This window comes from Phacochoerus africanus, chromosome 4, assembly GCF_016906955.1.
Source record: "Phacochoerus africanus isolate WHEZ1 chromosome 4, ROS_Pafr_v1, whole genome shotgun sequence".
NCBI classification, from domain to species: Eukaryota; Metazoa; Chordata; class Mammalia; order Artiodactyla; family Suidae; genus Phacochoerus; species Phacochoerus africanus.
Window position 1 is genome coordinate 93,974,753 of NC_062547.1, and position 72,089 is coordinate 94,046,841.

The window sequence follows — 72,089 nt, forward strand, 5'->3', positions numbered from 1 at the left end:
CCTATCCAGAAAATTACTGTTTTATTTGTTTGTTTGTTTTCCCACAATTTGTAAACTAAGGAATTGGTACTAGAGATTCTGATTTCGGAGATCTTAGCCAGGGTTCATAATTGTATACTTAAAATAAGTGATTTTCATACAAATCTATAAAGGGAAAAACATAGGCCAGAATACAGACAAATTACCCAAACATCCAAGGTCCTTTGCACTCGGGTCTCAAACTAGCTTTTCAGCAATATTTCCTGCTATTTTCCCCAACAGTTTATTCCAATGCAAGAGGAGTAATCATACCATTGTGTCTTAAAATCTGCATGTTGTTTTAGCCACTTGACCAACTTTTCATTTTATTACTACTGACCAAAGAATTTGTGAAAGAGAACATGGTGTAGTACAAACATGATTTTTGAGTCAGACATACCCTGCTTTGAATCCATATCCAGCTTTTACTACCTCAGTATTACTTCTGAGACTATCAGTTGCCTTATCTTTAACTTGTACAGAGTAAATAAGATTATACAAGTGAAGCATCTGGCGAATTATAAATTTTAAATGAAACTTAGTTGCTTTTCCCATCATCTAACTATACATATTTGTATACTGTTAAACAATTTACAAGTTTGTGCATTATTTTAAGCTTTAAAATGCCTTTTAAATATAGTTATAAATTGCAGGACTACTTCTTAAGGCTTCTCAAGCTATATACACTTTACAGTTCTAGGTGGCATCTTTCACACAGTTAGAAAAAATGATCCCTTTAATTACTTTGAGGCCCAGCCTTGTATAGCTACGTTTGGATCTCGGTAAGTTGCATATAGGGCATTTAATCAGTGTGTATATGCTTTGGCTTTAAGAGAAACAGTAACTTAATAAGTAATGAGTGATCCAAATTTTGAGAGAGGAAAAAAAAAAGGTGAGCTTCCTAGAGGCTTTAATTTGTTAAAATTTTATATTTGGAAGATGACATCTTCCTCAGTCTGTTTTTAGAGTTTATTTTTAACTTAGCCAGGAAAATTAATGATGCAGGACAAAGGGCGTATAGTTATTTAGGAAATAAGTGTCTCATAAGAGATTTGATAATATGACAGATGTCTTTTGAAACATCATTGGTACTAGCCAGCATAGTGGTAGAATGTGCATTAATGTCTTAGGGGACACATTTGAAATGATTATGCAGTTGCCTTTGACATGATTGTACTGGTGCAGCGACATGGAGGTGTTAACATTTTAGTTTCTCTGACTGTTAGCTTTATGGTTGCTTTCTATGGGTCATGGTGGACCAATATATTGCTTGTTGAAAGACAGAAGTTAATAAAAAGGCAGTCAGCCAACATTACTACTTTTTGAGTTCCAACTTGGATGTCATTTAGGTGTCAGGGTACACACCAAAGAAGCATTAGCTTCATTGAACTTTTTATTTGGACTTTGTGATGATAAAAATTGTTTATGACCATAATCTTAATTTTTGTTTAAATCAAACTTGAATCTATTTCTTCCTAAAAGAAATCTCGCTAGTAGTCTTTGTGTTAACTAATTCTTTTAGATGCGGACATTCCTCTTTTGCAAAGAGAATTTAACTCGTGGTCTTTGAAATCTATCTATCTATCTATCTATCTATCTATCTATCTATCTATCTATCTATCTATATCTCAATGAGAGTTTCTATTTCCTATCTTTTCCCTAATTCTAACACTCTCTTGGCACAAGAAAATAAATTTAACCAGTTCCTTAAAAGAGAAAAATCCTTTGTGGTTCATTGTCATTGTTTTCTTGAATTTTTTGAGCCTTTAAAGACTTTTGTTATGGTAATTTTATAATTGAATTTGGCTTAATTGGGCCACTTAAAAATGAAATTGTGCATTTTAAATTGGTGTCAAGGCTCTTATCAGTTAAGCTTGTATTTAATAGTGATTTATGTGGGGTCTAAACTGCTGTAAACAGTGCTGTTGGCTTTTGGCTCTCCATTACAAGTACAGTAGAAGCTAATGGCTCAGTAAATGTCTCTTTCAGAGGCAAATCTGAGCAGAAGTTATATTTAAATTTTGAACAAGAGCATAGAAAGCTATTTTGAAATTAGAGATTTTGAAAAATAAGCTTGTCAGCTATCCTTTGGAATGAAATTTCCATTGTGTCTTTTGTGTAGGCTATGTACACATAGTTTCTATTTCGCAAGTACCAGTGATCCATTCCATGATATTCTGAAAGTAGAAAGACTACTAAAAATGGATTTTATCAGGGACTGTAAATAGACTGTTTTATTGCACATAAACATAAATCAGCCTAGGACTAGTTGATTTATGATACAATGATTAGTATGAGATACAATGTTTGTAATTTTCAAAATGTATGCATTATTCTAGGGCTGTATTCCAAATGGCTCTTCAAAATTATGTGAACTCTACATAAAATTGTTGAATTACCCAGAAAATAATGTTAACTGTCAAATATGGCTAATTAATTATTTTTTCTAAAAGTTTTTTTTTTTTTTGTCTTTTTGCTATTTCTTTGGGCGGCATATGGAGGTTCCCAGGCTAGGGGTCGAATCGGAGCTGTAGCCACCGGCCTACGCCAGAGCCACAGCAACGCGGGATCCGAGCTACGTCTGCAACCTACACCACAGCTCACGGCAACGCCAGATCGTTAACCCACTGAGCAAGGGCAGGGACCGAACCCTCAACCTCATGGTTCCTAGTCGGATTCGTTAACCACTACGCCACAACGGGAACTCCTTTTCTAAAAGTTTTTTAAAAAAAATATGCATACATTTTATTTCTAGATTAGTCCTTCATGGCTATTTCATGACTTGTGTTTGCGTTGGAAAATACTATATAGATTCTGTTTAACTTATTTTTAAGTTCATTAGATCTGAGTATCTATTAAAAGGGAATAGATATTCTCATATTGCTTATTGCATCAGCTAATTTTAAGAGATATTATGGATTCATATGAGTGAATTTTCGAATAATACTTATATGCTGTAATAGTCAGGATTCTCCAGACAACCAAAACCAATAAATATATATATATGTTAATATTTTTATGTACTGATATATGTTATATGTAACACATATGTATAAAAAGAGGTTTTTATATGAGAAATTGGCTCACACAATTATGGACACTGAGAAGTCCCAGAATCTGTCATCTATAAGCTGAGGACCTGGGACAGTTGGTGGACAATTGGTGGTGTAATTTTAGTCTGAGTGTGAAGGCCTGAGAATTGGGAAAACCAATGGTATAAGCTCTAGTTCAAGTCCAGAGGCTGGAGAATTGTAGAGCTGATGTAGGACATCCCAGCTCAGCAGCCAGGCAGAGAAAGTGAATTCTCACTTCTTCCTCCTTTTTGTTCTATTTAGGCCTCAGCAGGGATGATGTCCACACACCTTCGGGCAGGAAGTCTATCTAACTCACTCACCCAATACCGTGCTAACCTCATACAGAAACACCCTTGTAGACACACCCATAAATAATGTTTAACAATACATTTAGACATCTCATGACCCAGTAACTTTGACACATAAAATTAACCATCATACACTCTCATTATTTCATAGTTCTTGTGAAAATTAGGTGAAATAATGAATATAAAATACTTCCTTTATGCTAATATTAAGAATGCTCTAAATATTGTTACCATTTCTATAATTATTAGCCCTAATAACCATAATAATGTTATTTTTAGTTGATTCAAACCAAAGAGAAAAAACATAGCAAAAAGAAAAGTAGGGTTCCCCTTGTGGCAAAATGAGATCAGTGGCATCTCTGCAGTGACAGAATGCAGGTTCAATCCCCAGCTTGAAATGGTGAGATAAAGGATCTGACATTGCTGCAGTTGTAGCTTAGATCTGATCCCTGGCCCAGAAACTCCATATGCTGCCGTTCATCCAAAAAAGAAAAAAAGAAAAATAAAATATACTCTCTAAAAGATACTTCCTTAAAAACAAAACTTCCTTAAAAATAAGAAAACTATATTAAAAAGGAGAAAAATAAAGAATAGTTTTGTATACCAGGATATGCATTTAATCAAAATTAATCAAAGTTCTACAAATATTTAAGAGCCCAGAGGTATTTCAGATTTTCTCTTTTTTCTTCCTTTGTATACTTATAATTATGTCTTTGTATATATAAGCTTTGATATTAACTTATGAATTACTTGATGACGTATTCTGGTCCTGTATCATTTATTTTTATATTCTCAGTATATGCCAGGCTAATGATATGACGTTGTGACCCAGTGAGTGTTAAAAAAAAAGTTTATTGGTCATCACTAGGGCATAAGGATAGCACAGAATAAAGCTTTGTGCCAATTAGAAAAAAGTGAGCTCTCTGGGAAGATAATTAGATGAAGTGCTGCTTCCTTAAGAGCTAATATAATATGGACAGAGTTCATTGTTTGGAGAGCAGAGGGAAACCTTGATTTCATATTTCTTGGTAGATCACCTTTGTATAGATTGTTATTGAGCACAGAATCCTCAGACATATGCTGTGATCCTGGTCATTATTTTGCTTTGCCTTTTCCTCAGGAACCATCTGGTTATGTAGCAGTGTAGGTGGCATCAATTAAGCCATGGAAAAGAAGCCAACTTATCTCTTACGGCCTACTCATCAATGTGGTTTAATTATATAATAAATTTAGTAGTATAAATTGTAACCCTCTATGGTTTAGCCAGGTTTATTCTGGTTGCAAAATTATTGTAAACACACTCATTATGAAAATTACCAAGTTAAGCCAGTACAGAGGAATCAAGCTAAATTCATTACAACTAGCAGAAGTAGAACTCAAAAAATTTCCTACGCTCTTAGAGTTACTTGTGCCTTAAGTAGCAATTAGTTTCTGTGTCAGGGGATAATCATAACCACAAGATAAACATGGATTATTTTCCTGAGGAGCATCAGTATTAGAGTTTTGAGGAAGAAAGTGTCCAAATTCTGAGTTATCATAAGATTTCATTAGGCACAATCAATACAAAATTATCAGTCAATATGCATTTAATTGCCAGAGAAAACTTAACTTTTTAAGTAGTTTTTAGGAGGTATAGCATTTGAAAAATTAGTATATTTCTGTAATTTAAATCTCTGATGGCATTAATGTTGCAACTCAAGACTAGTAACAAAATCTGTTAGTGCAGATATGAGGAGGATGCTGATTGTGAAAGTCCCATAGGAAGTCCTAATGCACCAAAAACAAGATGGAATGTCTAGCTTCTCTGCTGGTAGTTACCATACCCTATGTCAAACACACTGTTTAGAACAATTTTTTTTTTTCTTTAAAGAGGGCATGATAGCAAACAAATCTATATATTTTTCTCCTACTAACTATTCTTTGCCTCTCTCTTTTTCACATCTCCCTCCCTCCCTTCCCTAATAGGACATAGACACACATAATATTTTCACACAAATCAATAATTTATTATAATTATTTTAGATTTCAATATAAAATTGCAGCTGTTGAATTCTAGATTCCATTTTATAATATATAAATGTTGATTTTAGTGTTAAAATTTTTAACATTTAAAGAATATTAATAATTAAATTTATATTTTTCTGGGAATTTGGTGATAAAAATAGAAAGTCTGAAATAAGAGCATGAAAAAATGCAAATTTTAAAATATATTAAGGAGTTCCATGGTAGCCTAGCAGTTAAGAACTCAGCATTGTCCACCACTGCTGTGACTTGGGTTTGATCCCTGCCCTAGGAACTTCCACATGCTATGGGCAATGCCAAATAAAATAAAATAAAATATATTAAGAAAGAGTCATAATAACTTGAAATCATCATTTATTTTCATAGTTACCATGTTGTCCCTAAATCTTTAGATTGGAAGCAGTTTGCAAATTCTAAATACTACAAATGAATCACTAGTAGGCAGGATCAATCAATATGAGAAGCACACAAAAAAGAACATTTTAATTAAGCTTTTTATTTTGAGGTAATTAAATATTCACATGCAGTTAAAAAAAAAAGGAGTAATAGATGTTTCCACGTACCATTTACCCAGTTTCCTCCAAGGGAATCCTTCTGCCAAACTGCAGTATAATGTCACAGCTAGGATATTGACATTGATACAGTAAAATGGAACGTTTTCATTACCACAGAGATACCTCATGTTGCACTTTTGTAGCAACATACAAACATACATACAAGCTTCACTCTGGTCCCTGGCCCCTTCTTAATCTCTGACAATCGTTTCTATAATTTTCTCAGTCCGTGAGTGTTACACAAACAGAATCCAACAAGTGACCTTTAGGGACTGGATTTTTCAGTCACCGTAAATCTCTGAAGATCCATCCAGGCTGTTGCATGTTATCAATATCTTATTCCTTTTCCTACTGAGTTACAATACATGAAATAATTTATCTGTGTTTAACCACTCATTATTGAGGAAGTCTGGATTGTTTTTAGAGTGAGCAAGCTTTTGTTGGTGTTATTTTTATTGGTGCTTTTGTGTTGCTATTGCCAGGTTCTTCTGCGTTGCTGTTGCCAGGTTCTTCTGCTCCATCTCTGAGATATATTAGGCAAAAAGAAAAACCAGTTCCTTGAGTCTACTTTCTGTTGTCACCTTTCAGTCTTACATTTGTTTTATTTATAAATGTCTGTGGATTTTAGTTGTACTTAATGAGAAGAATATGGAAAATATTTATTATGTACTCTGGAAATGGAAGTAAAGGAAAGAAATTTTGATCAATCACAATTCAAAACCAATCCTCTACAATGTAAAATTCAAGCAATGACAGGAAAGCATTGTCAGCTGCTATCATTTCAAAGGGTATGCTTGTCTTGTTTATCAGGTATTGATAATGGTATAAATGTAATAATCTAGAAAAACTTTGAGTATTTGTATATAAATACTTATTTTTAAAATACAGATGTGGTATTCAACAGGGTGGAACTTTGAAGATTCCCATCTCTATCCAGTTGTTGACTCTTTTTTGCTGGGCATAGGAATGGTAATTATGGTTAATATTTTTAAGCTTAAAGTTGAGTATTTTTTTTATTTTTCATAAAATAAATGAGGAGTTCACGTCATGGTGCAGTGGTTAACAAATCTGACTAGGAGCCATGAGGTTGTGGGTTCGATCCCTGGCCTTGCTCAGTGGGTTAAGGATCTGGCATTGCCATGAGCTGTAGTGTGGGTCACAGACACGGCTCTGATCCCACATTGCTGTGGCTCTGGCATAGGCCAGTGGCTACAGCTCCGATTGGACCCCTAGCCTGGGAACCTTCATATACCACAGGAGTGGCTCAAGAAAAGTCAAAAAGACAAAAAATAAATAAATAAATAAATAAAATAAAATAAAATAAATGAAAATATCATATAAAATTTCCAAATATGGAAAGGGAAATGAATTCACTGTTTTCCTTAATAATATGGAAATGGTTTATGATTTAGTTCATTTGGTAGATATTTTAATTATGTGTCTGTCACAACTTCAAAACAAATATTTTACTGTTTTTGTGGCACTTGACAATATCATTAAGTAAAAAAAAAAAGAGTTTTAGTATTGGATGAATTTATTTTTGTTACAAACACTATTCCAATTACTTGGGTAAAATTTGCAGTATACTTTAGTAAGAATGGAAAAAATCATTTGATAACTATTTTAAGACAGTACAATAGACTGACCACTAGTAAATAAGACCCTTAAAATTTACCATGTTATTTCAGCTATGTGAGTTTTATTTTCAGTAAGAAATTACAGTTACCAGAATTTTTTCCATATATTAGAGACAAGATTTATGTGAATTTTAGGTCCTTCATTTGTGTTCTGTACATTTTGACAAATGCTTTGTACTCTGTGCCTTCGGGTATCCCACTTTCTACCATTAGAGGCTCTTCATGGAAAAGTTGGAGAAAGGAGGTCATTGGATTATTAGTAGTATTTTTATTTATGGAATTTAACATTATTTTAGATCGAGTTCCAGTCTACACTGTGTGAATTTTGTACATCTATTCCATACCAATTTTCATTTTTTACACACGTTCTCATAGGCACACTTTATCACCAATTTGAAATATTTAAATTAAAATTCTCACATTGTTACTAGAGAAAATATGTGAGACCATATGGATATTCACATTACTGATTTATTGGCACTAGGCATGAATCAAAAATTTGGAGAAGCAATATGGATGCATTGTACCTCCAAAATCTCCAGTGCCTAGTCTTATATTCCATCCTTTGTTACAGAAAGCTTTGCTAATTCCCAGTGGAGGTGTTGATACCAAATAGACTATGGAAGTAACATTGCTTCTAAACACTATTTTATTCATTTGCATGTGATTTTTATCACCATAAGAATATTATCATAAGGCGAACACTCTGGCACCCAAGTAACTGGAAATGGTTTATCTGTTACTTAGCCTTTTTGTTTTTGTTTGGGTTTTTTTTTTTTTTTTTGGTTTTTTTTTCTTTTTTTGTCTTTTTGCCATTTCTTGGGCCGCTCCCACAGCACATGGAGTTTCCTAGGCTAGGGATCAAATTGGAGCTGTAGCCACTGGCCTACACCAGAGCCACAGCAACGCAGGATCTGAGCTGCCTCTGCGACCTACACCACAGCTCGTGGCAGCGCCGGATCCTTAACCCACTGAGCAAGGCCAGGGACTGAACCCTCAACCTCATGGTTCCTAGTCGGATTTGTTAACTACTACACCACGACGAGAGCGCCTCTGTTACTTAGCCTTTACTGAGAAATTAACTCTCTCTCCAAACTCTAGCATCTTTCTAGATTCCTCACTCACACACCTGATAGAATACAAAACATTCTGAACTTAAATTGGAGTCTTATATTTTCTGTATCCTTTCTCTCTCTCATCTATCTCTCTCTTCTCATAGGTCTCTATATGATTTACTGAATTTACTAACTTAAGCCATTTTTTTTACTAATATTACTATCTTCTCTTCTAAAAAAATAGCTTGTCCTTCTAAACATCACTGTCCACTCAAAATTAAGAGATAGGTAAATAAAGTATTAACTCTGCTTAAACAGTACTGGCTTCTATATTTGCATGTTGCTTTTACTCAAACAAAATATGAGAAACGTTGGTCTTTTGGACTGTGGTATTGCTAATAACAAAGTATAAAGCTTATACCTGTAAAGTGAACCATGTAAGTATAAGTAAACCACTCAGAAGACCGCATAAATAATAGTTCACTGTGAGACTGAATTCTTAATCTGATGTAACTCTCCTGCCTAATAGCTGAAACATAGCTTAGTGGAGGACACCACACATCATTGAAAGAGCTATTAGTAGCCTATGATCATAGCCATTAGGCAGCCTATGGAAGCTCAGAAATGCCACTTCTAAGATTATCACATCTCTCTGGAGAAAATCTGTACTGTTATAATCTTTATAGCTCCATGCAACAGCATTATTATATGATTTAAAACAGTTACACTTTATTTGAATAGTATATTAAATTAATATTGAATTACTGTAGAATTCTTATGAAAGTATGTGTGACATCCGCATTAATCCCAAATGAATTCATTATGACTGGTGCTATTACAATGAATACAAATGTATTAAGAATGACATGACACCAAAAAAAAAAAAAGGTCACATTAAAATGGAGTAAGGGACACAAGTACTCCTATATAGTGCCCAAACTATTTTTTATTGTTTTACAATAAAGGATGGCTGTACCTAATATTTGCACCCTGATGACTGTTAATTTTTCTATTGTTATTTAAGAGACTTTATGCTATTGTTCTTTGCCCTAAATGCTTTCAAGATATTCTTTTTTTTTTTTCTTTTTTATTGCCCACCCCATAGTATGAAAGCTCCCCAGCCAGGGATCACTTCCAAGCCAGAGTTGTGATCTTTGCCGTAGCTGCAGCAACACCAGATCCTTTAACCCACTGTGCCAGGCTGGGGACTGAATCTGCATCCCAGTGCTACAGAGACACTACTGATCATTGCACCACAGGTGGAACTCACAAAATATTCTTAATATTTAAGCAACTTAATATTAAAATGAGGCCTTGTTCCAGTTTCATTGTCTTTCATTCATATATGACATTTTAAGTTCTCAAAGGCACACTATGTCAAACATTTAAAAAAATGTTTATTTTAGTGATCATACTAATATCAATCACTCACTTTTGTATGAACTACTATGTCAGCATCTCATGTTTTGTGATTTCAAACCACTGCCTCTCTTCTCATTCCTCCAGCCCTAATCTACACAAGTTCATGTCACACATACAAACAAGAACATCAGCTTTCCTCCACTAGGAAAAAAGAAAACCTACATTTGTCCATCCATCATCCATTTGCCTCTAAAGAACTCACATATTCACTCCCCCCAAAAATTTGAGTACCTATGATCTTGATCTTATTGCATCTTCTGAGATTTTCCTTGAGAATTAACCCATATCCTGTATCCAGTCTCTTTTTTGACAAACTCTGACATCCTAGAATTGGGATCATCAATAAATAAAAAATAGACAGATAGAAATATAGATGGATGATAAGTAAAGATAGCAAAGTAGGAAAGAGAATAAATGGATTTTTTGCTTGTATTATCAAGTGAAAATAAACATGTAGGGTAACAATTTTAAAATATGTAGGTAGATCTTACCAAATTTGAATTGAATATACCTGTTCAATTTCTCTTAGGTTTCCTAGCATACAGAATATGTTGACTAATAGTATACTAATCCAGTATAGTGTTATTTGTAAAATATTCTAGTAACCGTGTACTAAGGTTTATATCAAGTATTTTTATGTTATACTAGGGAAGTTGCATTTTAGGGGTTTATTAACTGAAAGAGAAAGAAAAATCACCACACTAAAATGTATCCTAGACAATCAACTGTAGGACTTTTTGGACCTCTAAATGAATTATCTTTAAAAAATTGCAATTACATGTTGTATCTTACATCACCACCGAGCCTTTACAATGGAAATAGCTGCCTAGTTGATCAGTTCCAGATTATCAATGGAACTATAGAATTAGCAAAAAATTAGTACAGATTTTTAAAGCATTATGATGAAATAGAAATGCCAATAAACTGGTTGTCTAAATTAAAATCTTCACTCCAGACTCTACTTCCTACAATATCCTTGAAAATGCATTCACACTTACAACTCTAAAAGTGACTATTAGATAATCTCTAAAATATATATCATATATTAATTCATTAGATAATATATTTTATATAAAAGTAGGTATTACATAGTTATAAGGTTTTAGATATGATGTATGATGTAGTTCACAACTTTTTTGTCTTTCTACACTTTTTAACTTAATGTGACATACTCAGAGAACTGGTTGCCCTCCATTGTCATGACATAGAATATTCCACTTAAAAAAAAAAAAAGAATATTCCATTTAAAGCCAAAAAGCACTGACATAATAGTGATACCAGCATTTATTATTAGTTGATGAGATGATACATTAGTTTCACTGGTAGAGTTACCAGTTAGAAGATATGTCATGGTTACAAGGCAAGACATTTAATCCCCCACATTTTTCTCACACATCATCTGTGATATGAAGGAGCTTTCTTTGTGATCTTCTAAAAGTTGGTGACTGGTTATGACTTTCTAGAGCATGAGGTCCTTATTTTTTGAGAAAAAAAAATGCGAGGTTGATTAATCTAAAAACATTAGAAGGGAAAGAAAGAACACAGAATGCTCTCTTCTCCAACTGGACGCTTAGGTTTCAGCTTCTATCAAGAGAAAGGCTGAAGGCACAAGTGGCATAGGTCATTTTTCATGAAGGATCTTGTGAGACAAGGAGCATAAGTGGATTTCTCTGAAGTTTATCATGGCAAGTAGTGGTAGCAATGGTAGATCAAGGTGCCCCTTCAAGTAGTTTCTGATAAAGAATTCTATGAAGGAACCATATTAGAAGGCTATGAACAGAGTCTTTTTGAAATCACTGAAAAGGAATTTTAAATACAATTGAAAGAGAGTGGATAATTGAATAGAAGTTGAAGATTTGCTATGAGTAAATTTTTACTAAAAATATTTTCAATTTTCTTTTTTACACTAAAGATATATATATATATATAGCGATTTTTAAAATTCTGTTTATAAACTTCTAAATATTAATAGTTTTTATAATATTGCAATAAAGAATATTAAGATTAAAGTAATATGACATTTGATTGTATTTTTGTTCATTTAGAATATCTGTGTATGTAGTTATAAATAGATTAATTTTTACGCTCTGTTTTTAGTATTGAACCTAGACATTAGTATCAAACCCAGAAATATATTATGGTTGTTATGGGAGTGGGCTCTAGAGTCAAACTGCCTACACTAAAATCTCAAATGCAGCAGTACATGTATGAAAACAACCACTTATAGTATTTCTGTGCCTACATTTCTTCATCTGCAATGTTGACTATGATATTTTAGTATAAATATTCTTAGTACTTTAGAAACTCTGTACTGTTTTTTAGTACAGAGTTTTTATGAGGAAGTATGCAGGTAGCTATAATACCTGGAAAATATTAATTGTTCATAAAATGTTACAGATAACCATATAGGTTGTGCTTTGAGTTAAATAAATCATGACTCTTCACATTTTTTGCTCTTCTAGATCAATTTAAGTTCCAAAAAATTTTATATAGCATTTTATATCTAAGTTATTACAGTAATTCATGATGTTAATAAAAGAAAATTCCTACCCTCAAGAAAATCTGGAGTTCCTGTCGTGGCACAGCAGAAACGTATCAGACTAGGAACCATGAGGTTGTGGGTTTGATCTCTGGCCTTGCTCAGTGGGTTGAGGATCCGGTGTTGCTGTGAGCTGTGGTGTAGGTCACAGATGCGGCTCGGATCTTGGCGTTACTGTGGCTGTGGTATAGGCCGGAAGCTCTAGCACCGATTAGACCCCTAGCCTGGGAACCTCCATATGCCGCAGGTGTGGCCCTGAAAAGACAAAAGACAAAAAAAAAAGGAAAGAAAAAAAAAAGTAAAGAAAATCCAACACTGTTTCTGTTTGTTGAAGACATAGAGAAGTGGATATGTAAATAGCTGATTCTGAATATGACAGAAAGTTTTTAAAATGACAGAATATATGATAAATGTCATTAATTCATAAAATAAATCCCTAAACCTGCAATTATAATAGGAACCAAATTTTGCTTCCATCTTATTAATACAAATAGATTCTTTTTGAATAGGATAAATTATCTGATAATTGGAAATATTAATATAATCACCGTAAAAGCATCCAGTAGGAAAACAGGAAAGATTCAGGACCTTTTACCAAGCCAATTAGATAAGTAATTCCACCAACCTTTCTCTCTACCATCCTGCTAGTTTTCTGATTAGTGTTTACTGACCAATTCAAACAAAATGCCTAAAATTATGGAGTTTAACTGTAATATCACTATGAAACATATTGTTTTACCTTGGTATCAAAATTTAAATTTACGCAATATTTATCAAACTGATATCCTGGAAAAACTAGCCCTTTAAGATGTTGCATGAAAATTCAGTTTCCCTTCAGCCCTTGGGAATGTATGATATGCAGAGATTTATTATAGCCTGCTAGTGTTCTCAAGGTATTGGTTCAATATTCCTTGTTGCTCTAATGACAATTACTAATAGATGAGTGGGTATTCTGTAAATATATAAGGCAATACTCACAAAGCTCCGTTAGTGTTACTGATCAATATTTTATAAGGATAGATTTTGACTCAAGTGTCAGTAAGTGTTTTTAGCTTCTTGTAAAATATATTGAAAAATTATTCTTCTACTAAATATGTTGGTTTATATAGAAATGATCATATTTCCTATGCTATAATATAATATATACAAAGAATCTTTTCTGTTTCTGAAAGATGTTAAAGTTTCAACTTTAAGGCAGAAGAGCCCATCAGACTCTGAAATATTTCTCTCAGTCTTAACTTCTAATTCCCAGTTCTTAAGTCCCCCCTGTGCTTAGCTAGGTCAGCTGCTACAGCCTACAAGTTACTGAGTCAATCTTAATAGATGCAGAAATTCCAATGAACAGCCTTAGGAACCTTGCTCTCAGTAGGGTTTTGATGAAATGGTTCCCTGTGACTTGGGATCCTTCAATTGAGTGATGATTTCTAGTCCCCTCCCATGCTTCCCAAATTTTCATTTCCAATCAGGACTGAAGCAGAGTGCTTCAGAGTAAAGGCTGAAGAATGGTCTATTGTCTCTGGTCAAAGCCTCTACTAGGAATGATTTTTTTTTTTTTTTTTATGCTCCAGTCTCCTGAAGTTTAGCTGCTTCTTCTCTAAGTAGCCCTACACTGAAACACCTAAAGGACAAGATGATGTCCTACCTTGCCCTCACCCATTTTTCTCTATTAATTTAAGATTTAATCCAAATAGAAATCTTTAACTGGAGTCAGTGTTACTCATAAATGGAAATCCAGAATGCCCTTGTCTCAGCTCTAGTGTCTTTGATTTCTGAACAGTGATGGAGAATGAACGTTGAAATGTGATTGAGATAGCCTGACCAAGAGAATTCTACAGTTTAACTAGAATATGTTCTGCTGGTATCATCTCTGCCATTAGTCTCTTGTTGCATATGGACTTCTTCCCCACATTGTCTGTGATAGAGAAAAGAGACTGTGCCTTACCACTAAGCCACAACATGAAAATGCCAAAACATCAAGTAAATTTAGTGGCTTTAAATACTATTACCGGAATGCATGCATTTTATAATTATATTTCATATGTAATGTTTATGTAATTAAATTTTATAATACTGATAGGACAAGTATAATTTATTAACTCTAAATAAGAAAAAAATAAAACTCATGCTTTCTAGAGGACAAACAGAAAACTAAAAACAATAGCTTGCAGATACAAATCATTTTAATTAATATATGTATTTTCTCAACAAACATTATTATTTTAAATAAATTAAAGGAAGCATAGAAAGCTTTTTAACAATCAAAAGCATTTTGAAATTCATATACATGTACATATTGATTGAATTAAAATATAAATTGCCTAAAAAGTACATAAGAAATATCATTAAATTGAATGCTGGTATGAATTTTTAGTAACTTAAAATATTTTATGGTTGTAATTATCTTTCATTGTATGTATATGAATTTTATTTTTGTGTGGTCTCATTGTAAAATGGTTCACCTTGTAAATTCTATGCATTTGTTTCATTAAATAGTCAGTTTGAATCATTTCTTTTGCTTTTTTCCTCCAAAGAAAAATGAAAATAGTCCTCAACTTTGAATAACTATACTAAGAATCATTGTCCACAGAAAACTTTTAGTTGTATATAGCAGTGATATAAATATTTTCTTTGAAATTAAATTATGGCCTATAATTTTAAGCTGTGTAGAGTCCGTGGGTAGATTCTAGTAGTTATTCAAACCTCTTCAAATAATATGGTATTTTCAATGTAGCTCTATATGAGATTTTTTTTCCAAAATTTTACTAGGTTTTCAAGGTAGTTATAAAGGACCACTGCCTTAGGGAGAGTCTGACCATTCTATAACACATTTCAAAATTTGAATATGCACAGTTATATTTTTGGAGAAATACTTTATCCCTGGTCATTGCTTCTAAAATCACAATACTATCAACCTTTGAGTTGAGTTGGGTTCCAGAGTGACTTGGGACGCCCAGCTGATTGGCTCTTATCACAGGTAGCCATGTCTGAGGCTTCGTGGAATGCTGCCTATGCAAAGCTGCTTGGGACAACATGCTTCTTAGTCTTGATAGTTGGTGAGTGTGATACATTGCCACTAGCAATCTATGTTCTGGCATAGGATACTGAATGCAAAAAATTTTCAACATCTATGCAGTGGTAGTTAGTGAACATGTTGCTGTCCATTGTGGAGAAGGGTCATATTTTGGTTATCTTTTGTTGCATATGAAGATGCCTCAAAATATAGCTCCTCAGTACAACAAATATTTGTAATCTAAAGTATACCTGAATATTGGTAATCCAGGAACATCTTAGTTGAGTGGTTCTGGCTCAGAATCTCTCATGAGGTTGCAGTTAACAGGATAGCTAAGACTTCAGTTGTCTGAAGGCTTGACAAACTGAATCACCTTCTAATCTCAGTCACCTGGCTTTTGGCAAGAGGTTTTAGTTTATCCCCCATGTAGGCCTTTCCCCAGAGCAAAGGCTTTGAGAGATCATACATGCAAGAGCAATGCTATACTGCCTTTTATGACTTAGTCACTGAATCACATAACACCATTTCTGCTTTATTATGCTAATTTAGAAACAAGTCACTAAATTCATTCCAGTCTCAATGAAGAGAGATTACATAAACGTGTGAATCCCAGGAAGAGAGGATCACTGGAAGCCATCAGCTCTGGCAAGTTTGTGTGAGCCAGCTTTAGTATATCACTGGTTGGACTTCTCAGCACAGGTGGAGCTCCATTCTGACACCTCACACCCAGTTGAGAACCAAAATCAAGAGAAAAACTATGAAAACACAAATATATCAATATTCCACCTGCTCATAGCATATCTATGTTATGCAGAAACAAGGGAAACTTCCCAGGCTTCCTCTGAACTCATGAGAGGGGGAAAAAAAAAATACATCAATCTTAACCATTTAGGCTGTATTCTCAGATACTCACTCTTTTTTGACACACTGATATATCCTACACTGTATCAGTGAAACCTGCCATTTTGCTCAAGCTCCTTCATCCTCTGGGAGACCCCCCCACTGAATATAATCTATACTGCTAGAGAGATGAATAGATCAGGACAGTGTGCTTCATTCTTAGGCCCCACCGAAATTGGGCTTCTTCAATCTTTTGTGTTTATTTCCTTAAAAAATTTTCCTGCAATGCCCATTGCTTGCTGGGAAGATCCATTCATACAGATATTAGGGCATATCAATTTGATTGACAAGTCACTTCTTTTATCATGTTTTTTTAAAAAATATTCTCTGTTTCATTTTTATAGCTTTTTTTTTCGTATATTTAAGTCTTTCAGCCATTTGGAGTTTATTTATTTATTTATTTATTTTTATTATTTTCCCACTGTACAGCAAGGGGGTCAGGTTATCCTTACATGTATACATTACAATTACATTTTTCCCCCAGCCTTTCTTCTGTTGCAACATGAGTATCTAGACAAAGTTCTCAATGCTATTCAGCAGGATCTCCTTGTAAATCTATTCTAAGTTGTGTCTGATAAGCCCAAGCTCCCGATCCCTCCCACTCCCTCCCCCTCCCATCAGGCAGCCACAAGTCTCTTCTCCAAGTCCATGATTTTCTTTTCTAAGGAGATGTTGATTTGGGCTGGATATTAGATTCCAGTTATGAGTGATATCATATGGTATTTGTCTTTGTCTTTCTGGCTCATTTCACTCAGTATGAGATTCTCTAGCTCCATCCATGATGCTGCAAATGGCATTATGTCATTCTTTTTTATGTCTGAGAAGTATTCCATTGTGTATATATACCACTTCTTCCGAATCCAATCATCTGTCGATGGACATTGGGTTGTTTCCATGTTCTGGCTATTGTGAATAGTGCTGCAATGAACATGCGGGTGCACATGTCTCTTTTAAGTAGAGTTTTGTCCGGATAGATGCCCAAGAGTGGGATTGCGGGGTCATATGGAAGTTCTATGTATAGATTTCTAAGGTATCTCCAAACCGTTCTCCATAGTGGCTGTACCACTTTACATTCCCACTAACAGTACAGGAGGGTTCCCTTTTCTCCACACCCCCTCCAGCACTTGTTATTTGTGGATTTATTAATGATGGCCATTCTGACTGGTGTGAGGTGATATCTCATGGTAGTTTTGATTTGCATTTCTCTTATAACCAGCTATTGTTGAGCATTTTTTCATGTGTTTGTTGGCCATCTGTATATCTTCTTTAGAGAAATGTCTATTCAGGTCTTTTGCCCATTTTTCCATTGATTGATTGGCTTTTTTGCTGTTGGGTTGTATAAATTGCTTATATATTCTAGAGATTAAGCCCTTGTCGGTTGCATCATTTGAAACTATTTTCTCCCATTCTGAAAGTTGTCTTTTTGTTTTCTTTTGGGTTTCCTTTGCTGTGCAAAAGCTCTTCAGTTTGATGAGGTCCCATGGGTTTATGTTTGCTCTAATTTCTATTGCTTTGGGAGACTGACCTGAGAAAATATTCATGATGTTGATGTCAGAGAGTGTTTTGCCTATGTCTTCTTCTAGGAGTTTGATGGTGTCCTGTCGTATATTGAAGTCTTTCAGCCATTTGGAGTGTATTTTTGTGCATGGTGTGAGGGTGTGTTCTAGTTTCATTGCTTTGCATGCAGCTCTCCAGGTTTCCCAGCAATGCTTGCTGAATAGACTTTCTTTTTCCCATTTGATGTTCTTGCCTCCCTTGTCAAAGATTAATTGACCATAGGTGTCCGGGTTTATTTCCGGATTCTCTATTCTGTTCCATTGGTCTGTCTGTCTGTTTTGATACCAGTACCACACTGTTTTGATGACTGTGGCTTTGTAGTATTTCTTGAAGTCTGGGAGAGTTATGCCGCCTGCTTGGTTTTTGTTTCTCAGGATTGCTTTGGCGATTCTGGGTCTCTTGTGGTTCCATATAAATGTTTGGATTGTTTGTTCTAGTTCTGTGAAAAATGTCATGGGTAATTTGATAGGGATTGCATTGAATCTGTAGATTGCTTTGGGTAGTATGGCCATTTTTACAATATTGATTTTCCCAATCCAGGAACATGGAATATCTTTCCATTTCTTTACATCTTCTTTGATTTCTTTGGTTAAAGTTTTATAGTTCTCGGCATATAGGTCCTTTACCTCCTTGGTCAGGTGTATTCCGAGGTATTTGATTTTGTGAGGTGCAATTTTAAAAGGTATCATATTTTTGTATTCCTTTTCTAATATTTCATTGCTGGTATACAGAAGTGCAGCTGACTTCTGAATGTTCATCTTATATCCTGCTACTTTGTTGAATTTATTAATCAGTTCAAGAAGTTTTGGGGTTGAGTCCTTAGGGTTTTCTATGTAAAGTATCATGTCATCTGCATACAGTGACAGTTTGATCTCTTCTCTTCCTATATGGATGCCTTTTATTTCTTTGGTTTGTCTAATTGCTGTGGCTAGGACTTCCAAAACTCTGTTGAAGAGCAGTGGTGAGAGTGGGCATCCCTGTCTTGTTCCAGATTGGAGTGAGAAGGCTTTCAGTTTTTCCCCATTGAGTATTATATTTGCTGTGGGTTTCTCATAAATGGCTTTGATTATATTCAGGAATGTTCCCTCTATACCCACTTTGGCGAGGGTCTTGATCATGAATGGATGTTGGACTTTGTCAAATGGTTTTTCTGCGTCTATTGAGATGATCATATGATTTTTGACTTTTTTTGTTAATGTGGTGTATGATGCTGATTGATTTGCGTATGTTGAACCATCCTTGTGAACCTGGGATGAACCCCACCTGGTCATGGTGTATAATTTTTTTGATATGTTGTTGGATTCGGTTGGCTCAGATTTTGTTGAGAATTTTTGCATCTATATTCATCAATGATATTGGGCGATCGTTTTCTTTTTTGGTGGTATCTCTGTCTGGTTTTGGAATGAGGGTGATGGTGGCATCATAGAATGTCTTTGGGAGTATTCCTTCTTCTTCAACCTTTTGAAAGAGTTTCAGGAGGTTGGGCACCAGTTCCTCTTTATATGTTTGATAGAATTCACCTGTGAAGCCATCTGGTCCTGGACTTTTATTTGGAGGGAGTGATTTTATGACCTCTTCAATTTCATTTCTAGTGATCGGTCTGTTCAGTTGGTCTGTTTCTACTTGATTCAGTTGTGGCAGGCTGTAAGATTCTAGAAAATTGTCCATTTCTTCCAGATTGTCAAACTTGTTGCCGTATAGTTGTTCATAGTATTCTCTTATGGTTTTTTGTATTTCTGCTGTATCCGTTGTGATTTCTCCTTTTTCATTTCTAATTTTGGTTATTTGGGTTCTTTCTCTCCTCTTTTTAGTGAGACTGGCCAGGGGTTTGTCAATTTTGTTTACCTTTTCAAAGAACCAGCTCTTGGTTTTATTCATTTTCTCTATTGTTTTTTGAGTGTCTATTTTATGGATGTCTTCTTTGATCTTTATAATTTCCTTCCTTCTGCTGACTTTAGGCCTTTTTTGTTCTTCTTTTTCTAATTCATTTAGGTGGAGGGTTAAGTTGTCAATTTGGGATCTTTCTTCTTTTTTGAGAAAGGCCTGTATTGCAATAAATTTCCCTCTGAGCACTGCTTTCGAAGCATCCCATAGGTTTTGAGAGGTTGTGTCTTCATTGTCATTTGTTTCAAGGTAGTTTTTAATTTCCTTCTTGATTTCCTCATTGACCCATTGGTTTTTTAGTAGCATGTTGTTTAGTCTCCATGCAGTAGGTTTTTTTCTCTTTCCTTTTCCCATGGTTGATTTCTAATTTCATGGCATTGTGGTCCGAGAAGATACTTGAGATAATTTCTATGCTCCTAAATTTATTGAGGTTAGCTTTGTGTCCCAAGATGTGGTCGATTCTTGAGAATGTTCCATGAGCATTTGAGAAGAATGTGTATTCGGTTTTTTTTGGATGTAGTGTCCTGAAGATATCAATGAAGTCTAACTTTTCTATTGTTTCCTTTAGGATCTCTGTTGCTTTATTGGTTTTCTGTCTAGAGGATCTGTCCATTGATGTGAGGGGGGTATTAAGGTCTCCTACTATGATTGTATTCTCATCAATATCTCCCTTTATGTCTGTTCATATTTGTTGTATGTATCTGGGTGCTCCTGTATTTGGGGCATATATGGTTTTTTTTTTGTTGTTGTTGTTGTTGTTGCTATTTCTTGGGCCGTTCCTGCGGCATATGGAAGTTCCCAGGCTAGGGGTTGAATCGGAGCTGTAGCCACTGGCCTACGCCAGAGCCACAGCAACGCGGTATCCGAGCCGCGTCTGCAACCTACACCACAGCTCACGGCAACGCCGGATCGTTAACCCACTGAGCAAGGGCAGGGACCGAACCCGCAACCTCATGGTTCCTAGTCGGATTCGTTAACCACTGCGCCACGACGGGAACTCCCATATATGTTGATGATATTAACATCCTCTCCTCGGATGGATCCCTTAATCATTAAGTAGTGTCCTTCTTTGTCTTTCTTTATGTCTTTTGTTTTAAAGTCTATTTTGTCTGATATGAGCGTTGCGACTCCTGCTTTTCTGTCGTGTCTATTGGCGTGAAATATTTTTCCCCGCCCTTTCATTTTCAATCTATATGTATCTTTTGTCCTAAGGTGAGTTTCTTGTAGGCAGCATATTGAAGGTTTTTGCCTTTTTATCCACTCAGCCACTCTGTGTCTTTTGATTGGGGCATTCAGTCCATTGACATTTAAGGTGATGATTGATAGATGATTATTTATTGCCATTTGAACCTCGTGTTCCAGTTGATTCTATGGTTCTCCATTCTTCCTTTCTTTTTTTTTTTTTTTGGTTGGATGGTCTCCTATTATTATCTGCTTGAGTGTATTTTTTTTTCATTTTTTGCAAATGCAATATTTGGTTTTGGCTTGTGGTTGCCCTGTTTTTTAAGTATGCTAACCGCTTCCCATAATTGTGTGTTTTAGCCTGATGGTCCTGTAAGTTCAAACACTTCATTACTATATTAAAATTAAGAAGAGAAACATACAAACAACCAACCAAAAAGGGTTATTTACTTCCTAACATCCCTTGCCCACATTTTATGGTTTTGATGACTCTTTTTTATTTTTTCTTTTTAATTTTATTTTGTTTGAGGCCTGTTCATGATTAAATGTGTATGCTGGCTTATTTGAGTGACTGCTCTCTGATTGTGGTTTCCTCAGTCCTAGTTCTTCCTCTTCTTCTTTTTTTTTCTTTCTTTTCTTTTTTCTTCCCTTTCCTTCCTTTCTTTTTAGTTTAGAGAAGCCGTTTCAATATTTCCTTTAACCTGGGTTTTGTGTTGCTGTATTCTTTAAGTTTTTGTTTGTTGGGAAAAAATTTTATTTGCCTTCTATTTTAAATGATATTCTTGCTGGATAGAGTATTCTAGGTTGCATATTTTTTCCTTTGAGCACTTTAAATATCTCTTGCCATTCCCTCCTGGCCTGTAGTGTTTCTGTAGAGAAGTCAGCTGCTATTCTTATGGGGGTTCCCTTGTAGGTAACATTCTGTTTTTCTCTTGCTGCCTTTAGGATCCTCTCTTTTTCACTAACTTTTGCCATTTTTATTATGATGTGTCTTGCTGTGGGTCTATTTGGGTTCAGTTTGTTTGGGGCCCTCTGTGCTTCTTGTATCTTGAACCCAGTATCCTTTAGATTTGGGAAGTTTCCAGCGATAATTTCTTCAAATATATTTTCCATCCCCTTATCTTTTTCTACTCCTTCTGGAATTCCTATTATGCGTAGATTGGCCCGCTTTATATTATCCCATAGGTCTCTTACATTGCTTTCCAGTTTTTTGGTTCGGTTTTCTGTCTGTTGACCGGATTGGGTGATTTCCATTATTCTATCTTCCATATCACTGATTTGTTCTTCTGCATTATTCATTCTGGTTTTTACTGCCCTTAGTTCAGTTTGCATCTCTGCAGATGAGTGTTCTAGTTTTTCTTGGCTCCTCCTTATATTTTCTAGTTCCTTTCTGAGGGTATCTGCATTACTGTTCATATCTTCTCTTAGTTCCTTCAGTATTTTCACTATTTCTCTTTTGAACTCCAGGTCTGTCAGACTGCCGAGATCTGTTTCATTGTTGACTGTTTTAGGTGAGTTCTCCTGTTGGTTTGACTGGGGGTGGTTTCTCTGCTTCTTCATCTTGCTTGTTGTTTTCTTTCTCCTGAGGGAGTTGTACTCTCCGTGATCGGGCAGTGTTTGCCTTGTCACTGCCGTGGAACATTTCCTGAGGGCTGGCGTTGTTGGTCAATCTTTTTTGAGGCAGTGTGGCTTTTCTGGAGTGTTGATGGGGCTAACAGTGTTTCTTTGAAGCAAAGGAGGCCTTCCTGAGGGCAGACAGGACTGGGAGGTCCACCCCACGATGGTAGCAGATTTCACTTGGTCATGCAGAGCTTGCTCTGGTGTTTTTAGGCTGTGGGGTTCTTGCAGGGGGTTGGCGGTGTTGGGCAGCTGTTCCTCAGGAGTGCAGCACCCGCTGGGGGCTGGAGCAGCTATCTGGGTCACTGAGAACCTAAGAGGCTCTTCCCTAGGGCAGCCCAACTCAGAAGGCTGGCATGAGAATATAGGCAGATCTTTTCACAGTCTGGCAAAGCTTGTTGCAGCTTTTCTGGGCTGCAGGAGCTCTTCTAGGGGGCTGGTGGTGCTGAGCCGCTGTTCCGCGGGAGTGGGCCACCCCCTAGGGGCTTGGGCGGGTAGCAGGGCCACTGGAAACCCAAGAGGCTCCTCCCCGGGGCAGCCTAACTCAGAAACACCGTCTGAGATCTTTTCATGGCTCGGCCAGGCTTGTTGCAGCTTTTCTGGGCTGTAGGTCATCCTGCCTGGAGCTGGCAGTCCTATGCAGCTGAACCACTAGGGCACCCCCTGGGGGCTTGGGCGGGTAGCAGGGCCTTTGGAAACCGAAGAGGCTCCTCCCCGGGGCAGCCTAACTCAGAAAGACCATCCGGCAATTAGGCAGATCTATTCACTGCCTGGCTAGGCTTGTTCTAGCTTTTCTGGGCTGCGGGCCTTTTCTCGGGGGCTGGTGGTGTTTGGTGCTACTCTGCAGAAGTGTAGCCCCTCCAAAGGGCAAGCAGGCCTGTGCAGGGACAGCCCCTGCGGTGGTAGGCTTCAGGCAGTTGTTGAGGCCAGCCCTCCTGGATGGCAGGCAGCCCCAGGTTCGGCGAGAGCGTAGGTTGTGGCGGGGGTGGGGGGAGGGGATGCACTGGGAAGCACAGCTTTCAGCTAGCTAGCGGGCCTATAAGCTTGCTGTGGCGTGGGGGGTATTCTATGGGGACCCACCCCTTCTTCTCTCCCCTCCCCAGCATGGGTGCAGACCAGGCTCTTTTCCCAGGTTCCCCCTGATGCGGCTTTCCACTTCCCCGCCCCTAGAGTATTGCTCCCTTCCTCTGCGACAGCTTTGTTTTCTAGTCTCCCAGGCAGTCTCTGCCCCATCAAATGGTTTCTAGACCTCCCAAGCAGTTTCCGCTCTGCCCTGCCCCCCAGCCCGGGGGCTAACCTCTGGAGCCTAGGTCTCGGTGCCCAGCCCCCACCCAGGCGTCTCAATTTTTGGTGACTGTGCCCGTAGTTCAGATGGTCCATTTGGTTCTTGATCGGCTTTTCCATACTCCAACTTACTACTACACTCTTCTCTGCATCTGGAGATTTCTCCGGTTCGTTTGATCTTTCCCCCGTGTAGGTGACTTTCCAGGGTGCGGGATCCCTTTCTCCTCCCCAGTTCCCTTTCGGGAGCGCCCGTCCCGCTCGGATTCACCTTCTCTCACTCTCCTCTTTTCTCCCGTTCTGCCCCGTAATGTCACGAACTTCTTGCCGTTATTGGAGTTTAGGTTCTTCTGCCAGCGATTGGTTGCTGTTCTGTGCGAGTCATTTATTCTGTAGATGTGCTTTTTTTTGTTGTGTTTGTGGGAGAGGGCGAGCGTGTCCCCTACTCCTCCGACGTCTTGTCCTCTCTCTATAGCTTTATTTATATGTAATTAAGTACCCAAATTGGAAGGGAAAATGTAAAACTGTCATAGTGTATGACATGATACTATACATAGGAAATCCTAAAAATTCCATGAAAAAACTACTAGAGCTCACTAATGAATTCAGTAAACCTGTAGGATACAAAATTAATACACAGAAATACACTGAGTGAAGTATCAGAAAGATAAATTAAGGAAACTATCCCATTTACAATCACATTAAAAAGAATGAGATAATTAGGAATACCCTATTCAGAAAAAGACCTATACTCAGAAAGAAACTGAAGATGGCACAAACAAATGGAAAAATATACAGTGTTCATGGATTGGAAAAATAATGTTAAAATGACCATACCCCCAAGGCAATCTAAAGATTCAGTGAAATCCCTATCAAAATACCAAGGGCATTTTTCACAGAACTAGAATAAAAAATTTTTAAATTTGTATGGAAACACAAAAAAACTAATAGCCAAAATAATGTTGAGAAAGAACAGAACTGAGGAATATTCTCTCTGATTTCATAGTATACTACAAAGCTATAGTCATACAGACCATATAGTACTGGCATAGAAACAGACACACAGATCAACAGAACAGAAAAGAGATCCCAGAAATAAATTCACACACTACTACGAAGGAGGCAAGAATATACAATGGAGAAAATACAGTTTCCCAATAAGTGGTGCTGGAAAAACTGAACAAATACATAGAAAAAGAATGAAATTAGAACATTCTGTATACCATATAAAAAATAAACTCAAAATGTATTAAAAACCTAAGTGTAAGACCAGAAACCAGAAAATTCCTAGAAGAAAACAGAGTGAAAATATTCTTTGACGTATATTGTAGCAAATTTTTTTTACCTGTCTCCTAAAGTGAAGGAAATAAAAGCAAAAGGAAACAAGTTGGACCAAATTTAAACTTAAAAGCTTTGAACAGCAAAGGGAACCATTAACAAAATGAAAGTACATCCTACAGAATGGAGAAAGTATTTACAAATAACATGACTGATAAAGCTTAATATCCAAAATGTATGAACGGTTCATACAACTCAATATCAAAAAACCAAATAACCTGATTATAAAATGGACAGAAGAGCTGAATAGACTTTTTTCCAAAGAATACATGCAGGTAGCCAACAAAGACAAGGAAAGATGCTCAACAACACTAATCACCAGGGAAATGCAAATCAGAACCACAATGAAATATCACCTTACACCTGTCAGAATGGCTGTTATCAACAAGCACACAAACAATGAATCTTGTCAAGGATGTGAAGAAAAGGGAACTCTTTGCACTGTTGGTGGGAATGTAAACTGTTGCAGCCGCTGTGGAAAACAATTTGGAAGTCTCTCATAAAACTAAAAATAATAAAAATAGAACTACCATATGACCTAGCAATTCCACTCCTGGATATATATCCAGAAAAAAACACTAATTTGAAAAGGTACATATACCCCAATGTTTATAGCAGCATTATTTACAGTTGCCAAGGTATAGAAACAACGTAAGTGTCCATCAACAGATGAATGGATTAAAAAGGGGTGTGTGTGTGTGTGTGTGTGTGTGTGTGTATTCCACACAATGGAATACTACCCAGCTATTAAAAAGAATTAAATAATGTCATTTGCAACAACATGGATGGACTTGGAGGGTATTATGCTAAGTGAAATAACTCAGTGAAAGTCAAATACTGTATGTCATCACTTGTATGTAGAATCTAAAAAAAATACAACAAACTAATTAATATAACAAAAAATAAGCAGACTGATAGCTACAGAAAATGAACTAGAGCAGGGAGATGGAAGGAAAGAATGGCTATATTAGGGGTGGGGCATAAAGAGGTACAAACTATTATGTCTAAAATAAAATACAAGGATATATTGTATAACAGGAAATATAGCTAATGTTTTATAATAACTGCAAATGGAGTATATCCTTTAAAATTGTACACTTATAATTTATATAATATTGTATGTCACTGTACCTCAATAAAATATGTAAAAATAAAAAGAATTTTGTAAAAATTTTGAAGACAGCAAATAATGCAATAAATCTGTAAGCTGATTACTTAAAAGATATTTTTAAGACATTTTTAAATGGAGAAAAACTGTCTTACAGAAAAGAAAAAAAGAAGAACTTGGGGAATATTGTTTGCAAAAACCCTTCCTGATGAATCTGCCAGACAAGAAGCTTCAGATAACCAAAAGACCACATATTTCATGATTCTGTTTTTATGAAATGTCCAAAATAGGCAAATACATAGAGACAGAAGGTAGATTAGAGATTTCCTAAGACTGAGGGGATGGGGGAAATGAGCAGTGACTGCTAAGGAGACAATATTTCATTTTTTGGAGGGGTGATAAAAATGTTTTGAAATGTATTTTGGGAATCAATTTAGTATGACTCTACTAAAACCACTACAAGGTACACTTTAAAAGCATAAATTGTATGATAAAACTGCTAAAAGGAAAAAGTTCTATTGTAGGGGAAAGAAATCAAAGACATTAGGAGATACTAAGTTTAGAAAGTAAGTGGCATTTATGACTCACCTAGTAGTCTCCATATTTTTTCCTGAGTGTATCTGAAGATAGTCTCTTAACCAAAACCACAAGAAACATATTGCTTCTTGTTCTCTTTTATTTATTGAGATTATCTCTGTAAGCCAGAGAGGCTTATTGGAGATGTTAATATTAAAATGGGTTTATGATTCTAATCAAGTTGTGCTATGGCAAGAGTCAAGCAGCACTTAACTGTCAGAGACAACATAAATGTGGCTACTGTAATAGATAAATAGGGCCAACAGAGTAATCAGAATGGACAACTCACAAATATTTGTTTCCTGTAACCAAAATTTCATGTTTGGGAGGGAGTTATTTGAGTTATCAAAATGAAAATTTTGATCTTCTCAAGTAATTTCAGAGGGGGTTAAGTTGATACACCTGAATAATGTGGAGAGTCTATACCTTTGTCAAAGGATTTTTTGACTTTTCTTACTACTTTCTTTAGAGGAATCTGTAGCTATAAGTCTCTAAATATTTTCTCATAATTAGAATATTAATGAAGAAATTGGAAGTGGCAAAGAACCACAGTATAACTAGAGCTTTGAGCTAGAATCATATATGAACACACATAGTATGTATGGCTCTGGTTCCTGAGTGTATAGTTGGAATAAATATTCGAAATATTGACATAGTCTTGGTGGTTGCAAGCTGTTATCATGGAACAGAGCAATGGGGAAGCCCCTGGGACATTTTCTTTCTCAAAAGTAAAATCATAGATTGTATTAGGAACAAACACAGGAAAAACACAGGAATCGTTATTCCTTTCAGAGCTCCATTTATTATACATTTTTGTCAGAATAAAATCCACAAATTGATATCAATATTAGTCCATTTGTAGAGACTATTCTAGATGTGATCTGTTTACTGTAGTAAGTGAATATTCTGGTATCTGCTATACAAATATCAATGTGACCAATGTCTTTTATTTTGCATCATGATAAGTAGCAGATACTATGTTTTTTATCTGACAAGAATTTCAGTTTACATTGACTGTCTTGCCTCCTAGGATATATAAATTATCTGACTCTGTGCAACAATAAAATCTATCAGGAAAATTAATCATCTCGTGTATATGATTGAATACTAATTTTCTACATTAATGTTATCATCCGTATTGGACTAAAAAGCAAGAAATGTTAGTTAACTATACACCCTGGTGAGATATATGCATGCCAGAATATGTAAAATAAATTCCATGAAAATTCAGGGCCCTGTGATTTCATTAATGATGTTGCATTCTAATGGTTTGGAGTATGTCAGGATATCTTTTCAAAGTGATGACTAATAGAACCTATGCCATCTACCATTAAGAAAATACAGTCTTTGGTATATTTCTTATAGTTGATTGTGCTCCTCTGATTCATCTCCTGGGTGATACAGAATCCTCTAACTTTGAACAGATCTAAGGCAAAGGCAAAATAAATACATTTGCAACTTTTTCAGGCTACAAGTAAAACAGTACTGTCACTTGGATATTTTAGTAATTAAGAATTAAGATAATGATTCACCCTTAATAGGAAATTTACTGTAGAAGCCCCACAGTGTTAGAGCACAGACATTTCATCTTTGGAAAATATCAGTTCTTTTAATAAACATATTTGTATTTTCATTGTGCCTTGGTAGAGACTAAAGCCATGGGACACCAGATTCTAATCAAAATAAAGATGGTCTGGGAATTACTTTACCATATAATCATAGGATTAGATGGTAACATTCTTTTTATGGTAACACTCCTTCATTAATTGGACTTGGTATCTAACAGATTGTACTAAGTAAACCTTGAATACACATATCAGTTAAATGAGTAGAGTATTTATATTCTCAGAATGCCAAATTTTGCTAAAGTTCTAACTGCTCAATAATCTTGCACCAGCCATTTGGGAATCTGCTATAGAATTCAAGTGTCTTTTTTTTTTTTTTTTAATAGAAGGGAGAATTGACATTGGTGTCTGCAATCAGTACATCTTATTTTTCACAGTACTTTTAAAGAGAGATAAGCTTTTTATTGCAAATTATCTAATTTCAGCAGCATTGATCAATCCTGAACACCTAACATAGTATCATGTATCTAGGTAGCCAGAAAAAGAGAAGCTTATACATTGGTAATTCTTTTCTTAAGGGAAGAATGTCTTAGTTTACTGAAAGACTGGATTTCGGTTTGCTTTCCCTGACTGCAATAATTTTACCAGAACCATCACATGCTATTAAAAGTGCATCCTTTTTCTATGAGGCATGAAAAATAAGCTTTTGTTCCTGTGAAAAAGAAACTAGATCTGAAGCAAAATAAAAGTTGTAAATTAATATAGAATTGACTGTGAATCACATACTGCATTAAACCAGACCACCAAGCTGGTCTTACAGAAGAGAATAATGGCTTATTAAAGATATAATTTTAGATAATGTGTTCAATTAGAAAAATGAAATATTCTGATATAAACTCTAATATAAAATACCAACGACTAATGAATAAAACAAAATCCTTTTATGTGCATAGATGAGCTCACAAGAAATTGAGAAGTATATCACTAGCCTTAAAAATGAAGAAGAAACAAAAAGGGAGTTATAAACCAAAGTGATGAACTAACTCTGTATTACAGTTGCCCTGGTTATATTTGACAATCTTGGTAATCAAGACTCTAGCATGTTAATGGTTAATGTGACAACAGCAGCCAGGGCAAAACTGAATAACCCTATATGGCCCCTCCTCTTGAAAGGCTACTGTCTTAATGAAAACCATGGACAAGAAAGAAATACTCCCTCCTCTAACAACATATTCATAAAAGACTCTAACAGATTCTTAGAGTTTGATTTCCTACCCTGCTCAAAATTTCTTAGTATCCTTAGAAAGGTAGAGGTGCTGGGATGCAGATTGCACTCCACCTTGAAGCTGGCATGGAGGGTGATGGAGAGATGAAGGATGTGGAAGGAACATGTGGCTGCACCCCAGTAAGCAAGGTGGCTTGTGGCTCAACCAAATAAACTCCAGTGTTTTAGCTCTGCCTAATAGTTTTTATTGGGTAATAAGATTTGCTTCAGCTTTGAGAGTCCCTTAACTCAGCAGCCCTTAACTGTATCATTTTCTTACTGTTGATGCTGGGATATTTGGTGATGCAAAGTCCAATTGATTTCTGTCTGTCAAATAGAATAGGTTTTTCTAAGAATTTCATTTTAATCAGAGGTATTTTTTGCCACTTATTAACTTCTCTTAAGTATTCATCAAAATGTAGTATAGAAGCTAGAGGACTTTTCCAAGAAAGTAGCAATCACCACAAGAATTTATGTGACATTTTATATCATTCTCAGTCTCTAGTACAAAAGTCAACAAAATCATGGCCTACAGGCTGGCAGGATGATTTTATAAATAAAATTTTGTTGATCATTTGTTTATGTGTTAACTGTGGCTGCTTTTGTGCTATGAAAGCAGAGTCGAGTCGTTGTTTAACAAAAACTCTATGGCCTAAAAACCTAAAATATTTCCTCTGTGCCTCTTAAAAAAAGCATCTGCTCTTGAGTGTCACCTTTATTGGCACTGCAGACCTGACTTAGTAGTAACTTGAAAACTAGTTGATGTCTCATCTGTGATTTGCCTTGGGACTTTTGTCTGCCTTAGGAAATTCTCGTCAAGAGAGCTGAGAGTCCCTTGTACTAGCTAGGACCCACTGAAAAAAGCTCAGAATAGATCTAAGATTACCTTAATAGACAATGAAAAGAGTTGGGTTACAAGCTGGCCCAGAAGTGTCCATTCTTAATAAGCAGTATATGCTCCACTATCTGAGGAAACTTGCCAAAGTTCTAATAATTCATCTTGTTACTGGCTATAGCAGTATGCATTTCCTTCCTTTTATGCTCAGTGTTAGTTCACAGCTCTGTGTCTGTTGTCTGCTTCTGGCCCAAGCTAGCAAGGAACTTTTCTCATTTAAAGAGAGGTAGCAACTACTGAAACACCATTTGGGCCACTGTCTTTCAGCCTACTTCTGTATACTTAGCCTGCCACCATTTCTCCAGTTCTTCCTCATTATCATTATATAGTAAAATGAGGGCTTTTTATCATCCTCTTGACCATAAAATTTGGTGAAAGTATCCACTGCTAATTGCCATGGACTTAGCAGATCACAGTAATCATTCCATGAAATCATCATACTTCTTGAAAATCATGTTTCTGTCACCTCATTCTTATCACCAAAACTGTCAAGAACTGAGAATGATCTGAAATTTTATCTTATTTTCAAGCGAAGGAGCTGACCTACCAGTTTTATAGATGCTGCCAGAAGATAGGAAGCTCCAAGGTTTAGGACAAAGGATTGAATTATTCACAGCACAGCTATCAACCTTAACTGCAACATATTTGATTTTGTTTCTCTCACCCCCATGGCCCACCAAGATAATGTATATAGATCCAGAATGATGCTTACATGGTTAGCATAGTAGGCTGTATTACAGGGAAGGAACCCTGAGGTTAAGAACCCACATCTTTTCTTAATGGGCAATAAGCGTCCCTACCTTTGCTCTGGTTTCTGTTTTCCAAACTTATTCATTTACACTGTTGAAAAAAAAATAGTCTGGAAAAAAGTCACTCAGTAGTTCCAGTTCTAAGACACACAGAAACAAAAGAAACCAATAGAGAATTGTCCCCTAATACATAGGCGTTGAAAACATGCAAATATAAAACAGAACAAAAACATAGAATGTAAGAACATGCACATAGAAAAGGAATCTTTTCATGTTTGGGACTGTGTGACACCATACACCCCCTACCCCGCCCCAGTTAGGTACAAGTTTTATCTGGGTACAGACTTATTCATGATCTGTAGTGCATATGTGCTACCCCTAAATTAATCACCAAAGTGATTTGTTTCCATTTTATTCTTCCCTGCATATATATTCATTGAGTGAAAATTATGTTCTAAAGTATCTATTTGTCAAATAGTATAAACAAATGAAATTAGATACATTTTCAGTAATAGAACTTCACTTTATACCCTTGAAAGTATAAGTAAATAAGTTAAATCAAGCACTAGAGATTTTGTCCATCTGTTTTTTTCTGGAGGTGGGGATTAAGAATAGGGGAGAGTAATGCTATATTCTTTCCAAAGTCAAAAGTTTCATAAACCCCAGGATTCCCCATATAACTTAAAGAGTACTGTCTTTCTAAAATCATTTGTGTCACACAGTATTTCTGTTTTCTATTCTCAAAATGATAGGCCTCATGCTGTGAATTCAATTCAGATATAAGTGGTATGTAAGACAGACACTTCAGCATAGTTACGTTTGCTAAAGACCAGTTTCACAGCTGGAATTAAATGGTTTTTTTTTCATCGTAATGAAATATATAGATGATGACTATCATTTTTGCAAGTAATAGAGATTTTTAGCAGAAGACAAAAAGATGCTATTCTTAAATTTAGTAGCATTTTTGCACAAAATAATTAATAATTTTAATTAGGTTCAGATAAAGTCTACTAGCTTTTATTATACTAACACAATGTTGTTAACATCTTGTTCACTATTTAATACATATTAATCATGTAACTATATCCCAAAACATAATTTAACTTTTATTCATTTGATTTGATTTACACTTTTCCTTCAATTATTTTTCTGGACTAATTAAACTACTTTTTGTATTTAGAAATAGCACATTTCAATTTACTCATTTGTAACTCCCACGTGTATTAAAAATGAAAAATTCTGAGTTATCTTTCATGAAAAATGCAGGCAATAAAACTTTAGCTATCTCTGCAGAGTTCAACACCAAATAAGAACTAAGATAATGAATAGTTGGAAATTGAAATGTCAGATTTAAGGATAAAGTTTACTAGAGAATATAGATTTAAATGCATAACCAGTGAGACAATAAATACTATAGAGGTCTTCCTAGTCACCATAACAGTTGAACAACTGCAGGATTTTCCCATAGATGGAAAGTGGACCCGTTCCTGTCGCCATATAGTAGAGAGCTGACCAGGCTATGTTCTTTCCACGGAACGGGAAAATAAGAAATGCTGAAGGAGCTGGGACAAGCATTTATCAGTTCCTTATTTCTAATCTACGATAGGATCAGTGGAAGGAGCTATTACTCTGGACCTTCTCCTATGGAAACATGAGATTGGAGGAAAGGAGGTTCACCTTAACAGAAAAATTCTTAGCAATTCCACCTAAGTGAAAGAAAAGAAATTAAAATTTTAAAAGATATGTATTTACACATCGATTCTACAATGACATTTGTGGTTTTGCCAGATCATAGCTCATTATTTTAGCAGTCCACCTATGAAACAGACATACCCTTGCATTCTCTAGCAATTACAATATATGTCCTATTGGATTATTTTTTAATTTTTATTGAAGCATAGTTAATTTACAAAGTTGTAATAATTTCTGCTATACAGCAAAGTGACTCAGTTATACATATACACAAAGCCATTTTCTTTCAGATTCTTTTCCCACATAGATTATCACAGACTACTAGGCAGAACACTCTGTGCTATACAGCAGGTCCCCACTGGCTGATTATTCCATATCCTCAGTGTGCATGTGTCAATCCCAAATCCCCAGTCTATCCCTCCCACCCATTACCTGTCTCCTTTGGTAAACATGGGTTTTTCAAAGTCTGTGAGTCTGTTTCTGTTCTGCAAGTAGGTATATTTGTAACCTTTTTTTTTTTAGATTCCACATATAGGTGGTATTAAATTAGTTTTACTTTCACTGTCTGACAAACCTCACTTAATATGATAGTTTCTAGGTCCATGTATGTTGCTGCAAATGACATTATTTCATTCTTTTTTATGACTGAATAATATTCGACTGTATATATGTACTATATCCTCTTTATTCATTCCTTTGTTGATGAACATTTAGGTTGCTTCCATGTCTTGGCTATTATAAATAGTGCTGCAGTGTGCAATGATCACTGGGGTACATGTATCTTTTTGAATTATGTTTTTGTTTTTGTTTTGTTTTCTGGGTAGATAACCAGGAGTGGGATTGCTGGATTGTATGTTAGTTCTATTTTTAGTTTTTTGAGGAACCTCCATGCTGTTTTCCATAGTGGTTGCACCAGTGTACATTTCCACCAACAGAGTAAAAGTGTTCCCTTTTCCTCACATCCTCTCCAGCATTTATTATTATTTGTAGCCTTTTTTTTTTTTTGATGATGATCATTCTGGCTGGTGTAAGGTGGTACCTCATTGTAGTTTTAATTTATGTTTCTCTGATAATTAGTGATGATGAGCATCTTTCCATGTGTTTTTTTTTTTTTGGCTATCTATATGTCTTCCTTATAAAAATGTCTATTTAGATCTTCTGCACTGAAATGAATCCAAGAGAACATGCCCCAGTGCATTGTAAGTTTTTGCTATGGGACATCATTCTGAGTAACCACTGTATTGAAAGACAGGACTAATTATCCTTGCTCTCCATATAGTATGTTTTCTTGCTGTGTTCCAGTTGAACTCTATTTCAGGGTAGCTACTTGAGGATGAATAGGAGGGCTGCGTCTAAGCCAGACTCTCTAATAAGTTTTTATTAGTTGTCTGAATTTGTGAAATTATCACAAAATTTACCAGTCATTAATAAAGATGATACTTTGAATCTCATTTTCTTACTGATCCTGTGTTCCTGAATAGGTCATAACCCAGAGGGGAGAAGGGGTTAATATTTAGCTTCCCAAATAATAGCGCTTTGTCTGCAAAGCAGTAAATCTCAGGCTTTTACATCTGGTAAACTCTGTTGTAATTTTGTGAACTTGAAATGTTATCTATCTTGAGCTCTCTTCCCCTCATTAATAAAATTGAAATAAAATATATGCTTATGTACTACATTTAATGTATTCTAAAATATTACAATATTTTATGAGATATACAGTAACTAATCTATTGTGATAAAATACAAGAAATATTGATTCCTAAGAAAAAGAATGCTATTTCTAGTATAAATGCCAGCAAGTCTGTAGTTCAGGGCAGCCATGACAGTTGTGATCTATAAACTACTGTCATGTTCCTTTCTCTTGTTCTTGTATTTGCTAGACTTCAATTCACAAGATCACTTTATAGACTAAGATGAATCCTCTGAATTAAACTATCATAAATATAGTTTATGGATTGGAGAGGGGAAGAAACAAAGAAATAGAAGTAAAGGCTCATGCCATACTATTTTCATCACGTTGTTCAAAATGTTGTCACCTGGTCATACCTAGCTGTAAATGAGGCCAGGAAATGCAGGTCTTAATTTCAGGAACAATGTTTCCAGTGAACTTTTAAGAGTTCTATTAAAGTAAAGAAAAGAAACACTAGATATTGAGCTTCCAAAATGAACCAGATAGTACTGATACTATGAATAGATGGAAACAGGATTATGAACAGGTTAGCAAAGGGCCTATCACAAGGAAACCATTTGATATAGCTTCTTTCTGACAGTCATGATAATCTTCATCTTAATCACTACCAATTGTTAAAAGATTTTGTTTGTGCAATTCTAAATAAGCCATCATATTTATCAGTATGTCTATTTTCCTTTGTTCTTTTCCTCCCCCAAGATTCTTTCCAATATATCTCCCATTCTTAAAAATGCGTAGTACTGGTTTTTACATTATGGTTGCAGATAGTGGACAGAGCTATACCCAGAATGGAATAATAAAATTAATTTGAAACTTGCTGCCTGGGATAGATTGCTAGCAAAGAAAACTACAAAAAATAAGTATTGTTTATTAAGCAGTTTATAAATTCAGTCTCACTTTATTTTTCTTTGATTTGATGATTATTTGTGTGTATATATAACTCTTCAATATTTTATTTCTTTTTAAAATATTATATAAAATATTAAATTATTCTGCCAGTTCTTCTCTATACATATAAATTTTTCATAAACCCAATTAAACTAATATATATTTTAGAAATGTGCATATTAATATTATGGTCAGATTTGTTGCTGTATAGATATTTTCATTACTATATAGAGTAAATAAAATTTTTATCAAACCATAATTTTGCTTTTATATGAGATTTACTCTATTATCATATCTGTGTAAACTTTAAAATATCTTCCAAAGTTTTTTATCTGGTTTCAGAAATAACTGTCATTCTTCAAATTTGAAGAATAATTTAATTCTTAATGATAGTAATTACCTACATATTTTAAGTCTAGATGACCAGCATTGGCATATTGGACCCGAGTAAGCTCTATTTTTAAAAAAATATAGTATATTTTAAATGTCTAACATTAATATTTAAAAAACATGATGGTAGAAACTTTTGAAAGTCTTTAAGTTCTTTACTTTTGGGATCTTTGAATATTTGCTTTTTATTTTCTCTAGTTTACTATCTTATTAATAAAAGACAAGTGTTTTTAAAATAACTAAAGCGTTTAGAAAAGCTTTGAATTAATTTTTCTTTCAACATAAAGAATCTTTTTAGCAGGCTAATAACACCTGTGTTCATAATCACATGTAAGCTATGACAAGTAGTTTAAAATGGAAACTGGTCCTTTAGGATTGAACTGGAAAAAAAAATAATTCAGAGTCAACAGTTTATGGCAAGAGAAGATTCTGCTATCAGTTTTTAAAAACGAAAGTTTATAAGCCAAAAACAAACAAAAAAAATCCTGAGACTTACTGTTAATTCATGAGCCATCTATATAGTTACCAAAGAAAAGTGTCCAGATCGTTACACACATATATAAAAAAATTTATGTGCTTCCCCCCCCCCCATTTTCTCTTTTATGGCTGTTATTGATGTAAACATTAAGGTAAATTTACCATCCTAAAATTTGTGGTTTGTGAAACGTTTTAGAAACAACTGCTTTGAAGTGTCACAGACTCTGCTATACCTAGAGGCAGCTTGGTTTTTGACATCTGGCGTGATCTTGAAGGAAAAATATCAAACTCTTCTCTTGTTCCCTCAGTTCAACCAAATATCTTATAGGAATTGATAATCCTTTTATACAACAGACATTTTACTAAGGATTATACAGACTAAGTCTGATTCAATGTCTATGACTCATTCAGTCTCTTTACTTGTAATCTCTTTACCTCTGCCCAATCAGACCTAACCCACTTGATCTGATTGCCAACCCAAGCAAAAATAAATAAAAATAAATTTTTTGTTGAAGTTACAATAACATCTGAGTTATCAAATTAAATGTGGAAAATGTTGGTCCTTCATTGCATCTCTGATGCATATAGCGCTGTAGATCACTTATTTTCATTTCTCTATGCCTTCGATTTTTCTACACACTCTTGGATCCCCTTATTTTTCTACATTCTGTACCTGTATGTTAGAGTCCTAAACTTCTGTGTACTGAAATATTTGTATTTTCTATAAATTTCTATTCTACAAGAATGATATGAATCATTTCATCTAGTCTCATGATTTTAATTATTTTTCATATATTTTTCATTTTTAAAGGTACATTCCAGATCATATCGCTTCCTTGAGTTTCAGAATTGAATGTCTAATTGTCTTCTATATATTTTTCAAAAGCATCTATTTCAATACTGAACATATTGATTAAAAATAAAAATATTGATAGTACCAAGTATTGTATATATAAAGAGCAACTGCAACTCTGATATCAGGCTGGTAGGAATTTGAAATGCTATAACCGGAGTTCCCACTGTGGGTCAGTGGTAATGAACCCAACTAGAATCCATGAGGATTCAGGTTTGATCTTGACCTTGCTCAGTGGGTAAGGACCCAGCTTTGCTGTGAGCTGTGATGTAGGTTGCAGATGTGGCTTGGATTGATCTGGCATTGCTGTTGCTGTGAAGTTGCAGCTGCAGCTCCTATTTGACCCCTAGCCTGGGAATTTCCATATGCCACAGGTGTGGCCCTAAAAAGCAAATAAATAAATAAGTAAACAAATAAATAAAATGAAAAAAAAATGCTACAAACACTTTAGAAAACATTTGGCAGTTTATTAGAAATTTAAATATATACTAATCAAATGACTTTGCAATTGCTATTCTAAACATTTACCCAAGAGCAAATGCCCACACAAATATTTATACATGAATATACAAAACAATGTTACATGTAAATCCAAAAACTGGAAACAACTTAAATATTCATAAGTGGTTTAAATGGGTAAACAATTTATGGTATATTTATGGTATGATGGAATACTGCTGAATCATGAAAATGAAACATGATGGATACACTCAAGTATATGACTGGATATTAAAGATGTCAAGAAAAAAGATAGATGTAAATAGCACATACTGCATGATTCCCTTTATGAGAAATTCTAGAAAGCACAAATCTAATATACACTGATATAATGCAGATCAGTGGTTACCTGCTGGGAGAGGCTAGAAAAATTTGACTGCAAACTGGTGTGAGGGAACTTTTAAAATAATTAAATGTTATTGTATGTTATTAAATCTCAATAAGGATTATTTAAAAAGTGAATTCATTGGAACCCTTCTCTGTTCCCCTGTTCCCCTCACACCAAAATCTTTCATTTTCTCATAGTAACCTGGTGATAACTCCACAATCTACTCAATCATCCCAAGATAAACGCTGGCATTTCATTGATCCCTAACTCTCTTCTTTCAGTCTGTGTCTCCTCCTTACCACTTTTTTCTTCTGTGTAATATGAGTATTTCGCAGATATATCAAACCCTATGTCTTTAATTCCCTTCTTCTAATAGCACTTCTCTTTCTTGAGGTACACACTCAGTTGGTTCCTATGGAACTGACCCTCACCTACTGCTAATTATAGAACTTCTTATAATACTTTCTCACATTGGCCAGATGACTTGGTTCTAAGTAGGGAAATTAAAATGAAATATATTTACCACTTTTTGCCAAAGTGGTAAATATATTTCAAAGCAGGCCAGTTAAGGTAATGTGTAGCTCTAGCACTTATGAAAATTGTTAAGGTCTAATAAATATAATATAATTTTACCTCATATTTCAGAATTAAATGAAAAAAAAACAGAAGACTTTGGACACATTGAAATGAACATCAGTATTCCAGATTTATGGCTGATGAACCTGTTTGGACAATGTGACTTCTGCACTGCAGTCAAATGGCTTTGCTAATACTGTCTTACAGTTAGACATATTTACCTCTCCAGGCATTGGCACCTTTGTACATCTAATCCTCCCATAAAGTTCAGAGACTGCTACCATGAGTTAATGACAAAACAGAAGAACAAACTAGCATGAACCTTTTCTCTGGCAGATATGAGAGAGGTTACTGATTTAGGCGTATTAAATTATTTCTCCCTGGGACATTTATTAAGTCATTCCCTCCTCCCCTAGGGAAAGTTTTAATAATGTGTATAGTTATTAAGGAAGTATTCTCTCCATATGTCACTCCTTGGTTGATTGGAGAAGATAAATGAAAAGATGAAGTATAAGAAGTAAATGCCCTACCCAAACAGTGCCTCTGCCCTTATTTCTGGCATACAGAAGAACCCATGTAAGAATGAAGCCAGCACAGGGAAGAAATTATCAGAGAAACTGAAACAAAGTACTGATGACATTATTTGAACACCTGAATCCAGACTGAGTAGCCCTTTATGTCACTGTTTCCTGGTCCCTACAATGAGGACAATGAACTCTAATATTGTAGATGAGAGAAGAGAACATGACTAGAGATCTTCAACAATCAGCAAAGACATGGCAGATTTTCTAATACACAACCTCAAATGCTAGCCCAAATGCCTGTGTACCCCTCTGTAGGCAGAAGGTTTTATGTCCTGTTGGCAAGTGCCAGTTTGAAGTACCATTTATTCACTGCTTATCATGGCATTACAAGAGTTAGAGCTGAGCTGCCTGGGGACTACTGAGTACCCTGTGATGGTGTGAAAGTGCTTATCTATGAAAAAAGAACTGAAACATCGTGCACTTTTTCATAATCAATAAATGTTTGAAGTTAGTCTTTGCAGAGGATGAAGGATTATAGTTTCCCATTGTTTTAATGATGTACATTTTAAAATTTGAATATATATTTTAAGTTTATAATGTGATAAGTAGATAAATATCAGGTGAATATTAATTCTCATGCATAATTTTAAAAAGAAATATTATTCTTTGAATATTGGATTTAGTATAAGATTTATTAAATGTGACTTAAAATAGACTTTCACATGATTTAGGGTATGTAAATTAAGGAAAAACAAATGAAAAATAATGTAAAAGTGCTTCTAAATTCTCATCTACTATAGAGAAGAGACAAACTAAATTAAGATCACCCTGGATATTTTACCTAATGTGCATATATAAGGTCATACACCTACTATTTAGAGAATACATGTTATTTCAAGCAAAAAAATTGAGTAGTTTTAACATATTACTATGAACTGTACTAGGTCAATAAGAACATTCTAATGAAAGCAAAATATCAATATCATGAAGACTATATGCTCTAATGGGTCAGGAATGAACCTAACCAGCAAAAGGATGCACTACTTTTTGGGGGGCTAAGCACTTAGTATGGATTAAAAGGGATAGCACTGAAAATCAGTGGAAAAAGGATGAAACCTTTAGTAAAGAGTACTTGGTAAAAGTGGGTGCAATCTGGAGAAAAGAAAATGAGTCCCTATATCATTCTAAATATAAAGTACAGATGGATAAAAGATAAATATGTGAACAGCACAACTTTAACAATGTATAAAAATGCAGAACACAGTAGATTTCTCACCCCTTATAAGCAAAAAAATTTAGCCATGGGTTATATGCATACATAATAAAAATATTATTTCAAAATTTTAAAATTAAAATTTTATAAGAATAGGTAGAATATTTTACAATGGATTCCTATGTAGAATTTATTTAAATTAATGTATTAAACAACAAAAATTCAGTTTAATGAGTAAAGATGAAGAACTCAATGGAACATGGATGAAAGATACACAAGCAATTCATAAAAGCTGAGTGATATCCTCCCAGCTTTATACCTCATTTCGCTTTTCAGAATTTCAGTTACTTGAGGTAAATTATATTCTGAAATTAAATGCAAAATTAAATGGAAAAGTCCAGAAATAAACATTTCATAAGTTTTAAATCACTTGCCTTTGTGAGCAGCACAATGATGTTTCTCGCCCTCCTGCTTCATCATACCTGGAGTGTGGATATCCTTGTCCTGCTTTATTCATCCTAATTCCCTACTGGCCTTTCTATCCATATAGGAAAAAATATATATAGGGTTTGGTACTATCTGAGGTTTCAAGCATCCACTGGGGGTCTTGTTACATATCTGCCATGAATAAGGGGTACTACTAAATGTGCATTTTTTTATTACAGCAATTGTAATTAAAGTTAAAGCAACTCTCATACATGTATATAGGAGGCAGGTGCAGATCTTTTATTGCAGTATTATTTATAAGGACAAAAACTTGGAAAAAATTTAAATGTCTTTCAATACAGTAATAAATCAATGAATATAGCAATACTCAATAAAACAGTTAACAGGAATAAGCTACAGCTATAAGTATCAAGATGACTAATTTTGAAAACATAATGCTATGTGAAATTAGAAAATTGCAAAAGAATATGTTAGCAATTATGAAAATTTTATAAACACAGAATAGTACTATATATTTTAGTATATATGAATAGGTAATGAAATATATAATCATGCATAGAAAGAAGAAACAATTTCAGAGTAATGGTTCAGGCAGGGAAGAATAGAGTGTGATAAGGCAAGTTCTTTAGTTCTGTAATATTTTGGCTTGCATTTAAAAGTATTGTAAGGTAAGGGTTAGGGATCAAGACGGCAGAGAAGTAGGATATGGAGCTCACCTCCTCCATGGATCTCCCCTCCTCCCACAGATAAATCAAAAATATATCTACATGTGGAACCATTCTCACAGAACATCTACCTGAATGCTGGCAGGAAATCTCAGATTTCCAAAAGGGCAAGAAAATCTCCACATAAATGGAAAGGAAAAAAGAAAATGGGAGGGGGTGGAGGAAGAGAGAAAGGAAGCAAGATGGGACCTGCCTCAGGCACCTGGGAGGGAGCTGTGAAAGAAGAAAGGTTTCCACAAACTGGTATGTCCTTTCACTAGCAGGGAGATCAGTTGGAACAAAGGGAGAGCTTTGGGGGCCTTAGAGCAGAGCACAGCAACCAGTTTGCAAAGGCAAAATGGAGAGAGACCTGAACAGATGTTCACTCTGCAGTACCAACCTGATAAGCTTGTCCACTGGAGTAGGCAGAACTGAGTGCTAATGCTTGAGCTTTGGAGATCAGACACAGGGAGAGGGTTTGGGTTGGCTGCATAGAGACAGCCTAAAGTGGCTGGAGTGTCAGATGCCACAACCCAAAGTGTGTGCTCAAGAAGGTGGGTCCACCAGAGAGGCATGGTGCCATTGTTAGGAGACATGCAAGGAGAGGAGTGGGGTGGGCACACAATAAGAGCTTTTTTCCCAGCACATGCACCTTTAGACAAGAGGACATGGCCTGCATGAGCTCCAGGGGCAGGCATATGCCTCTGCTGCCATAGGAGGCTCCAGAGGTTGCCAAAGGCTGTCACTACCACTAAGAAACCCATGAGCAGGCACTAATTGCTGCACCCACCAGCCTGGGCCACTGCACCTATACTCCACCTATAAAGAGTATAATGGCCAGCACATGCTGAGGAAGGAAATGGCAAGCATCCAAACTAGAAGGACCCTTGTACCAAAAATATTAAACCTATGCAAGTTACATAGGATGCCCCCATCATATAAAAAACCTTTCAAGAGTGAATAATTGTTTCTCCTAAACTTTAAAACTAAGAGAAATATAAGTAAAATGAAGAAATGAAGAAACCACTCCTGACTAAAACACCAAGAGAATTTCCCTGAAGAAACAGTGAAACAGACTTCTGTGTTCTGACAGACACTGAGTTCAAAGAGAATTTAATGAAAACACTGAAGGAATTAAGAAAGGCTCTGAACAGAAATGCAGATTACTGTACAAAAGCACTAGAAACTAAAATAAGGAAACAAGAAAAAAATAGAAAATTCATTTGCTGCCAAGGTGAAGGCTGAGCTAAAGACAATGCATAGCAGACGAAATAGTGCAGGAGAATGAATAAGTGATCTGGAAGGTAGACTAATGGAAATCACCCAAACGGAACAGCAGACAGGAGCCAAATGGGGGGAAAATAAAAAAATGAAAGCAGCATAAGAGACCTATAGAATAAAATAAAGCATAACAATCTACAGATAATAGTGATTTCAGGAGAAGGACGAGAAAAGGGGATTTAAAATATATTTGAAGATATCATGGCTGAAAACTTCCCCAACCTAAAGAAGGAAACAAACATCCAGATGCATGAAGAACAGAGGGTCTCAAACAAGATGCTCCCAAACAGACCTAAACTAAGACATAATAAAAATGGCTACAGTTGAAGGTAAATAGAGGATTTGAAGAGCTTCAAGGGAAAAAGAAAAACAGAGTTAATTACAATAGAACCTCATAAAGCTGTCAAATAATTTATCTACAGAAACTCTACAGGGCAGAAAGGAGTGATCAGTGTCTTGAAAGGAAAAATATCTACAACCTGAAATACTCTACCCAGCAAGATTATCATTAAGAATAGAAAGAAAGATAAAGAATTTCTCAAACAAGCAAAAACTAAAATAATATAGCAATACTAACCTATCCTAAAAGAAATATTGAGAAGTCTTCTATAAGTAGAAAAAAAGAATACAAGAAAAATAAAATCACGGTTGGAAAGTAAATCACATAAATAAGCCAGAATAAATTTCAAAAAATATATTTGTTAAAGTGATGATAAACAGTAGGAAAAGCAGAAGGATGGACATGGCAATGTAAAAGAGGACATCAAAATCATGAAATGTGGAAGAGGTGAGTAAGAAAATTTAGGTTTTTTTTTTTTTTTTTTTTAATGTGCTGGAGCCTCTATGACTATCATCTAAAGCAAACGGATATAGGAAGGAATTAACATACTTGAAAAACAGGATAACCACAAATCCAAAATAAACAATAGATTCACAAAAACTAAAAAGAAAACACAAGCATAAAATAAAAGCAAATAAACCACAAAAGGAAAAGAATCAAAAAACAAACATACAATCAACTGGAAAATGATGTTTAAAATGGCAATATGCAATTATCAGTATTTACCTTAAATGTCAGCAGATGAAAAGTGCTTCAATCAGAGAATTTGGGGCATACTGGATTAAAACAAACAAAAACCCAAGAGCCTACAATATGCTGCCTACAAGGAACACACTTTATGGCAAAGAACACACATAGATTGAATGTGAAGAGATGGAAAAAGATACTTCATGCAAAGAGAAATGGCAAAAAAAGCAGGGGTCAGCATTCTCCTATCAGTCAAAATAGACTTTAAAACAAAGGCCATAAAAAGATAAAGAAGAACACTGTAAAATGATAAAAGAATCAATACAAGAAGAGGATTTTACAATTGTCAACATAAATGCACCTAATATAGGAGCACCATACATAAACAAATGCCAACAGACATGAAGGGAGAAATTGATGGAAATACACAACAATAGTAGGAGACTTTAACACCATGCTGACATCATTGGACTGATCATAAAATCAATAAGACAACAGAGACCCTAAATGATACAATAGAACATTTAGACTTAATTGACATTTTCAGGACATTGCATCCAAAAAAAAAAAACCCAAAAAACCATAATACATATTCTTTTCAATTTCACATGGAACATTTTCTAGAATTGACCATATACATGGAAAAAAACCTCATCAAATTTAATAATATAGAAATTTCAGTTTACTCCAGGTATCTTCTTGACCACAGTGGCATGAACCTAGGAATCAACTATAGAAGAAGAAAAGAGGAAAAAATTAAGACTATATGGAGACTAGACAATATGCCACAGAAAAAAAGCAATAGATATGATGAAATCAAAGACATAATTTAAAAATACCTTGAGAGAAATGGCAGTAAAAACAACCATACAAATTCTGTGGGATGCAGCAAATTCATTTTTTTAAATGATTTTTATTTTATCCATTAAAGCTGGTTTACAGTGTTCTGTTGATTTTCTACTGTACAGCAAAGTGACCCAGTCACACATACATATATATGTTCTTTTTCTCACATTAGCCTCCATCATGCTCCATCATAAGTACTAGATATAGCTCTCAGTGCTATACAGCAGGATCTCATTGCTTATCCATTCCAAAATTAGTTTTTAGAAGGAAGTTCATAGTGATATGACTTTTCTCCAAAAAAAAAAAAAAACCAAGAAAAATCTCACATAAATATCCTACCTACCACGTAAAAGGTTTCGAAAAAGAAGGGCAAATAAAACCTAAAAGTCAGCAGAAGGAAGGAAATTATTAATAAAGATTAGAGAGGAAATAAATAAAATAGAGTTTTAAAAACTATAAAATAAACCAATAAAACCAAGAACTAATTCTTTGAAAGGTTAAACATAATTGACAAACCTGTGGCCAAACTAATAACAACAACAACAACAACAAAAAAAAACAAAAAAGGAGGGGGGCAGAGGAGGAGAGAGAGGGAAAATACAAATAAATGAAAATGATTTAAATGATACTGCAGAAATGCAAAAATCCATAAGGGAATGCTATGGAACAATTGTATGCCAACAAAGCCAACAACCTGGAAGAAATGGACAACTTTTCAGAAACATATAGCCCACCAAAAGTGAATCAAGAAGAAACAGATAATTTGAAGAGATCAATAACTACAAGTAAAATTGAATCTCTTATAAAAATAAAAAACTCCGTACAAACAAAAGTTCAGGGCCAGATGGCTTCACAGGCGAATTCTACAAAACATACAAGGAAGAACTCAGTCTTCTCAAACTCTTCTGAAAGATTGAAAAGGAGAGAACACTCTCAAAGACATTTTATGAAGTCACCATAATCCTCATACCAAAACCAGATAAAGACACCACCAAAGAAAAAATATTGCAGGCCAATATCTATGATGAATGTAGATGCAAAAATTTGCAACAAAATATTAGCCAATGGCATCCAACAACACATAAAAAAGATCATATATGACATCCAATTTGAATTCATCCCATGATCACAAGGATAATTCAAAATTTGAAAACCAATCAATGTGATAGACCTCATCAACAGAAGAAAACAAAAAAGCCACATGCTCTTCTCAGTGGATGCCAAAAGAGCATTTGACAAAATTCAACATCAACTCATGACAAAAAAACCTTATGGAATTGGGCATAGAAGGAACATATATTAATATAATAAAAGCTATTTATGTCAAACCCACAGCCAGTATAACACTCAATGGTGAAAATTAGCAAAACTTCCCACAAAAATCTAGAACACGAAAAGGATGTCCACTCTTACCTCTTCAACATAGTATTGGAACTGCTAGCCAAACAAGTCAGACAAGAAAAAAGAAAAATAAAGATATCCAAATTGAAGGGAAGATGTGAAATTGTCATTATATGGAGATGAAGTGATACTATGTATATATAGAAAACCATGAAGACTTCACACAAAAACTACCAGAACTGATAAATGAATTCAGCAAGGTTGCAGGTTATGCTATTAGCATATAGAAATAGAAATTGCATTTCTTTACAAAATGAAATATTAGAAAAGAATGTAAAAAAAAATCTTTAAAATTGCAACCCCTAAAGTAAAATATTTAGGAATAAACCTTACCAAGGAAAAGAGATATATTCTGAGAACTATAAAACATTAATAAAGGTAATTGAAAATGACTCAAATGGAGTTCCTGTCATGGCTCAGTGGTTAATGAATCCAACTAGGAACTATGAGATTGCGGGTTTGCCTTGCTCAGTGGGTTAAGGATCTGGCATTGCCGTGAGCTGTGGTGTAGGTTGCAGACATGGCTCGGATCCTGCGTTGCTGTGTCTCTGGTGTAGGCCAGTGGCTACAGCTCTGCTTGGACCCCTATCCTGGGAACCTCCATATGCCCTAGAGTTGGCACAAAGACAAAAGGAAAAGAAAGAAAAATGACTCAAAGAAATGGAAAATTATCCCATGCTCTTGGATTGGAAGAATTAATATTTTAAAATGACCATGCTACCCAAAACAATCTAGATTTAATGTGATCCCTATCAAATTACATATGACCTTTTTTCACAGAAGTAGAATAAATAATCCTGAAATTTATATGGGACCATTAAAGACTTATAATTGCCAAGGTAGTCTTAAAGAAAAAGAACAAAGCAGTAGGCATAACCCTCCCAGACTTCAGCCAGTATGACAAGCCTGCAGGAATCAAGGAGTTCCCTTCTGCCTTAGTAGATTAAAAATCTAGCATTGTCAATGCTGCAGCTCAGATTATTGCCATATCATGGGTGTGGGTTTGATCCCTGGCCCAGGAACTCCCACATGCTCCAAGTCTGGCTGAAAAAAAAAAAAGCTGAAGTAATCAAAATGACATGATATTGGCACAAAAACTGATGTATGGATCAATGGTAAAGAATAGAAAGCCTAGAAATAAGCACACAGACCTAAGGTCAATTGAACTTTGACAAAGAGGCAAGACTATACAATGGGAAAAAGGCAATATGTTCAGGAAGTGATGTTGGGAAAGCTGATAGCTACATTTAAATCAATGAAGTTAGAACATTAACATTATCACAAAAATAAACTGAAAATGGCTTGAAGACTTAAGACATAATACCATAAAACTCCCAGAAGAAATCATAGGCAAAACAGTCTTTGACATAAATCATATCAGTGTTTACTAATGTCAGAATCCCAGGGCAATATAAATAAAAACAAAAATAAACAAATGGAATCTATTCACACTTAGAAGATTTTGCACAGCAAAATAAACTATTAAAATGAAAAAACCTACAGAGTAGGAAGAAATATTTGCAAATCAATCAAAACATGGGCAGAAAACCTAAATAGGCATTTCTCTAAAGAAGGCATACAGATGGCCAAAAGGTAAATGAGAAAATGCTCAACATCACAAATTATAAGAGAATGCAAATCAAAACTAATTCTATAAAAATGACCATCATTAAAATACCAACAAATAACAAACTCTGGGGAGGATACACAGAAAACACTTCACTGTTAGTGCAATTATACGTTGGTCTATTCACTAGGGAAAACAATGTGGAAATTTCTCAGAAAATTAAGGATAGGGTTACCATATGATCTGGCAGTCCCAGTCTTGGTCATATATCCAGACAAAATTATAATTCAAAAAGGTACACATACCCCTATGTTCATAGCAGCACTGTTCACAATACTCAAGACATGGAAACAACCTAAATGTTCATCAATGGATAAATGGGTAAAGATGTGGTACATATATTCAACATAATACTACTCAGCCATAAAAAGGAGTAAAATGATGTTATTTTCAGCAACATGGATGCAACTAGAAATTGTCATACCAAGTGAAGTAAGTTAGAAAGACAAATGCCATATGATGTCACTTAAATGTGGACTCTAAAATTTAATACTGATGGACCTATATGTGAAACAGAAACAGATTTATGGACATAGAGACAAACTTTTTGGTTGCCAAGGGGGAAGGGGTTAGGCTAGAGATGGAGTGGGAGGTTGGGTTTAGCAGATGTAAGCCATTACATATAGAATGGATATACAACAAGGTTCTACTGTACAGCACAGGGAACTACATTCAGTATCCTATGAAAAATCATAATGGAAAAGAATACTTTTAAAATGCATAAAATATTATAAAGTAAATATACAGAAATAACATTTTATATCTGTTTACTGGGCACATGAAATCTATTGCATAGTTGTGATGAACCTTTTAAAAACTTTAAAAATAATTTCATAATTTATCAATTTAGAACTTAAGATAGTAAATTAGAATATTTCATTTTTTGAAATTTATAGTGGTTTACAAAGATATCATCATTGAAACCTTCAGAAAATACTTTCAGGTTTCCTGTGTTCTCTTTTAACTTTCTGTGGTGGGGAAAGTATAATTCCTGTTCTCTTATGTTTAATATGTATTATATTAGATTTCTATATTAGATATCCCTTCCAGGGAGCCTCCTGATACCAGAAATATTCTTTTATTAGTATAATTATTTTTCTAGTACATTAGTGCCCTAACTTTTGTTTTATAATGGATATATTTTACTTTTCAGAGAAATTTTCTATGATATCTAATTTAGCTGCAATCCAATGAGATATAACAGTCATTGCTATGCACTTACCTAAGGAGATGAAGTGTATTTTACTTAATTTTTTTCTTTGAAAATATAGAAAGGCTATTTGTAAGAAAAAATTAATTTTATACATATGACAATTTTATAGGATGAATGGAGCTAAAATCAAGTCAATATAGTTAATTTATGTTGGAACAAATATTTCAAACTTCTAAGAAATAATTCAAAACTGCTTCTTATGTTTAATACTCAATTATAACCATTTTATAAATATTAAGTAGTATAACTTCATAACAATTATATGAGGTAGGTAGTGGGGCTATCCTCTTTTTATATGTATCAAAACTGAGTCACAGAAAGGTTAAGAAGGTTACTTATTATCATAGATCTCTTGGGTAATGGACTTAACCTATGAATCTGGTCCTGGAAATGTTGCTTTCCACTACTTTTCTATGTCCTAATTGCTGAAGCAGTGCTCTTTGTACTATCTGTGTGCCTTGGTGCCAGTCTGAAATTGAATATATGATTTGAAGTTACCTTATTTACTCCTTGTAGATATACCTTGGCTTGTTTAAATATGTGTGAACAAGTATGAACATTGTAATTATCAATGCTAATACATTTAAACAGGCAATTAAGTGACCTACTGCACAGGTCCCCAACCATAGGGCTGTTTTACTTTTTGCTAAAGGAACAGGCAGACTCAGTAGAAAAAAACTACTAAATATAACAACACAAGGTTGACAAGAATCCATCTCTCTACAACTGAAATAACTCATAATCCATAATTAAAGCATACATTAAATATGTTCAACAGTGAAGACAGAACATCTTTTATTAGGTCTAGGGAGATATGACAAGAGTGCCTTATCCTCCCAAGCTCTGGTGTTAATGCTTTCCTCTTCTTTAATAGGAATCAACTAATTGACAAAGACCTAGGTTGTTGCTGAAATAACAGTAGCAGATGCTACAGGTTGCAGCAGAAATCTCACTGGGAGCTTTCCTTCTGATTACTGTAGTACTGACACAGGACAAATTTGGCATATCTATCTATTTAGCTTAATTCAATAAGAATTAAATTGGCTACCCACTCTGCCTGAGGTTCTGGGCTAGATTCTTTGAAAAAATAAAAGCTTTTTACTGCTTTCAAGATCCTGTACTCTGGATCACTTCTCATTTGACCACATTTCTTGACTCACATTGTGACATATCTTTACTCCACATTGCCCAATCATGTTCTTCTATGCACAGACCTTAGGACATTCCCAAATTCTGGGCGCTTCAGTCTATTTTTTTTAAAATCAATAACAGACTTTGATAAGAATTATGTCAATAATCTACCCAACTTTATTTTTTAATACATTTATACCATTCATGTTCTAAATAGCATGTGAGTATAGTAAATTGAGAATTTTTTATGTAACTGAAGTTTCTTGGGAAAAAGTACTTAATGCTTAAGAAATTACACTTTTTATATTTCAAACGCATATACCATAAGTATATGTTTAGGGGAAGGATGGGAAAAGTAAGATGGTTGGAGTATGATAACAAGGTTGTCAGTAATGTACCAGGAGAATTACATATAATGGCAACCCATGGCATATTTTAGAAATTCCCTGGGAAAATATTTATTAACATGCCTATTTAAAAAGCATTATAATGAGTGTCTTATGTCAGGCTACCCAATAAAATAATGTATTATTTTATTCAAGTATAATTGATTTACAATGTTGTGATAAATTCTTCTGTACAACAAAGTGATTAGAGAACTCTGCCCAATATTCTTTGATAATCTATGTGGGAAAAGAATCTACAACACTGTATATAAAGATATATACTTCTCACAGTTAGACAAGCTGCAAGGTCTAAGGTCAGGGAGGCAGCATGTCCGTTTTGTAAGACCACTTTTCCTGACTTACAGATGGCAGCCTTCTTGGTGTGTTCTCACATGGCAGAGAGAGAGATCGCTCATCTCTTCCTCTTTTTATAAGGCTACTAGCCCTTACAGTTTAGGGCCCCACTTTACAACCGTCTTTAATTTTATCATATCCTGATGGGCCCTATCAGTGTGTCCTGTCTCCAAATATAGCCACATTGAGGATTAGGTCTTCAACATAAGAATTTGGAAGGGGTGCTGACGTTCAGTCCATACCAATAAGTAAAAGGCTATTAGCATCAGTAAGCATTTTTTTGATTCTTGGGACAAAACAATAACATTACTTTTTAAAAACATTATAATTAATTATGTATTTATTGAATGTGACTTTTATTTTACTGGCTATCTATATCTGAGTAAAAATTAAAATAAAAACAGAAATTCCAAGTTCCAGTGTCTGTCTGGGTCCTTTGGGATAACTGGAACAGATAATATAATTCTGTGAAAATGCTATAAAATCTGAATTTTGAACAGTCACTGTGCTTTAGCTGAGCTAACAAGGTGAGCAAGGATACATTCCAAACTATCAGTATCCCTGAATTTAGAATTGCTCCAAGACAACATTACTGCCAAGCAATGTAATTGAAAAACTTGAGCCATGGATTGTTGAGGAGAATTACCAGATTTATCAGAATGGCAGATAAATATCTGGGGAAACGGTGTTCAATGCAGCCTTATAAAGATAGCAATAAAACATTAGTAGGAATTGGAACAGATAAACAAACTGAAGTTGCAAAAAAAAAATTGTGTAGCAGAAAGTAAGTCTAAGAGATTATGCTTTGACTCATCCCTACTTTCTTTGCTAATTTTTTTTCCATCAATGATTCATTTTGTTCTCTACCAAATCTTCCTTTCAGCTTGCTACTCTTAAACCGTATTGCAGTTTGGATCTAATAAAAGTCTGTGCAGATCATTATGTACTATTCTAAAGGAGAAGATTTTTAAAAAGCGGAAAAATTGTTTCATTGTTTCATATTATATTTAATCTGACCTCAAATCAATATTAACTTGCAAATATCTTAAATCACCTCTATTCAAATAAATTGTAAAACTCTGGCTTTCATAGGTATATCCATTTTCTTAATTTATAAAATAATTATTAATAGTAGCCCTGCAGTTGTAAATTAAAGCCTTTATGCTACATCTTAAAAAAAAAAAAATTGGCTTGCTCTGATTCTCTCTTACTTGCACAGGCAAGTGTCATTCACTCTTCTTTTCTACACAGTAGCCTAGCAACTGCAAATTGCAAGGCTTTCATATAATACTATTCTCTAAATAATTTTGAAATGATTCCACCCTCTGAAATGCAAAAGAATACTGCTAGCTGACTTTCCTCCTTGTTATAAATTTAGCTTGATAATGTTACTAAGTAGTCAAGAACTTAAATTTGAAGTCCATTTTTTTTCATTAATTGCCTACAAAGTAGGATTGCCAGGGATAAAATATGGGCCTCCCAGTTAAATTTGAATTTCAGATGAACAACAAATAATTTTAGCATGAAAATGTCACATGCAATGTTAAGGACAAACTTATAATTAAAAAATTATATTGCTTACCTGAAATTCAGATTTAACTGGGTTATCCTGTAGTTTTTATTTCTAAATATGATAACTCTATTACAAGGTGAGTTGGGATTGAACTGTAAAATAAGTTAACTAGTTACCCTGCAGACATTAGAGACTAAAAGTTTAACAGCCTGAGAGTTTTGGAGTGAATTTTACTATTTTTTAAGAATTTAAGCATCACAATGTCAATTCGATATTTTGACTATAAAATAATATACTAAAAAAAACTGATATGAGCACATTTTATATTCGTAATCTCTGAACTAATTTTCACACATTTTCTATTTATTCAATAATTAATAGCTTATCCTGTGGGAATATTTAATATATACAGCTTTTCTTAAAAGCATTCTTGTACTTGAGTGAAACAAAAATATAGTCAAAGAAAATGTCGTTATATATTAGGAAAGCAAGAACAGAGTGGAAGCTGAAATGCTTTCAGACTGAGGGACAGAGTGAGACTGTCATCAGTACTAGCTGACCCAGTTGAAATGAGATGATATGGTTAAATATTTAAGAAAGCACAGTACTGGATATAGGGTTACATCAGGGATTGAAATGAGGAAATCCTTGCTGTCATTTTTATTTCACCACTTAGAGTGAGTTCTCAACTTGTGAAAAGTCCAGCACAGATCCAGGAAATTGAAATCCTTTTCTAAAGGGCAGGCAAGTGCAGGACAATCAATGGCAATATCAGATTGAAGCTCATGCCTGTTAATCAATGTGACTCAATGCTGGTTTGTGGAAAATTTCTTTTGAGGGTTAGAATATCATCTGTATGCAATCCCCTGCATTTCTGCTGAGAGTGATAATTATTTATTATCAGTGATGATATGGAGCCTTCCCAGGTGGAGAGTATATAAGAATAATGACTGCCAGTGGAGGGAAGAGGGATGGGAGCTGGGCATAAGCCAATTCTTCTGCAGCAAACATTCTATTTGCAAACACTAAGCAAGATAGTGTTGATGTCATACATTTTTATTTTCTAATGCTGGGTCATCTGCAAACTTGTGAGACTTACATAAGTTATTTAACCTGTCAGCTTCCTCTGTGTTCAATGAGATGAACTATAAGGTCTTTCTAGCTGTTATAAACACTGGCTATACATAATAAGTACCCTTATGAACTAGATTTAATTACTTTATATGAATTTCTTAGGCATCAAAGCACTCATAGAAGTACTAAAAATTTATTTCCTGGATAGTATGCTGAGAGAAGATATTCTGAAAATTTCTAAATTCTCTCTCATCTTTTTTTACACACTAAATTTCAGTCATGAATGCAAGTTGATTGTACACCACTATGGGTTTTAAAAGAGGTTGGACACTAAAAACAGTAATAGTATTTATGTGACTTAGGAAGACATATTTCTTTCAGAAGATCTATACTACAAAGTAGACATATAAGCATGCATCTTTTGGGTTCTTTTAAGCCATAGGTAGGGATGAAACCATTGTGCAACAATTCTACACTATCATCTTTCTGAAACTCTCAACTTGATGTTCTGTATTGGAATGAAAGTAACAGCATGTAAATAAAGTTCTGATTAGAGTGATTTTGAGTTCAGGCAAACAGATATTGACCATAGCAGCTATATGAACCTGGGCAAGGTTTCTTGTTTTCTTGTGCCTGTGTTTAGAACATAAGGGTAATAATTTACCAATCATATGGAATTGTGAAAACAATTGTAAACAACACAGTATAGTCATAAAGTAAATGCTTGATAAACAGAAACCATTGTTACTAGCATGACAGCTATTACTATCATGAAAGTATTATTTTAATCATCTCAACTGATGCAGGAAAAATGGTTGACAAAATATAACATCCATTTATGATAAAATTTTCAAGAAGTACATGTAAAGGGAGGGATCATACATCAACATAATGAAGGCTATATATGACAAACAAAGAGCTGAAAGCTTTTCCTTTAAAATTAGGAACAAGATGATTATACTTAGTCTTGGCACTTTTATTCAACTACTATTGGAAATCCAAGCCACAGCAATTAGGCAAGAAAGCAAAATAGAAGGCATCCAAATTATAAAGGAATAATTATATCTATTTGCAAGCATGATGCTATATAAAGAAAACTCTAGAGATGCCACCAAAAAACTCATAGAACTTATAAATGAATTCATTCAAGTCACGGAGTACAAAATCAATATATAGAAATATATGGTGTTTTTATATACTAATAGCAAACTATCAGAAAAATAAATCAAGAAATCAATCTCATTTACAGTTGTATCAAGAAGAATAAAATATCTAAGTATAAATATAACCAAGGAAATGGAAGAACTGTATGCTGACAACTGTAAGACTCTTATGAAAGAAATCAAAGAATATACAAATATGATATTCTGTGTTCATGGACTGGAATAAATAACAAATTATACTAGATGGACTAAATAGTTATCTACAGAACATTCCATCCAAAAAAAGCAGAATGCACCATCTTTTCAAATGCATATGAAATGCATTCATAGGATAGATCATATTCTAGACCACAAAACAAGTTTCAAAAAAATTTAGGAAGATTGAAATCATATGAAGTATCTTTCCTATCCAAAACACTATGAAATTAAAAGTGACTTAAGGCAGAAAACTGTAAAAAACACAAATATGTAGAAACTAAAAAAATAAAATAAAACTAAAGAATTGGTATTGTTAAAATGTTGATACTACCTGGAGCCATATATAGATTCATTGCAATCCCTCTCAAAATACTAGTGGCATATTTCACAGAATAAGAACAAACAACTCTAAAATTTTATGGAGGATTTCACATTGTGGTTTAGCAGTAATGAACCTGACTAGTAACCATGAGGATGCAGATTTGACCCTTGGCCTCTCTCAGTGGGTTAAGGATCTGGTGTTGCCCTGAGCTATGGCGTAGATTGCAGATGTGGCTTGGATCCCATATTGCTGTGGCTGTGGCATAGGCTGGCAGCTGTAGCTCTGATTGGGCCCCTAGCCTGGAAAGTTCCATATGCAGCAGATACAGCTCTAAAAAGCAATAAATAAACAAATAAACAAATAAATAAATAAATAAATAAAATTTCTGTGGAAACATGAAATATCCTGAATAGCCAAAACCATCTTGAGAAAGAAAAACAAAGCTGGAGGTATTATGCACCCTGTTTTCAACTATTATGCAAAGCTTTAGTAATTAAAACAGTATGCTATTAGTACAAAAACAGACACACAGAATGATAGAACAACCCAGAAATAAACTCACACATATTGGAACCCTTAATTTACAACAAAAGAGCAAAGGACATACAGCAGAAAAAGGATAGTATCTTCAATGAATGATGTTGGTAAAACTGTACAGCCACATGCAACAGAATGAAACTAGGCCACTATCTTACACCATACATGAAAAATAACACAAAATGGATTAAAGATTTGAGTGTAAGACCCCAAATCTTACAATTCTTAGAAGGTAACATAGGTAGTAATCTCCTTTAATTTTTTTTTTTTTTTTGTAAATCTGATTCCAAAGATAAGGCAAACAAAATCAGAAATAAAATGCAATTACATCAAATGAATAGCTGCTGCACAGTGAAAGAAATCATCATCAAAACAAAAAGGAGCCTACTGAATGGGAAAATATATTATTAAATCATAGATTCTATAAAGGGTTAGTGTCCAAAATATATAAAGGATTCATACAACTCAACAGCAACTTCAACAACAGCAACAACAATGACAAAGAAAACAACCCAGTTTAAAAATGTGAAGGGAGTTCCCACTGTATCTCAGCAGTAATGAACCCAACTGGTATCCATGAGAATACAGGATCGATCCCTGGCCTCTCTCAGTGGGTTAAGGATCTAGAACTGCCATGAGCAATGGTGTAGGTCACAGATGCAGCTTGGATCTGGCATTGCTATGGCTGTGCCATAGGTCAGCAGCTGCAGCTCTGATTCAACCCCTATCCTGGAAACTTCCATATGCTGTGGGTGTGACCCTTAAAAGACAAAAAAATGTGTATATATATATATATGCAGAGGATCTGAATAGACATTCTTCCCAAAGAAGATGAACAGATGGCCAAAAGCACATGAAAAGATGTTCAACTCATTCATTATTAGGTAAATGTAATTTAAAACCACAGTAAGATATCACCTCCCACCAGTTAGAATGCCTGTTATCACAGCAAGATCTAACTGGTTTGAAATGTCTCCTGTACAGAAATTACATGTTAACTGAAATTCCTATTATTAGAATAAATTCTTTGCAGTATGATATTATTTCCAGGAGCTTTCATTAAGAGTGAGACTATTAGTATAGAACTATCTGATAGCTTCTGGAAATAGAAAGAGCTTTGAGTAACAGGCAAATTTACAGCATGAGAAAGGAGCCAGTCATGAACACACATATTAAGAAGAAATATTGAGACTAATAAATAGCATTAAAATACTTGGAATGTGGAGTACATAATAGAGAGAGGGAAGGTGAAGAGAGAATAAGAAATGCATATATGCTTAATTTCATCTAAAATCTGGTATCAAATACTTCTAAATCATTACACCAAGAAGAATTTACTTACTGGGGAAATGGAAGTAATTTTATGATTCTTTTATATTAAAGAAAAGTGGCTTAAAACTCCTAACTTGAAAACCCTATTTCTTTTTCAGTCTGTGTGCATTTCAAAATATTGCCTTAGCTAAGACCTGAAGTACAATGTTGAATAAGATTGTGAGTTTGGATAGCCTTATACTTACCTGATCTTCAAAACAGGTTTCAGACTCACCATTAATACAAACCTTAAGTTTGCATTTTTGTGGCTCTCCTGTTGTGGCTTATCCGGATAAGGATCTGACGTTATTTTTGTGAGGATTCAGGTTCGGTTCCTGGCCTCACTCAGTAGGTTAAGGATATGATGTTGCCATAAGCTGCAGTGTAGGTCACAGATGACACAGTGTGGCCCTGGTTGTGTCATAGGCCTCAGCTGTATCTCTGATTCGACCCCTATCCTGGGAATTTCCATATGCTGTAGGATTGGCCAAGAAGAACATAAAAAAGTACGCATTTTTGGAAATGCTGTGGTGAGGGAGTTTGTTCCTATTTCTAGTGCCAGGTTTTGTTTTTTTTTTAAATCATAAATTATGTTGAATTTTATGTCATTTTATACATCTCTAAAGATAAATTATTTTTCAAATTGTGTTGTTAATGTGGTGGCTCACACTGATTTTAAAATGTCAAAAAAGGAGTTCCCATCATGGCTCAGTGGAAATGAATCTGACTAGCATTCATGAGGACACAGGTTTGATCTCTGGCCTCGCACAGTGGGTTAAGGATCCGGTATTGCTGTGAGCTCTGGTGTACGTTGCAGATGCAGCTCAGATCCCTCATTCCTGTGGCTGTAGTGTAGGCCGGTAGCTATGGCTCTGATTCGACACCTATCCTGGAAACCTCCATGTACCGTTTATGCAGCCCTAAAAAGACAAAAAAAAAAAAAAAGCCAAACCTATAATTCTTCAGTAAACACCATTTGGTTATAGTGTATTATTCGTTGTACATATCATTAGTATTCTTAAAAGACATTTGCTTTTGTCCATGACAATAGTGACCATAGTGTTGTTTGTTTTTACTCATAATATCTTTGACTTTGTTATGATAATTCTGGATTCATAAAAAAAATTGGGAAATTGTTTCCTCCCTTCTGCTTTCTGGAAGAATTTATAAATAACTGGTATTATTTTTTCCTTTAACATTTGGTAGAATTCACCACTGAAGGTTTTTGGTCCTAAGGTTTTCTTTATTGGAATTTCTTTTTATTGTTGTTATTTTGTTTTGTTTTCTTAATGCCTACATCCATGGCATATGGAAATTCCTGGGCCAGGAATTGAATCTGAGCCACAGCTGCAGCCTATGCTGCAACTCCAGATCCTTTAACCCACTATGCTGGACCAGTGATTGAACCCATGCCTCCACAGTGATCTGAACTGCTGCAGTAGAATTCTTAACCTACTATACTACAGTGGGAACAACTGCAATGTTTTTTAACCACTATTTAAATCCTCTTATGAAATGTAAAGATGTTCAAATTTTATTGTGAGTTGAACTTTATTAGCTTGTATCCTTCATGGACTATTTCCATTTAATCCAAGTTATCAAATATATCTGCATAAAATTGACATTATTCATCATTTAATTTCTGTAGAATCCAATATATAGTCTTATTAACTTTTTTATTGTATTGATAATTTTTATGTTGAATAGTAAAAAAATATGAGAGTATACATTGTTGCTAAAGCAATGCCTAGGGAAAAAGTAAGAGCTTCAAATGAAGAGAGAATACAAATCTAATCTAATCTTTAAATTGAAGTTGGAAGAAAATTCGGAGAAGAATGGAGGAAGAAAATAATGTAAACCCCAGTAAAACTGATCAAGAAGAGATTATACAAATCTATTTGTTTTTTTAAATTTTTCTTATCACTCAAATGAATTTATCACATCTGTAGTTGTATAATGATCATAACAATCTGATTTCATAGGATTTCCATCCCATGACCCAAGCACATCGACCCACCTCCCAAACTGTCTCCTCCGGAGACCATAAGTTTTTCAATGTCTGTGAGTCAGCATCTGTTTTGCAAAGAAGTTCAGTCTGTCCTTTTTTCAGATTCCACATGTCTGTGAAAGCATTCCATGTTGGTATCTCATTGTATGGCTTACTTCATGTAGCATGGTAATTTCTAGGTCCATCCATGTTGCTAAAAATGCCAATATTTCGTTCATTTTAATGGACGAAACCACATCTTCTGGATCCACTCCTCTGTTGATGGACATTTAGGTTGTTTCCATGTCTTGGCTATTGGAAATAGTGCTGCAATGAGCATCGGAGTACATGTATCTTTGTGAGTGATGGTTTTCTCTGGATAGATGCCCAGGAGTGGCACTGCTGGATCAAATGGTAGTTCTATTTTGAGTGTTCTGAGGAATCTCCATACTGTTTTCCACAGTGGTTGCACCAATTGACAATCCCACCAACAGTGTGTTAGGGTTCCTTTTTCTCCACACCCTCTCCAGCACTTATTGTTTGTAGACTTTTTGTTGATGGCCATTCTGGCTGGTGCAAGGTGGTAGCTCATCGTGGTTTTGATTTGCATTTCTCTAATAATGAGTGATGTTGAACATCTTTTCATGTGTTTTTTGGCCATCTGTATGTCTTCTTTGGAGAACTGTCTGTTTAGATCTTCTGCCCATTTTTTGATGGGGTTGTTTTTTTGTTGTTGTTGTTATGGAGCTGCAGAAGGTGTTTATAAATTTTGGAGATTAATCCCTTGTCAGTTAATTCACTTGCAAAGATTTTCTCCCATTCTGTGGGTTGTCTTTTTCGTTTTGTTGAGGGTTTCCTTTGCTGTGCAGAAACTTTTAAGTTTGATTAGGTCCCATTTGTTTATTTCTGTTTTTACTGTCATTACTATAAGAGGTGGATCTGAGAAGATGTTGCTGTCGTTACATCAGAGAGTGCTTGGCCTATGTTTTCTTCTAAGAGTTTTATAGTGTCTGGTCTTATATCTAGGTCTCTAATCCATTTTGAGTTGATTTTTGTGTATGGTGTTAGGGAGTGTTCCAATTTCATTCTTTTCCATGTGGCTGTCCAGTTTTCCCAGCACCACTTATTGAACAAGCTGTCCTTTCTCCATTGTATATTCTTGCCTCTTTTATCATAGATTAGTTGGCTGATAAGTTCGTGGGTTTAATTCTGGGCTTTCTATCTTGTTCCACTGATCTATATGTCTGTCTTTGTGCCAGTACCAAAAGTTTTAATGATTGTTTATTTGTAGTATAGTCTGAAGTCTGGGAGCCTGATTCCTCCAGCTCCATTCTCTTTTTTCAGGATGTCTTTGGCTATTCTGGGTCATTTGTGCTTCCAAACAAACTTTAAAACATTTCATTTGAGTTCTGTGAAAAAAGTCCTTGGTAATTTGATAGTGATTGCATTGAATCTGTAGATTGCCTTAGGTAGTATAGTCATTTTGATAATATTAACTCTTCCAATCCAAGAGCATGGTATGTCTTTCCATCTATTTGTCTCATCTTTGATTTCTTTCATCAGTGTCTTACAGTTTTCAGAGTACAGGTCTTTTGTCTCTTTAGGTAGGTTTACTCCTAGGTATTTTATTCCTTTGGATGTGATGGTAAACGGGATTGCTTACCCAATTTCTCTTTCTGCTCTTTCATTGTTAGTTTATGGAAATGCCATCAATTTCTGTGTATTAATTTTGTATCCTGCAACTTTGCCAAATTTATGGATGAGCTCTAACAGTTTTCTGGTAGAGTCTTTGGGATTCTTTAGGTTATTATCATGTCATCTGCAAATAGTGGTGGTTTTACTTCTTCCTTTCCAATTTGAATTCCTTTTATTTCTTTTACTTCTCTGATTGCCGTGGTTAGGACTTCCAAAACTATGTTGAAGAGTAGTGGCAAGAGCAGACATCCTTGTCTTGTTCCTGATCTCAGCAGGAATTCTTTCAGCTTTTCACCATTGAGAATTATGTTCACTGTGGGTTTGTCATGTATGGCCTTTATCACGTTGATAAAGGTTCCCGCTATGCCCACTTTATGCCCACTTTCTTTTTTTTTTTTAAAGAATAAAATACATACATTTACACACAATTACATTCACACAGTTTATTATAACATGGATCTTAAGAAACAGATTAAGTGACTCCCACTGGAGAAGTGGAATGGAAAATATGCTGCGACAAATAGGAAATTTATTCTATGCTTTATCCCAATTTTATGGCTTTCATCGTTACTACTTAGTTTTATCTATTACATTTCAATTTTTCTTTAAAAAATAGCATTATATTAAATTATTATATTATGCAACTAAAATGTATAAAGAAGAAAGCCTTATATACCATTAAATATTTTATATAGCATAGTAAAAACAATAACAACTGGTAAGCATAACAAAAATAATACACCCTCTGAAAATAAGTAAAATATAAAATGCATAAGTTGGTTAAAAAACAGTGTAACTACATAAATATGTCCTCACAATTTGTTCCATCTCATTGATTCTTCAATAAAGGCAATACACCATTCTAGATGATTTGATAAACAAGACATTATAGACTTTACATTGTACCACGGAGAGAAATGGTTCTTAATAATACAATTATAGAACTGTATTATTTAATTGTACAGTGGCATTATTTAATTATAATTATCATAAGTTCTTTGATGGAGAGGAAATCAGAATCATATCTAAGAAGACTTTAGCCTTCCAAGAATGATGTCAAATGACCCCATTCATGGTGGATTATGCACTTATTTACTATGAGATATATTTCTTCTCCAGAGATTCCTTGTTTGTGTATCAATTTTAGATTTTTGGTTTGCAGTTATTCTGAAGTTTTGATGTAAGAGTCTATATGTATATGAGATTGTTTTAAGTCGTTGGTCTCTTAATTGCAAGTTCATCTCCAGTGTCCCACATTTGTATCCACCTCTTCTCATGATTTCTGATTTTGGTGGTATAATTGTGCATGGATGATTTCGTATCTTTACTGAATATATACCTTTGCTGGTGAGCCTTGTCATTTGTGGAATTTTTGTTTCCTGTTGCTGATCTTTTCTTTCCTGCCTAGAGAAGTTCCTTTAGTATTTGTTGTGAGACTGGTTTAGTGTTGCTGAATTCTCTCAACTTTTGCTTATCTGAGAAGGTTTTTATTTCTCCTTCAAATCTGAATGAGAGCCTTGCTGGATAAAGTAATCTTGGTTGGAGGTTTTTAACCTTCCATCATGTTAAGTGTATCGTGCCACTCCCTTCTGGTCTGCAGAGTTTCAGCTGAAAAATCTGCCAATAACCTTATTGGGGTTCCCTTGTATGTCACTTGTTTCTTTTCCCTAGGTGCTTTCAGTATTTTCTCTTTGTCTTTAATTTTGGTTAGTTTGATTAATATGTGTCTCGGTGTATTCCTCCTTGGGTTTATTTTATATGGTACTCATTGTGCCTCCTGGATTTGAGTGAGTGGTTCCTTTCCTATGTTAAGGAAATTTTCGGCTATTATCTCTTGGAATATTTTTTCTGTCCCCTTCTCTCTCTCTCTTCTCCTTCTGACACCCCTATAATATGGATGTTGGTGCGTTTGACATTGTCCCAGAGTTCTCTGAGACTCTCTTCATTTGTTTTCAATCTTTTTTCTCTTTTCTGTTCTGCATCCGTAATTTCCACTAATCTGTCCTCCACCTCGCTTACTCCTTCTTCTGCCTCCTGTATTCTGCTGTTAGCTGCTTCTAGTGAGTTTTTTATTTCAGTTATTGTATTTTGCATCTCTTCTTGCTTAAGTTTTATATCTTGTATCTCTTTGGTTAGTGTTTCCTGTAAGTTATCCATCTTTGCCTCCAGTTTATTTCCAATGTCTTGCATCATCTTCAGCATCGACAGTCTAAAGTCTTTTTCCTGGAGGCTGAGAATCTCCTCATTGCTTAGCTGATTTTCTGGGGTTTTTCCTTTCTCCCTCATCTGAGTTATAGTTCTCTGTCTTTTCATTTTGATAGGTTTTTGGTGTGGTGACCTTTTTATAGGTAATAGAGCTGTAGCCTCTCTTACTTCTGGTGTCTGACCCCCTTGTGGCTGAAGTCGGTATGGGGGGCTTGCTGTAGGCTGCCTGATGGGAGGGGATGCCTGCCCCCAGTAGGTGGAGCTGCTTCTAATCCCTCTGGTGGGTGGGGCTTAGTCTCTGGATGGGATTAGGGGCAGCTGTGTGCCTGAGGCTCTTTAGGTAGCCTGTTTACTGAGGGGCAGGGCTGTGATCCCACTTGGATTGTTGTTTGCCCTGGGGCTTCTCAGCACTGACTGACAGGTTGGGCCAGATTTTCCCAAAATGGCCACCTCCAGAGAAAGGCAGCTGCTAAATATTCCTGAGAGCTTTGCCTTCAATGTCCTTCCCTCACAACAAGCCACATTCACACCTGTTTTATACATATATATATATATATATATATATATATATATACACATACACTATATTTAACTTCTCTCATCATCACCTTCTAATATACGTGAATGTTCAAAGGACTAATTTTCTGCACTTTTTCCTCATTTCCATATTTTACTTACCTCTTTTTAACACAATTTTTGTAATACTAAAGAGTATCCTGGAGTAAGAGTTGGGTGAGAAATAGTTCCACAGAGGTAACATCAGTCAGCTGCCTCCTCAGAGCTCTTGAGCACTGACAAGGATATAATAGAATCAAGCCTTGCATTCAAAAAGAAAACTGAAGAGAAGGCAAAGAACAGGTATAACCTCTCTTATTTTGAACACTTTCTTAAGCTTGATATCAACTCTAACCAATTACCTATTCATTGGTTTCTCATTCATGCATTTATTCACTTAGTTAAATAATCTGTGTTTGCATTTTTATGACCTATGTTTTGTTAGATGTAGGAAATGAAAGAATCCTTAAATTTGTCAGGGGCATTGTTAAATGCCAGGAAAACAACAGCTTATATATATATATATATTTTCTTCCATGCATACTTAGTTGTGAAGGAAAAAAAAAAGGAGAATAAAAAAGCTTTTTATAGCTGTGATTATTAGTTTCCTCTGACCTATCCATATTAAATTCACCTATCCACATAAAACATTTTTCTTCTTCCAGCTACAACTGCAGCATTCGGAAGTTCCCAGGCTAGGGGTCGAATTGGAGCTGCAGCAGAGGCCTGTGACATAGCCATGGCAACACTGGATCCAAGCCACATATATGACCTACACTGCAGCCTGTGGCAACACCAGATCCTTAACCCACTGAACAAGGCCAAGGATCGAACCTGCATCATCATGGATACCAGTCAGGATCTTAACCGACTGATCCACAATGGGAACGCTGTAAAAAAGTTTTCTTTCTTCCGATAGCATCATCTGATACCTCTGTCTTTCCACTTTATAATAATTTTCCTTTTCATATAACTTATTTTAGACTGTAGTTGCTACTCTATTTAAAAAAGAAATAGAAAACCATTAGCAATGGTTTAATAATAAAAATACCGCAGTAAACAGTTTAGCCTGAAGATTTTTGAACTTTAATGAGATACAGGAGCAAAAAAGTGAGAAAAAAAGTTGAATTGATCTTATTTTGTGTACCCTTCTAAAATCATTTTTTTCATCAAATATATCTGAGTTGTCTAATAAATAAAGTTGCTTTTTACAGATTCTGATATTTCACATGTGTATGTGTGCACGTGTATGTATAATGGTGAAACTCAAGTGTTTCAGCTTTGTTGTTCCTTCATCTGGTAGACATTTTGTTTTTTGCTAAATATTTTCACATACTTAGGTACCCACTGATAGACAAATGCCATCCAAAATGTTCTTCCTTTAAAAAATCAGATATAATGCTTTGTTATGTGTTACAAAATTTATTCAAAACTGAGGATGGTTTTTAAATTACTTGTAAAGAAATTGAGATCATTCATCATTATAGATAATTCCATCTGGCAGGGTTTCATAAAACTACTCCACATCATGACTCTTGATGAATTCACTATTTCTAACTGTGACATATCTTTTTATCTTAACCAGAAACCTCAGGAGGTAGACTGTTTATAATTGAAAACATAATTGAAAACAAAATATCACACAATGTCATTTGGAAAGTCACAGTTATGATTTGCACATTCATTGTATTGAAATAAAATTAACAATGTACCAAAAATATAGATGTCAAATTTAGGAGTTTTAATAAGCCATGAGCAATGGCATGTGGTGGGGGGAAAAGATCATTGAAAATAAATTTCTTTTCTTAATAGATGGCTTTGCTTATTCACAAAAAACCTTTGTTAATAAAAGTGATTTTTTCTCTACATTTTCTCTGGATTTTGAACACCATTATTTATATCTCTATATTTTTAATGTACTCATTCAAAGCACTGGTTCTGAACGGAATAGATGGACTGCTCTAGTTTGAATATTTTCTCTTCCTCTTACTAAATACATGACTTTGGACAAGGACCTTAACATCGTAGATTCTCAGTTTCCATATCAACAGAATGGAAATAGTAATATTAGGATGGAATAAGCTTGCTGGAAAACTAAACTAGATCATGTGTGCTATGTTCATAACATTGTGGTACAACTAAGTGTACACACCCAATCATGAGGCCCTCATCCCAGCCTGGCAGTGAGTGATCTACTACTAGAAACCATCTTATCATCCCCTTTCTCAGACCACTTCAGGTACCAACTGCATAGTCAGGTTCTTCAAAAGTGGAAAATGAGATAGACTAAACAGAGCAACTATCTTTTAGGGACCAGCATCAATGAACTGAAAGTGGAAAGCAGGATTAGATAGAGAGGAAAGTTTCATAAAAAACATGGTAAGTTTGGCAGAGAGCTCCGGAGCCTAGTAGAGTTGTCCCCTGTCAGATAGAAATGACACCCTGTACATCACACCCTGCCTTGCTTACCACTTCTCAACTCCACATCCACAGGGCACCACAAAAATGATGTCCTCAGGCCAATTGGCTCTTTACTGGCCTACCCTGAAGGGGCCCTAGGTAGCACATTTCTACACATACCACATTCAAATGTACTCTCTTTTTCTCTCTCTCTAAACACACACACACACACACACACACACACACACACATTTATATTAAAAGTACTAAATATAGGAGTTCCTGTTGTGGCTCAGTGGTTAACGAATCTGACTAGGAACCATGAGGTTGCAGGTCCAATCCCTGGCCTTGCTCAGTGGGTTAAGGATCCAGTGTTGCCACGAGCTGTGGTGTAGGTTGCAGATGCGGCTCGGATCCCGCATTGCTGTGGCTCTGGTGAAGGCTGGTGGCTACAGCTCTGATTCGACCCCTAGCCTGGGAACCTCCATATGCTGCGGGAGCAGCCCAAGAAATGGTAAAAAGACAAAAAAAAAAAAAGTACTGAATATACCAAAAAGTAAATTGAACAGTCTTCTTCTGCATCTTTCATCATAAAAATAATATGACTAATAAAAATATTTTGATAATTTATGAATGGATGAATACTTACTAATAGCTAAAATTTTAAATAAGTATTTTATTTTCCTTCTATTTCTCCTGTTTCTACGTGTTTAATGTCCTCTCCTTATTTTTCACACTTATTTACTTATCTTCAGTCCTCCTTCTTTATTTTACTCACTCTGTTTTATTCTCTTATGTTTCTTTCATCTACTGATACCTCCCCATTGGCATTATAAATATTCCTTGGCAAGAGGTAACTTACTTGTCATTTCTATGCTCTACTGTTTTCTTTTCTGAAAATTTAATGATCAAACGTACTTGCACGTGAATATTCTGGTCACAAGAGAAACCTAGATGGAAGGTGCTATCTTTCATTTTCAGTGGCCTTTTCCCCATTCTTCCGGCTCTGTGGCTTCCTAATGCTTCATGTTTTCTTTCCCACAGATCAGTGGCTACTTTTGTACAGAAATATTCATCTGGGAACCACTTGATCCTTCTGTGAATTTTTCGCTATAGAATTAAATTAAGGCAGTTGGCATAAATCACTGCTGAAAATAGGTAGCTTATAAAAGGGAGATCCAAGTATGGTTAAGAAACTAATTGGCTTTTTAAGCTACTTTCCTATTATAAACAACACATAAATTTGGACTTCTTTCTGCTGGAGCCAATTCTAAATGACACATTTTTGGTAATTAATTTCCATTTTGGTTTTCTTTAACTTTGTTTTTGTAAAGCCATATAAGTCTATATTAGAAAACTAAAGCTAAGAATTGAGGCAATTAGCTAAAACTTTTGGTAAAAGTAAACTTCAGTTATATTTTAATAAAATACCTTTTATCCTGAATTATTGTTATGGTTGACTCTATTACACCTTTGAAAATATTTCTATAAATCTGTTCTAAATACCATTTAGTTCGTTATTTGACCTATCCAATAATTGTAATTTTCCTATAGACCTACAATTATACCAAAGTATCTATATCTAATACACAGTAAAGGAAAGATTACATTGGATTCTCATGGGAAACCTTGCATTTGCCTTATATGTCTTACATAAATATCTCCAGTTTCTCAATGGAACATAGGCAATAGTTTGTCAAATTATATACCTGACTCATGTTAATTTCTCTGGAGACATCTCTTGCTTGTCTTCTATTAGCTCATAGCCTTTCAAGCTGTCCTTTCATGATCCCTCTGGCTTCAGAGCCTTTAAACCTCTTGTTTCCACTACTTAGAAATAATGCCCACCTTCTATAGGAAATAACAGATCTAAATCTTCTCAGTTCTTAGTTGAAATGTAACTTTATCAAAATATCTATTATTAAGTCTGCAAAGATAGGCTTATTTATACCCTCAGAGCTCCATCTTCTTTACCTTTTTAGCATTTATCATAAGTACAAAAGCACATGTTAGAGTAATTAATTATTTGTAACTCTCTGACAGTGTGTAAAGTTCCGTATCAAACATTATGCTGTTTGTTAGTATATTTTCAGTTCTTAGTACTTCAGATAAGTCCCAGTTTTGGCATATATTCAGTGACTGAAAAATATGTGATCACTTAATTAACAAATGAATAAGAAGGAAAGTGCCAGTATTAATAATAATGAATTAAACATAAGATACTCAAGACTCTGGTCTTTTTCCATGTGTATATAAAATCATATGAAGTAAAGGATTGTTCATCAAGAAAGAAAACCTCATAAATAGCAAATATAATAAATTTTTACTTTAAAACTGACATTCATATTTAGCATTATTTGATACTTTCAAGAAATCTACTTATGATTTCTTTCACTGTGAAATTCAGAATTATAGCCAAATAATTCTTAAGCTTTCAATCTCAAAAGGATATAAAATCAGTAGGCATCCAGACTTTAATTAAAAACGTCTTCAGCTCTATGCTTAAAGAAACGTTAATGTTTATCACATTATGTAATTTGCTTTATGGCCATCAACACCATGAATTAATGCATTTCCAAAGTATTTTGTTAATCTATAAGCATAGTTTTCTTCATAAGTTCTTTTAAAATGATAGATTTTTTTGTTATTTCAAATTCCCAAAAGAACAAATAGAATGTAATATCGCATATCTATGCTCAAAATAAGGATAAAATTATTCACCAGGGACATTATATAAAATAGTCCCAAAACTTTGCTCACTGAGCCTTTCTAAAGTGGAAAATCTGAAAACTCTTCTGGTCTAAACTCTTACTTACTCTTCCATTGATTATTACTTTAACACATACCATACATCAAGTACTACAATCACATTTTTTATCTGTGTGTGTGAATACATATACATACACAATAGGAAGTCACGGTCTAGGTGAGAAATAGAAAAGTTAATCTGCTGATTTGATATAAATTAACAATTTTAATATAGTTTTCCATTTTGTATTAGTTTTACTTCAGTACAGGAGAGTGTTCACAAAAACTTCATAGAGTAGATGTCACATTAGTTGAGTCCTAATATGTATGGGAGACTTACATATTATACTTGTATCCTGAGCATAGCAGTTATGTAGATAAATGAAGAAAAGCAAGATTATTGAGAGATACTAGGATGAGACCATGTATTGCATTTTCATACTGAGCACTTTAAACGTTATTTTCTGGAAAATTAGAATCACTCTAGGACTTTTATCCAAGAAAGTAACAGGATAGTATTTTCAACAATGTGGAAAATGGCTGAATGGAGGGATATACAACAGATAATAATAGGATATTATTGCATTCAAGAAAGAGGTTATGAAGATGTGAAAGAATGCAGTGGCAATAGACATGCAGAGACTCAAATAGACATAAGAGATGTGTGATAAGGGTAATAAGATCCAGACAGGGACCAAGTAGTTTTGGGGGATAAAGTAAAGGGAGATAATCAGTTCCAGACTTTAGTGTCTGAGGTAATGAAACCATTAGCTGAGTGAGAAAGAAAATGAAGGATGAATTTTGTGTTGAAATCAGTTATGAATTCAAATGACATGAGATTTATTTGATTCTTGATCATCTATCTACATGGATATTCAAAATGATATAAAAAGAGAAAGATTAGTTTTAGATATATGGATGTTGGTTTAAATGTTTATGATGTATATATTAGTTTTGTTTTTGTTTGGCCACACTCACAGCATATGGAAGTTCCTGGGACAGAGATCAAATCGGAACTGCAGTGCCAGATCCTTAACCCACTGCATCAAGCCAGGGATCAAACCCACACCTCAACAGTGACCCGAGGTCCTGCAGAGACCATACTGGATCCTTAACCCATTGTGCCACAGAAGGAATTCCATGGTTTACATATATATTTTTAAAGTTGTATACATAGATAATTAAAACCAAGGCTACAGATGAAAATTCATAATTACTAACAAGAATAAAAATCAAAAGCAGGGAAGCAAAGGAATAGCATCTTGTGTGCAGGAGATGGAAAACACAGTGAATAGTGTGTATAGAAGAAAATATGGTCTCAGTATGTATGGTACAAAAGGAACAGAATTTTTGTTGGTTTGGGGACCTCCTCTGAAGTTATTTATGGCTCACTCAGATTCTCCAGAATACAATTAGATGACATTGCTTCTAAAGTTTAATTTGTCCGTGTCATTTACTACTTGAATCAGTGGTAATAAAGGAGCTTACTCTCAAGTCTGTGTAGCTTTCTTCGGCATTAGGCAAGTGCTTCTATAACTGATATTTTACTCTCTTCTCCAAGTCTCAGAAACTCCTGATCTTACCCAGGCCTCTTTTTGTACTGTAAAAACATAAAACAGACAATGTGTTCTCTCTACATGTATAGAATGTATACATTATACAAGTGTACATTAAAACATGCCTGAGGACAAAGTTACCTTGTGAAAACTGCACATATAGCACTGTTGCAGTTATGATTATTATACTATAATCCAGGACATTACCTTCTCAGTCTTGCTTTTTTAAGAACATCCACTATTATCAATCTCGCATTAATTTTTTTGTCAGCCCATGTGAAATTATATACTTTTTTCATTTTTTAAAGTTTTATTGAAGTAGATTTGATTTACAATGTTGTGATAATTTCTGCTGCACAGCAAAGTGATTCAATTGTACATGCACACACATCCATTCTTTTTCAGATTCTTTTCCTGTATAAACCATCACAGAATATTGAGTAGAGTTCCTTGTGCTATACAGCAAGTCTCTTGATTTATCTTCAAAGTCTCCTTTGTGTTATATTTTACCTAGTAAAGGAAGTAACTGGAAGTCATTTTTAACACTATGGACTCAGGCAGAACTGACATCATTTCCTGTATCTCTTATTTACTAGTAATCCACAGTATGCAATTCATGTAAATTTTTGAAGCTTTATATATATGTATCTTTTTATGTGGTTAAAAGAAAATGTTAGAACACAATAGGTGCTTGATAAGTGGTAGTTGTGACTAGTATTCTAAATACTAGGAAGTATCACTTTTTGGGAATTGGAGACAGAATGATAGACTGGGTGAATATAGGAAGAGAAGACCAAGAGTACTGCTAGAATTGCTAGGACCAGCAGTTAAAATTTCAGAGAGATCTGAAAATTCACAATTTATCACCTATAATGTTTTTCTCACTTGACATTACATGCATATTTGAGATTTTATGTTGTATAAATCTGTATTTTCAGATTCAAAAATTTTCGAACTTTCCATATTGCATGTTCCAGCTCTGAAATAAATCAGTGTTGATTTGAATGATTAAAATCTATACTGTGAATTGGAAACAGGTAATGTGGCCATCCAGAAAAACAAATCAACTCACATTTTAACAGAGTTGACATTATACTTGGACATTAGAAAATCCTATTTAAGAAAACATTACAACAACTGATTTAAGAGGCACAGTCAAAGGAAATGTTAGTCAAGGATTTTATATCCATTCAAACTGGTGTAAAGGTCAAAGATAATCTGTTATGAACATGGAAGACCTCAGGACTTAGGAACATTTCTTGAGAGTCTACCAGAAGTCAAGATCAGACTGCTAAGAAATTGAAGGACAAACTGGAGTAATAAATCTAACACCAAAAATTGAACAGGACCCCATCTCTAGCAGCCACCTAGGTGTAGGAGATGTAGGATGATATCACTCTTCTCATCATGTGCTCTGGGTACATGTGAGCCAGACAACTCCAAGACTGGGCACCAACCACTGCATGTACACACCTGCTGTCAAGAGAACACAAAGAAGGAATGTTAGACAATATAAAACAACAAAGAAGTATGTTTCAGACAAAGGAATCAAATAAAAACACACAAAAACAACTGAATGAAGAAGAAATAACCAATATATCTAAAAAATAATTCAGAGTTGTGGTAGTAAAGATAATCCAAGATGTCAAAAAAGAATGGAGGCACAGATTGAGAAGTTATAAAAAATCTATAACAAAGAGCTAGAAGATTTAAAGAACAAGCAA